Genomic DNA, 66,660 nt, shown 5'->3' with positions numbered 1-66,660 from the left:
GAAGGTCAGTCAATGCAGAACATTTCAAGAACTCCTCAAGTGCAGTCGCAAAAACCATAAAGCGCTATGATGAAACTGGCTCTCATGAGGACCACCATAGGAAAGGAAGACCCAGAGTTACCTCTGCTGCAAAGGATACGTTCATTAGAGTTACCAGCCTCAGAAATTGCAGCCCAAATAAATACTTCACAGAGTTCAAGTAACAGACACATCTCAACATCGACTGTTCAGAGGAGACTGCGTGAATCAGGCCTTCATTGTTGAATTACTGCAAAGAAACCACTACTAAATGACACCAATAATAAGAACAGAGTTGCTTGGGCCAAGAAACACGAGCAATCGACATTAGACCGGTGGAAATCTGTCCTTTGGTCTGACCAAATTTGAGATTTTTGGATCCAACCGCCTTGTCTTTGTGAGACGCAGAGAGGTAAACTGATGATCTCTGCATGTGTGGTTTACACCGTGAAACATGGAGGAGGAGATATGATGGTGTGGGGGTGCTTTGCTGGTGACACTGTCAGTGATTTATTTAGAATTCATGGCACACTTAACCAGCATGTCAACCACAGCATTCTGTAGCGATATGCCATCTCATCTGGTTTGCACTTAGTGGGACTATCATTTGTTTTTCAACAGGACAAGGACCCAACATGCCTTCAGGCTGTGTAAGGACTATTTGACCAAGAAGGAGAGTGATGGAGTGCTGCATCAGATGACCTGGCCTCCTCAATGACCCGACCTCAACCCAATTGAGATGGTTTGGGATGAGTTGAACCGCAGAGTGAAGGAAAAGCAGTCAACAAGTGCTCAGCATATGTGGAAACTCCTTCAAGACTGTTGGAAAGCATTCCAGGTGAAGCTGTTTGCGAGAATGCCAAGAGTGTGCAAAGCTGTCATCAAGGCAAAGTGTGGCTATAATATATTTTGATTTGTTTAACACTTTTTTGGTTATTACATGATTCACAGGTGGACTCCAATCCACAGGTGGACACCAATCAAGTTGTACAAACATCTCAAGGATGATCAATGGAAACAGGATGCACCTGAGCTCAATTTCGAGTCTCATCGCAAAGGGTCTGAATACTTATGTAAATAAGCTATTTCAGCTTATTTTTTTTATTTTTTTTACAGTTGCAAACATTTCTAAAAACCTGTTTTCGCTTTTTCATTATGGGATATTGTATGTAGATTGATGAGGGGGGGAAAATAACTTAATCCATTTTAGAATAAGGCTGTAACGTAACAAAATGTGGAAAAAGGGAAGGGGTCTGAATACTTTCTGAATGCACTGTATGTAAATCAAATCAAATCAAATTTTATTTGTCACATACACATGGTTAGCAGATGTTAATGCGAGTGTAGCGAAATGCTTGTGCTTCTAGTTCCGACAATGCAGTAATAACCAACAAGTAATCTAACCTAACAATTCCACAACTACTACCTTATACACACAAGTGTAAAGGGATAAAGAATATGTACATAAAGATATATGAATGAGTGATGGTACAGAACGGCATAGGCAAGATGCAGTAGATGGTATAGTGTACAGTCTATACATATGAGATGAGTAATGTAGGGTATGTAAACATAAAGTGGCATAGTTTAAAGTGGCTAGTGATACATGTATTACATAAAGATGGCAAGATGCAGTAGATGATATAGAGTACAGTATATACATATACATATGAGATGAGTAATGTAGGGTATGTAAACATTATATTAAGTGGCATTGTTTAAAGTGGCTAGTAATACATTTGTACATAATTTCCATCAATTCCCATTATTAAAGTGGCTGGAGTTGAGTCAGTATGTTGGCAGCGGTCACTAAATGTTAGTGGTGGCTGTTTAACAGTCTGATGGCCTTGAGATAGAAGCTGTTTTTCAGTCTCTCGGTCCCTGCTTTGATGCACCTGTACTGACCTCGCCTTCTGGATGATAGCGGGGTGAACAGGCAGTGGCTCGGGTGGTTGTTGTCCTTGATGATCTTTATGGCCTTCCTGTGACATCGGGTGGTGTAGGTGTCCTGGAGGGCAGGTAGTTTGCCCCCGCTGATGCGTTGTGCAGACCTCACTACCCTCTGGAGAGCCTTACGGTTGTGGGCGGAGCAGTTGCCGTACCAGGCGGTGATACAGCCCGACAGGATGCTCTCGATTGTGCATCTGTAGAAGTTTGTGAGTGCTTTTGGTGACAAGCCGAATTTCTGCAGCCTCCTGAGGTTGAAGAGGCGCTGCTGCGCCTTCTTCACAACGCTGTCTGTGTGGGTGGACCAATTCAGTTTGTCCGTGATGTGTACACCGAGGAACTTAAAACTTTCCACCTTCTCCACTACTGTCCCGTCGATATGGATAGGGGGGTGCTCCCTCTGCTGTTTCCTGAAGTCCACAATCATCTCCTTTGTTTTGTTGACGTTGAGTGTGAGGTTATTTTCCTGACACCACACTCCGAGGGCCCTCACCTCCTCCCTGTAGGCCGTCTCGTCGTTGTTGGTAATCAAGCCTACCACTGTAGTGTCGTCCGCAAACTTGATGATTGAGTTGGAGGCGTGCATGGCCACGCAGTCGTGGGTGAACAGGGAGTACAGGAGAGGGCTCAGAACGCACCCTTGTGGGGCCCCAGTGTTGAGGATCAGCGGGGTGGAGATGTTGTTACCTACCCTCACCACCTGGGGGCGGCCCGTCAGGACGTCCAGGACCCAGTTGCACAGGGCGGGGTCGAGACCCAGGGTCTCGAGCTTGATGACGAGTTTGGAGTGTACTATGGTGTTAAATGCTGAGCTGTAGTCGATGAACAGCATTCTCACATAGGTATTCCTCTTGTCCAGATGGGTTAGGGCAGTGTGCAGTGTGGTTGCGATTGCGTCGTCTGTGGACCTATTGGGTCGGTAAGCAAATTGGAGTGGGTCTAGGGTGTCAAGTAGGGTGGAGGTGATATTGTCCTTGACTAGTCTCTCAAAGCACTTCATGATGACGGAAGTGAGTGCTACGGGGCGGTAGTCGTTTAGCTCAGTTACCTTAGCTTTCTTGGGAACAGGAACAATGGTGGCCCTCTTGAAGCATGTGGGAACAACAGACTGGGTTAGGATTGATTGAATATGTCCTTAAACACACCAGCCAGCTGGTCTGCGCATGCTCTGAGGACACGGCTGGGAATGCCGTCTGGGCCTGCAGCCTTGCGAGGGTTAACATGTTTAAATGTTTTACTCACCTCGTCTGCAGTGAAGGAGAGCCCGCAGGTTTTGGTAGCGGGCCAAAATTATGTATTATATTTATCTATGTTTATAAATGAAATATTATCTACTCGAGAAATGTGACATTATAGTATTCAGACATAGCCTTCAAACGTCAATGGAAAAGGTGAACCATCTGTTCTACCATTAACTGCGCTTCGGATTGGGTCAAATAGAGCAAAATACTTGAAATAGCTTATCAATTTACTACTGTGAAGTGGGTCCAATTAAATGAGAGATGGGACGAATGGTCTTCCTAATTTGTTGTAGGTTATTTAGCTAATATGAAACCATCACAGTCAGTAAAGGTGAGGAATTTATTCTGCAATGATGATGGAAATGAAATACATCATAGGAAATAGATGTCTATTTCAAATTATTTTTTAAATACAACCATAAAATAAATAGACTTTTGCTCTTCTCGCTAACTGCAAATGATTGGGTCTTGTTATTATATTTAGCTACCTGTTCTTTTGTTATGAATAAGTGGCATCATATATTCCCCATTTGCACAAGGCTACTAATAGGCTACGTTTGCCTTCTTGCAATGCAATAGTTGAACCAGTAGAAACTGTGCATATGCATGGTCGAAAGATTGTGGGAGGATAAGCACATTCTCACATCAAGTTCAGTTTTTACAAACTCCAAATTTTGCGTGAAAACCAGCGCACGCATGTTTTGGGGGAAGATTTTGTGCCTAAACAACGTTTATAAATGAGGTCCCTGGTGTTGGAGAGGGGCCTGAGAGATTATGGGCCTGAGAGATGATGTCTATAAACTATTCCCATCAGTAGGTGGCAGTATAGCGGGGGAGGCCTGAGAGATGATGTCAGCAGTTAGATCCTCCCCGTTCATGGGAAAGAATTTATGAAAAACAGTAGAGGGATTCGTTCATTGGTCGTAAAATGAAATCTCCACCTACACGGGGCACCGGGCCATGCTAAACGAACTCGCTCAGTGCTTGATTTATCTGAGAGGGGTGTAACCTATCCCATAAACATACTCACTAGCTCGACGCATATTTGGGTTATCAGCGCGCGCATGACTTCAGGTAAGTTACAACTTTTACCTTTAACCTACTGTTTAGGCCTACTTTAATAATTGCATTATTGTGTCGTCCAATAGTTGATAGATATCAGAAGAAGAGAAAAATGGTAGCCTGGTTGCAGTCTCAGTTCAGCCATTACCAGAACTTTTAGATAACGTTCCACTCCTTACTACTCCTGTGCCAACACAAGTGTCAATTGTGGAATGTTCGCTAAAAAGACTGGTACCCAGACTATTGTTTTGGGGGTCGTATGTCGACTATAACAAATTAGACCGTAAATTATAGACGTGAATGGTTACATTGCAAAGACAACTTTACGCATTGACGCACCAGACTTGAACAATTGCTGTCATCTTGGAGTCTATTAACACCTCACAGTTCTTTGGATGGCAACTTTATAAAATGTCCCAGAATTGCAGCCTCTAGAGAAGTACATTTAAAAGGGGGAATCTGGGATAGGTAGGCCAACATCCATTTTCTGATTCTTGAAAAATATAATGAATACATGCCTCACGAGCTTATGTCTAACTAACCCTATCATAACCCAACATGTAAGCTTGTTTAACTCAATTGTTTGCAAACAATGTAATTGTAAACTAAAACTGTAGAGCTTCAAAACTTAATTTGTTATACATTTGGTTGAGTTGTCAACTAACGTGACTTCAACGTGAAATCAACAAAAAATGTCACAATGTCATTGGATTTATGTACAAAGTTGAGTGAAATGGGGAGAATGTATGCATGTATTTGAAAATCTTGGCAAGCTTTTAAGTCTGGATTTAAGCTTTAACTCCCTGCAGGCTCTCCCAGATGGTATATTTAAAGGCCTCATCTCTCTGGAAGAGATGGATCTTCACTTCAACTCACTCACATACCTCAAAGCAGACATTTTCCCAGAGAGTCTCAAAACAGTTGACCTCTCTTACAATTTCCTGGCCTCTCCTGACCCAGCGACTTTCCATTCTCTCAGCTGGATTAACCTGTATAGGAATCAATTCCACTGTGACTGCGGTCTGGAGGACTTTCTGACGTGGCTGAAAGGGACTAACGTGACTTTTCCAGACCCTGGCGTGAATGAATTCAGCTGTGAGTATCCTTCAGATCTCCATGGCATCAGCCTGTGGAATTACAGCTCAGTCATATCGTGTGAGGAGGATGACGAGAGGCTGGTTCAGGAGCTGAGGCTCTCGCTCTTCATCGGCTGCACAGCGCTCATCATCCTGATCATGGTCGGAACAATCGTTTTCGCTCGTCTCCGTGGATTCCTCTTCAAAGTTTACAAAAAGGTGACCGCCAGGATCCTTGAGGGCCCTAGGAGGGATCTTTCTGCTGGTGGGCCTCGGTACGACGCTTACTTATGCCTCAGCAACAACGACTACAAGTGGGTAGAAACCGCCCTGTTGAACAGACTAGACTCTCAGTTCGCAGAGCGAAACGTCCTCCGCTGCTGCTTCGAGGTCAGAGACTTCATCCCAGGTGAAGATCACCTGTTCAATATCAGGGACGCCATATGGGGGAGCAGGAAGACAGTTTGTATCGTGTCTAAAGAGTTCCTCAAGGACGGCTGGTGCCTAGAGGCCTTTACCCTCGCTCAGAGCAGGATGCTGGAGGAGCTCAGAGATGTTCTCATCATGGTGGTTGTGGGGAATGTCCTCCATTACAGACTGATGAAACATGAAGGCATTAGGACCTTTGCCCGGAAGAGGGATTACCTGCAGTGGCCGGAGGACACACAGGATATTCAATGGTTCTATGAGAAGCTCATGTCCAAGATTCTTAAGGACAAAAAGAACACCGCCAAAGCTAACAATGGGGATATCACACTTGTAAATATGACAGTTGGAACTTAATGTTGTTGACTCATTTTTCCACAGCCTGTATGCTTAAGTGGAAATCTTATTTAACTGTACTGTGAATTCGTACATCATTCATTTTTATTTTGTCTGTATGGCATTAAGAACTTTTACCATGTTGATTACAGGCAAAATGGAGAGGGTCCTCTGTCTTTTGGCATAGCTTGTTTTTGACCACTAGGTGGCAGTCAACCTTTATTCACTAATATTGGAACTGTGAAACGTTACCTTCTGTATAAATCAAATTTAATTGGTCTCACACATATTTATCAGATGTTATTGTGGGTGCAGCGAAATGCTTGTATTTTTTTGAGTTTTTTTTATGACAGAAATAACACCAAAAGAAATACTGCGAAGTTGCTTTGGCGCCAGAAGCAGAGCTGCCATGTCTGTCGGCGCCATCTATGATTATTGTGTGTTTTGCAGTGTGTACAATGCAAAGTTCTCGTGGTTTACATTTACACGTTGTAATATAACTAATGTAAGGATTTTGGTACTTTTAATAAAACATTCCAACTTCTCTACTAAACTCGAATAATAATTGTGAACTTTTTCTGAGGATTTGAAAAATGACTGAATCTTATATCCTCCCTGCTTCCTCAATATAGAGTCTATGTCTGAAACCAGTATGCCACCAGGTAGAGTAAAACTTCCTGCTGTAAGGAGGAGCGGAGAATAACATCATCCTCTCCCAGAAGTCACTGGGCACAGATGTCAGTTCAATGTCTATTCCAAGTTGGTTCAGCGTTATTTCATTGAAATGACGTGGAAACAACGTTGATTCAACCACTGTGTGCCCAGTGGGAGTGTTTAAGACTCCTTTATGGAAACCTTGCTTGACCTGTGTTAATTAACACAGCACACATTTAGACATCTACTGTTATTGGAAAGGTTTTGAATGTACATTTAAACTAGGCCTACCATATAACAACCATTTCAGTTTTGTAACTATCTCATATTTTCATTTAAAACTCAAAGTACTACACCATGTTTCAGTAAGAGGAATGGATCTCTGATGGAGATAATGTAAAAGCGTAGCCTTAATGATCATGTGATTTTTCTCGTATAACTATGAGAAGATAGAAAGCACAGTGCGGTTCTACAAAAACTAACTTAAACCACAAATCATGAGACAAAAGTGCTTCTGTACAGGTGTAGGATCTTAATTTGACCTATATTGTCACAGCAAAATAATGCTGCATCTACAAGATTTGAATGTTTAGTCCATAATGTTACTTGATCGGTGGTTAGACCATTAGTTAGCTGGGCAAAACTAGGTTACATTAAAAGTGCAATACTATTAATATTTTTTGTGAATCTATGTAAATTGCGAAGCTCATCTGCATTCTCTGCAGTGCAGGGAAATTCTCAGCAACAAGAGTGATCAAAATAAGTTTTCTGTACTTGTTGACTGTTTTTGCAGTCAGGTACTGGTAGCCTACCCAACCCAGGCTAGAGGCCATGTGGTAGGAAAGGAGTTGATGGAGCACCTGCAGTCAACTTCTCTGATTGCCATCTTTCCTCGGAGAGAAAGACAGGCCCCTGAGTGGCTATCAAGAGCATGGAGTTTTAATGGAGCATAACTGCTTTTCCCATCTATCCCTGGGGCTCCGGCTGTGAGTGTTTGGTACGGCATCAGCCTTCAGATTCCACACAGGGAAGAGAGGACCTATTTCACAACTGACCCTTTGGAAACAGGTGTTTTCTGCACTTGGAACGCTGGAGTGACCTTGCCAGCGTGGGGAGAGCATAGGGATAAGGGAGGATATTATGTCTGTCTCCATCACCTGTTTTTCCAGCCATATCTCCCCTACAGTTTGAAGTTCCACATTATTCAAGTTATCTCCTCTGGTAATTGCTTCTTATAAGATTGCAGGAGTAGCCAATGTTATGAAAATACTGAGTGAACCTGTGATACCAGGATGTTTATATAAGCTATGTAAGGTGAACTTCAGGATACGGCTGTGCCACAGACTCCTTTTAATGTGCTGTGCACGATGAAATACTAAGTTAAATTTACTCAACTCATGGCAATATGGCATACCACTCACTCATCATTCTCTGCCTAATTTACAGTACACTCACTAGAGGCTAGCCCTTTATGATAGAGTAGATTGAAGACCTTCTTCCTTAGATATAAGGAGCAGTTTCCCCGAGTACAATTTTCTCACTTAAAGATCAGATTGGCAGAATGCTTCCGTTAACCATCTGAGATAAGTCTGTCACTTTGTGCCATGTGTATTTCTTGTAGTTCTCCCTGTAGTGAGTGTTCACGCAAAAGGAAGATGTGTATCATTATGATGAAGTTTATGGTTCATACCCCTATTTGTGATTCGGACCAACGGGAAGAAGGAGAGGGCGTTGCCTTTATTCAAAGGTAGGCTGTATTCAGTCTATTTTCCTATGACTGTATGGCTACAATTTGTTTTTCCTTTATGGAGTTATTATGGGTAGTGATTCTAATTTGATTTTGTCATTTGAAATGGTTTTATTTTTAAGCAGTAGTGTTTTTGTGTGTTTTTTACACGTTACTCACATTGTGAGTCAAAATGGGGGAACGGTGATATATAGGAGTGTATCGAGTAATACTTGAAGGAGTTCTGTTCTGTTTCGATACAAATCTCACCAGATTGGGTCTGCTGGATTGCTGGGATTCTCCTGATGGGTTAGAGGTCTAACTTTCTGATCCTGTGACACTGCGATGAAGTTGACAGTGTGATTGGGAGTATAAGCCATTTTGGAGAAAGAAAATTCAACTGAATGTGTTGTTATTCTCTTTGACATGTGTTTTAGAGATTTGTATTAAAAATAATTAGTAAAAGTAATTTGTCATAGTCGATGCTTGTCTGGATTTCCTGAATCAGAAGTGAACTGAACTAAACTGTTGTTCTGATCTGTCCTCTCGAGGTTATCGTGAGGGTGACTACGGCCGGTTTCTTAATGCATGGAGGGGATAATTTGACCACGAGAACGGTGGGAACCTCAAAACCCCCTCTAACCAGCTGAAGAAGAGCGACAAAGGCGTTCAATCCGGCCCTGTCCAAACCACATCTACCGCGAGACCTGAGTCCGAGCCAGCTACCATTGTACAGCATCCTATCAAAGCTATCAATTGCTTTTCTCTCATGCTTTTTCTCTCAGGAGTGGGACACGTGGAGTACGCGTGGAGTACGCATGGAGAGAGATCCGTTCCAAAACTTCTCTCATGTTGCTGGTATGCTGGTTGGCAAATGGTCAAGATATAAATGGGTGGTAAAGGTGGGGGCGGCCCAGGTGAGACATTGAAATTGGGATGTTACATGGGCCATCCACTTGAACTATGAAGATTTCTGAAGAAGGCTATGAAGAGACGCCAGAAGATTGAGTGCCTGAAGGGGGGGTTGGTCCACTGTGCCCAGAATTGATTTAGGCTTGTCTTTAATTTGGGGTATCAAGTTGATTGTAGAGGTCTACACACTGCTAAATGTATAGTCATTTAGATTAAGAATGCATTGGGATACTGATCTGTGATTATAACCATGATCAGAAAGTGAATACTATAATTATGGGTAATTATACTGTATGTTAATATAAATTACATTCTCCCAGTGTCAATGTGTGCTAAATTGAGGGTTTTTAACTTAAAGTACTGGGACAAATGTGAATCACTGAAGCATATTTCATTTTAATTTTGGGTTGGATAATTAATTGGGTTTTGATTATGATTTGGAAACTGAATGATTTTTAAAAAAAACTGGCAAATTGATTTGAGTATGTTCTTAGTATGTTGATAACTGTATGAGTGAAGCAATTAATGTATTATGGATTGATTGTTTCAATTGATGTTATGCTAATTGTGACATGGGTAAAGAAGTTGTGTACTAAAGTTGTTGACACTATTCTCAGCATGCCCTGGTGAATGGAGAGGGTGAACTCTGATCCTGAGAGTGAAACTGATCCTAATCTATTTGACCTTGTTAGGTTCTTATTTTCAGAGTAAATAACTTGACGCTTAACCAAGTTTAATTCTTCCCAAAGGGTCGCTACAGCTTCATTCAGTCATCACATGTTTCCACCACCACAAGTGTGTGTACGTGTGTGTGTGTGTGTGTATATATATATATATATATACTCCAATTTAGACACTCCACCTTCTCTCCAATCCTTACATATTTTATGGTTCGACAGGAAGACGAAGTGATAGAGTAATAAACCGTTCTGTCTCCCTTAAGGTGACCTGACCTGACCTCAACCACCTTGATGTCTAATCCAAAGCTCTTCACCTGTATCACCTATAGCACTCCTGTGACTTCCTCCCGTCCAGCCAGCACATTCCAAAGCCATCTGTCTCCTACAGATAACCATTAACTCTGATGTAACAACCACAACCACTATCACCCCTCAGATACTATAGTATTACTTCTGATCTATCATGTCTCTAGTATAGCCATGTTAAAAGTTTACCCAGAATCCAACAACCTATATCTATTACTAAAATAAATGTTTTATGATATTGATCCAAATCTTGAGCAGTGCCCAAATTGATCTGATTTGTAAACATTGTCTTAAGAGGGGTAACTGCAGATGGTGTTTTAAAGGGAAGACGTGGTCCCAGAGTCAATGGTCATTTCCTACATATTATTTGATGTGAAGAAGACTGTGCTGATGGCAGAAAAAGGGATTAAACTCAGTAACCCAAAGGAGGTTATTTACCATGTATGGCAGTGCCTAACACCAGAAGGGGTTTTTATCTTTTATTCTTTTCATTTTATTGTTAATTTTTGTTTTTTTTTAACGCTGGAAGGGTTTAACTGAAGGTTTTATAAGAAACTTGTTTTTTTAAGGGGGGAATGTGAGGGCATTTTGAAGTTAAACCTTACTAATGCTTGTGTACTAAAACATGTCTTTAAGCCTAGGCATTGGGTTTGAGTTAGTTTATATGACAAACTCATATAGGATAGGAAAGTGTGTGTGCGCATTAAAAGAGGCCTGTTCTGATTGTTTGTGTGTGTAGAATGACCCCATGATGTCCAGGCGCTCAGCCAAAGACAGAAATGAACTGGTTCCTCTTAGCTTAACTGGAGACAGGGCAAAGTGTTATATTCTGCACACCAGTGATAGAGCTGTTGTTCTGTTTGTTTGGAGCCTGTTTCTGGGGGAAAGATTCATGTTTTGTGTGTGTGTGTGTGTGTGTGTGTGTGAGACGAGTATGGCCATACATCATCTGGGCGGAAAGTAAAAGGCGCTTGCTTGCCCAACTTGGGGGATCCGTTGAGCAACTGTTAGAGGAAGTATGTCTGGAGTGACTTCCTGTCATTCTGGCCCCTGTTGTCCTCACTCAGTTGCGACAGACTGAGGCAACCTTTTCACCCAGTTATCTCCCCTCACACACACATACATACATAGGGTCACATGTTTTGCAGATGCTTGCATGGGGTAGCTTGACTATATAAAAGCTCCTGTAATCTTTGTACAGGAGGCTCTCACTCCTTCTCACCTGCGTGGCTGGGGCGACCAGCCACCTTATTATAATACATTTTTAATAAAAGTAATACCTTGATTGATTTTGCCTCATTATTAGTTAAAGGTAGAATTTCCACCACACTCCCAAGTCTGAGAGATACAGTACCAGTCAAAAGTTTGGACACAGGTTTTTTCCTCATTCCAGGTTTTTTTTCTTTATTTTTACTATTTTCTACATTGTAAAATAATAGTGAAGACATCAAAACTATGAAATAACACATGGAATCATGTAGTAACTAAAAAAGTGTTAAACAAATCAAAATATATTTTATATTTGAGATTCTCCAAATTAGCTACCCTTTGCCTTGATGACAGCTTTGCACACTTTTGGCATTCTCTCAGGTAGTCACCTGGAATGCATTTCAATTAACAGGTGTGCCTTGTTAAAAGTTCATTTGTGGAATTTCTTTCCTTAATGCGTTTGAGCCAATCAGTTGTGTTGTGACCAGGTAAGGGTGATATACAGAATAACACTTTTTTTGGTTAATACATACCTCACAGGTGGACTCCAATCAAGTTGTACAAACATCTCAAGGATGATCAATGGAAACAGGATGCACCTGAGTTCAATTTCGAGTCTCATAGTGTTGTGTATTGATATTCTGGTTATGTCCGTTTAGGGCACCTGTAACCCCTCTTGCTTACCTACACTGAAATGCTTGGAATGTTCTTACTGTGAAACGCATTAAACAATGCCCACGTTAATTTCTACTTCCGTCTCATGTCCTGTCCTTATATCAGTTGTATAAGTAATACAGTGTGCTATATAACAAAACTGGCAACGAGGAAGAAACGTTCTCACGTTTATGCTCATTATCTTCGGCAGAAAGTCTGAGTTAAATTCGTTATTTTTTTTCGCTGTAGAAGACGCAAACAACGTGGAGCTAGCCAGTCGAGTGACGCTAGCTAGCTTTTGATGTCACAGCAACGAGACCCTCGAGGGATAGGAAGAGTTTCGCTGCGGGAGAAAGTGAAGTCCGCTTGAGTTAAAAAAAAAAAAAAATGGGTCTGGGAGTAAGGGACCGTCTGAAAAGTGTGAGAAAGAAAAATAAACCAAAAATGTCTGCATTGGTTGAAAATATAGGAACATTTGATGAATCTGTGGAACAATGGAGTTCTTACACAGAACGTTTTGAGTACATTGTGTTGGCAAATGGAATTAAAGCAGAAGTCGTGCCAACATTTTTGACTGTTATGGGAGGAAAAACAATCAATCTACTGCGCAGCCTAGTAATGCCTGAAAATCCTGGTGATAAATTATATGATGAAATTGTGGCTACCTTAAAAGGACATTATTCTCCCAAACCACTGATAATCGCAGAGATTCAGGTTTCATAAGAGAAATCAAGAGGGGGAATCAATCTCACAGTTTGTGGCTGTATTGAAACAGATATCTGAACACTGTGAATTTGGGCGATCACCGCGTGACACTATACGTGATAGGTTAGTGTGTGGCATGCGCAGCGAGGCAATTCAGAAACGCCTTTTGACTGAGAGGAACTTAACATTGCAGAGAGCAATAGAAGTGAGTACGTCAATGGAAATGGCAAATAAAGACGCACAACAGCTAAGTGCATCGACCCAAGTGCATAAGGTGTCTACGGAGTTAAACAACAAGGTAGTAGGTGGGAAGCCATGCTATCGCTGTGGGAAACCAGGTCACCAAGCAGAGGAGTGTTGGTGCAAAGACTTAGACTGCAGAAGTTGTGGAAAAAAGGGTCACATCGAACGTGCATGTAAAAACAAAAAGACACAATCAAACAAAAGTACTGAACAAAGGAAAAGCGACTTCAGGGGGTACAAAAAGAAAGTTCATAAAATGGAGCACACAGAGAATGAACAAAGTGATACCCTGTCTGAAGGGGAAGAATCTTTGCATGTTTTGTCCATTTCAGACAATGGACACGGATACTGGGTGACACCGCTACTGGATGGAAATGCAGTACGGATGCAAGTGGACACTGGAGCAGCCATATCTTTGCTGTCTGAGGCTGTATACAAGGAGAAACTACATCACCTCACACTACAGCCCACAAAGATGACGCTGAAAACATACACCGGTGAGATTGTTCCAGTGAGCGGAAGCGTGATTGTTACAGTGGAGCTCAACAAATAGAAGGTAAAGCTACCACTCTACATTGTGAAAGGCAACCATCCAGCATTGCTAGGACGCACATGGCTGGAAAAGATCAAACTAAACTGGCAGGAAATTCACATGGTTGCAAAAGAGGACACAAACCTACAAGGAATATTGAGTAAACACGGATGTGTTCAAAGGAGAACTTGGCAGTATGAAGGACATAACAGTTAAACTGACCTTGAAACCAGACAGCAAGCCAAAAAGCTTCAAAGCTAGACCCGTCCCATACGCCATAAAACCAAAAGTTGAAATTGAGCTAAACAGACTAGCGGAGAGTGGAGTATTGTATCCAGTGAATGTTAGTGAATGGGCTACACCTGTTGTTGCAGTCATAAAAAAAGATTGATCACTCAGACTCTGTGGTGATTTCAAAGTCACAATTAACCCAGTCTTGACTGCTGAAAAATATCCACTACCCCTCATTGACAACCTCTTCTCTGGTTTAGCTGGATGACAAAAATTCAGTAAGATAGGCCTGACATAAGTCTATCTACAGATGCATGTGGACCAAGAGTCACAAGAACTGTTGACCATAGTGACTCACAAAGGACTGTGCAGGTACCGGAGGCTTCCTTTTGGAATCACCTCAGCTCCGGCCTTGTTTTAGAGAGCTATGGACCAGATACTGAGCGGGCTCACTGGGGTCCAATGTTACCTCGATGATCTACTCATCACCGGCAAAGATGAGCAGGAGCACCTGAGAAACCTGAACGCTACACTACAGAGTTTGGAGGAGTACGGTCTGAGGGTCCGGAAGGACAAATGCGAGTTTTTCTGATCCTCTGTTGAGTACCTGGGCCACGTCATCGACAGTTCGGGGCTCCACATGGCGCCATCGAAGGTGAAGGCCGTTGTGGAAGCTCCATCCCCACAGAATGTGAGTCAGCTGAGATCATTCTTAGGACAACTGACATTCTACTCAAAGTTTGTGCCAAACCTAGCTAACTTGTTAAAGCCACTGCATGAACTTTTGAACAAAACCCAACAGTGGAAGTGGACAGACAGATGTGAGGAGGCCTTCAAGAAAGTGAAAACAGCCTTAGCTCAGTCAGAGGCCCTAACCCACTTCAACCCCAACTTGCCATTACAGTTGGCATGTGATGCATCGCCTTACGGCGTTGGTGCGGTTGTCTCACACATCATTCCATCAGGTGAAGAAAGGCCAATTGCTTTCGCATCACGGACCTTACGTAAAACCGAGAGCAATTATGCACAGATAGAGAGTGAAGCACTCGCCATTATGCTTGGAGTTAAGACATTTCATCAGTTTCTGTTTGGCCAACGATTCACACTGCTGACGAACCATAGAACCCTCACCTCCATCTTTGGTCCCCACACCAGCATTCCGTCGCTTGCAGCCAGCCGCATGCAGCCAGCCGCATGCAGCGATGGGCATTATTGTTATCTGCTCACCAGTACGATATCAAGTACAGAAAGTCTGAGCAGCACTGCAATGCAGACGGCCTCTCAAGGCTTTCCTTACCTGTTGCACACACTGAGCACTCCCAGGCTGAAATCTTCTACTTCAAGGAAGTGACGAACGCTCCATTTACATTTGTCCAAGTGAAAAAGTTCACCCACACTGATCCAGTGATGTCTGAGGTCGTGGATATTGTCACTCGTGGAAAAGGAGAGATGTCAGACAGTCTACAACCTTACCTAGTGAGGAAATGAGCTCACAGTTCAGTTTGGATGCTTGCTATGCGGTTTTCGAGTCATCATACCGCCGCTGAGAAGGCAGGTGCTTGAAGAGCTCCATTCAGGGCACTGTGGCATGGTGCGAATGAAGGAGATTGCACGCAGCTACTTTTGGTGGCCAGGTTTGACGCAGCTATCGATGACAAGGTCAAGTCATGTTCTGCTTGTCAAAAGATGAGTGTAGCGCCACTACACCCATGGGACTTCCCAGTGGAGCCTTGGCAGCATGTCCACATAGATTATGCAGGCCCACTGGAGGATCGTATGTTCTTAGTTGTAGTTGACGCACACAGCAAATGGCCTGAGGTCACATTGATGAAGAGCACCTCAGCGGAGAGAACCATCGAAGAGCTACGGTCAATCTTCAGTCACTTTGGCTTGCCAATGCAACTCGTTAGCGATAATGGCCCCCAACTGGTGTCTGAAGAGTTCCGGTCATTCATGGAAGCAAATGGAATTCAGCACATCAAGTCAGCACCGTATCACCCGGCCTTGCTGAGCGGTTTGTCGAAACGATGACGCAAGCTTTAAAAACATCACAAGGTAAGGGCTCCCTCAATATGCGCCTAAAACACCTTCCTGTTAACCTACAGAAACACAGACAGCTTCGCATGCGACTCGACCTCCTGAGACCTCCAAAGACTAAACAGGTTGTACAGACACAACTGAGAGCACAGGCAGAGAGACGGAGCAAAGCAAAAGACAGAAGCTTCATAGTTGGAGAGAGAGTTCTTGCTCGGAACTACTGCAAAGGTCCAAAGTGGATAACAGCCACAGTGGTTGCACAAACAGGGCCTGTGCCCTACACAGTTCACATACCGGAAAACATCATCTGGAGGAAACATGTGGATCAACTGTTGCCAGGAACCAACCTCAGAGATGACTCCTGTCAAGTGACAAACCAAGATCAGCTACTGGAGACCTACCATGACTACGAGCCTGAACATCCACTGCAGCAACATACAAATGTGGAACGTGCTCCAGACTCACCTGAACCAGCCAGAGTGCCTACTCAGGGTACTGTTGCACCCCAGTCTGGGCATACACCATCACCACTCAGACTCAGAGACAATGTGACTGTAGACTCACCTGTACGTCGTCATTACCCTGCAAGAGAAAGACGACCCCCTGACAGGTTGACTATTTAGTTCAGACTAACCTCCGACATTGGGGCAGAATACACCCCAGGGTTAAGTCTGGGAACTGAGGCAGTCTACCCTCTTTCCCTAGTTCATAAAAGGTTATTCTGAAAAGTTCATTTATTTACATTCAGAGAATTTCTGTTAAAAAGAAAACAATAGGCAAAACAGTGAATATTTACTTTTTCCTTATGAGCCATCAAAAGTGAAGGGGGAGGAATATGTTGGGTATTGATATTCTAGTTTTGTCCCTTTAGGGCACCTGTAACCCCCCCTTGCTTACCTACATTGAAATGCTTGGAATGTTCTTCCTGTGAAACGCATTAAACAATGCCCACGTTAATTTATACGTCTCATGTCCTGTCCTTATATTAGTTGTATAAGTAATACAGTGTGCTATACAACACATAGCAAAGGGTCTGAATACTTATGTAAATAAGGTATTTCTGTTTTTAATTTTTATTACTTTGAAAACATTTCTAAAAACCTGTCTGCTGCTTTATCATTATGGGATATTGTGTGTAGATTGATGAGGGGGGAAAAATAACTTAATCCATTTTAGAATAAGGCTGTAACGTAACAAAATGTGGAAAAAGGGAAGGGGTCTGAATACTTTCGGAATTCACTGTATGTATTATATTTATCTATGTTTATAAATGAAATATTATCTACTCGAGAAATGTGACATTATAGTATTCAGACGTAGCCTTCAAACGTCAATGGAAAAGGTGAACCATCTGTTCTACCATTAACTGCGCTTCGGATTGGGTCAAATAGAGCAAAATACTTGAAATAGCTTATCAATTTACTACTGTGAAGTGGGTCCAATTAAATGAGAGATGGGACGAATGGTCTTCCTAATTTGTTGTAGGTTATTTAGCTAATATGAAACCATCACAGTCAGTAAAGGTGAGGAATTTATTCTGCAATGATGATGGAAATGAAATACATCATAGGAAATAGATGTCTATTTCAAATTATTTTTTAAATACAACCATAAAATAAATAGACTTTTGCTCTTCTCGCTAACTGCAAATGATTGGGTCTTGTTATTATATTTAGCTACCTGTTCTTTTGTTATGAATAAGTGGCATCATATATTCCCCATTTGCACAAGGCTACTAATAGGCTACGTTTGCCTTCTTGCAATGCAATAGTTGAACCAGTAGAAACTGTGCATATGCATGGTCGAAAGATTGTGGGAGGATAAGCACATTCTCACATCAAGTTCAGTTTTTACAAACTCCAAATTTTGCGTGAAAACCAGCGCACGCATGTTTTGGGGGAAGATTTTGTGCCTAAACAACGTTTATAAATGAGGTCCCTGGTGTTGGAGAGGGGCCTGAGAGATTATGGGCCTGAGAGATGATGTCTATAAACTATTCCCATCAGTAGGTGGCAGTATAGCGGGGGAGGCCTGAGAGATGATGTCAGCAGTTAGATCCTCCCCGTTCATGGGAAAGAATTTATGAAAAACAGTAGAGGGATTCGTTCATTGGTCGTAAAATGAAATCTCCACCTACACGGGGCACCGGGCCATGCTAAACGAACTCGCTCAGTGCTTGATTTATCTGAGAGGGGTGTAACCTATCCCATAAACATACTCACTAGCTCGACGCATATTTGGGTTATCAGCGCGCGCATGACTTCAGGTAAGTTACAACTTTTACCTTTAACCTACTGTTTAGGCCTACTTTAATAATTGCATTATTGTGTCGTCCAATAGTTGATAGATATCAGAAGAAGAGAAAAATGGTAGCCTGGTTGCAGTCTCAGTTCAGCCATTACCAGAACTTTTAGATAACGTTCCACTCCTTACTACTCCTGTGCCAACACAAGTGTCAATTGTGGAATGTTCGCTAAAAAGACTGGTACCCAGACTATTGTTTTGGGGGTCGTATGTCGACTATAACAAATTAGACCGTAAATTATAGACGTGAATGGTTACATTGCAAAGACAACTTTACGCATTGACGCACCAGACTTGAACAATTGCTGTCATCTTGGAGTCTATTAACACCTCACAGTTCTTTGGATGGCAACTTTATAAAATGTCCCAGAATTGCAGCCTCTAGAGAAGTACATTTAAAAGGGGGAATCTGGGATAGGTAGGCCAACATCCATTTTCTGATTCTTGAAAAATATAATGAATACATGCCTCACGAGCTTATGTCTAACTAACCCTATCATAACCCAACATGTAAGCTTGTTTAACTCAATTGTTTGCAAACAATGTAATTGTAAACTAAAACTGTAGAGCTTCAAAACTTAATTTGTTATACATTTGGTTGAGTTGTCAACTAACGTGACTTCAACGTGAAATCAACAAAAAATGTCACAATGTCATTGGATTTATGTACAAAGTTGAGTGAAATGGGGAGAATGTATGCATGTATTTGAAAATCTTGGCAAGCTTTTAAGTCTGGATTTAAGCTTTAACTCCCTGCAGGCTCTCCCAGATGGTATATTTAAAGGCCTCATCTCTCTGGAAGAGATGGATCTTCACTTCAACTCACTCACATACCTCAAAGCAGACATTTTCCCAGAGAGTCTCAAAACAGTTGACCTCTCTTACAATTTCCTGGCCTCTCCTGACCCAGCGACTTTCCATTCTCTCAGCTGGATTAACCTGTATAGGAATCAATTCCACTGTGACTGCGGTCTGGAGGACTTTCTGACGTGGCTGAAAGGGACTAACGTGACTTTTCCAGACCCTGGCGTGAATGAATTCAGCTGTGAGTATCCTTCAGATCTCCATGGCATCAGCCTGTGGAATTACAGCTCAGTCATATCGTGTGAGGAGGATGACGAGAGGCTGGTTCAGGAGCTGAGGCTCTCGCTCTTCATCGGCTGCACAGCGCTCATCATCCTGATCATGGTCGGAACAATCGTTTTCGCTCGTCTCCGTGGATTCCTCTTCAAAGTTTACAAAAAGGTGACCGCCAGGATCCTTGAGGGCCCTAGGAGGGATCTTTCTGCTGGTGGGCCTCGGTACGACGCTTACTTATGCCTCAGCAACAACGACTACAAGTGGGTAGAAACCGCCCTGTTGAACAGACTAGACTCTCAGTTCGCAGAGCGAAACGTCCTCCGCTGCTGCTTCGAGGTCAGAGACTTCATCCCAGGTGAAGATCACCTGTTCAATATCAGGGACGCCATATGGGGGAGCAGGAAGACAGTTTGTATCGTGTCTAAAGAGTTCCTCAAGGACGGCTGGTGCCTAGAGGCCTTTACCCTCGCTCAGAGCAGGATGCTGGAGGAGCTCAGAGATGTTCTCATCATGGTGGTTGTGGGGAATGTCCTCCATTACAGACTGATGAAACATGAAGGCATTAGGACCTTTGCCCGGAAGAGGGATTACCTGCAGTGGCCGGAGGACACACAGGATATTCAATGGTTCTATGAGAAGCTCATGTCCAAGATTCTTAAGGACAAAAAGAACACCGCCAAAGCTAACAATGGGGATATCACACTTGTAAATATGACAGTTGGAACTTAATGTTGTTGACTCATTTTTCCACAGCCTGTATGCTTAAGTGGAAATCTTATTTAACTGTACTGTGAATTCGTACATCATTCATTTTTATTTTGTCTGTATGGCATTAAGAACTTTTACCATGTTGATTACAGGCAAAATGGAGAGGGTCCTCTGTCTTTTGGCATAGCTTGTTTTTGACCACTAGGTGGCAGTCAACCTTTATTCACTAATATTGGAACTGTGAAACGTTACCTTCTGTATAAATCAAATTTAATTGGTCTCACACATATTTATCAGATGTTATTGTGGGTGCAGCGAAATGCTTGTATTTTTTTGAGTTTTTTTTATGACAGAAATAACACCAAAAGAAATACTGCGAAGTTGCTTTGGCGCCAGAAGCAGAGCTGCCATGTCTGTCGGCGCCATCTATGATTATTGTGTGTTTTGCAGTGTGTACAATGCAAAGTTCTCGTGGTTTACATTTACACGTTGTAATATAACTAATGTAAGGATTTTGGTACTTTTAATAAAACATTCCAACTTCTCTACTAAACTCGAATAATAATTGTGAACTTTTTCTGAGGATTTGAAAAATGACTGAATCTTATATCCTCCCTGCTTCCTCAATATAGAGTCTATGTCTGAAACCAGTATGCCACCAGGTAGAGTAAAACTTCCTGCTGTAAGGAGGAGCGGAGAATAACATCATCCTCTCCCAGAAGTCACTGGGCACAGATGTCAGTTCAATGTCTATTCCAAGTTGGTTCAGCGTTATTTCATTGAAATGACGTGGAAACAACGTTGATTCAACCACTGTGTGCCCAGTGGGAGTGTTTAAGACTCCTTTATGGAAACCTTGCTTGACCTGTGTTAATTAACACAGCACACATTTAGACATCTACTGTTATTGGAAAGGTTTTGAATGTACATTTAAACTAGGCCTACCATATAACAACCATTTCAGTTTTGTAACTATCTCATATTTTCATTTAAAACTCAAAGTACTACACCATGTTTCAGTAAGAGGAATGGATCTCTGATGGAGATAATGTAAAAGCGTAGCCTTAATGATCATGTGATTTTTCTCGTATAACTATGAGAAGATAGAAAGCACAGTGCGGTTCTACAAAAACTAACTTAAACCACAAATCATGAGACAAAAGTGCTTCTGTACAGGTGTAGGATCTTAATTTGACCTATATTGTCACAGCAAAATAATGCTGCATCTACAAGATTTGAATGTTTAGTCCATAATGTTACTTGATCGGTGGTTAGACCATTAGTTAGCTGGGCAAAACTAGGTTACATTAAAAGTGCAATACTATTAATATTTTTTGTGAATCTATGTAAATTGCGAAGCTCATCTGCATTCTCTGCAGTGCAGGGAAATTCTCAGCAACAAGAGTGATCAAAATAAGTTTTCTGTACTTGTTGACTGTTTTTGCAGTCAGGTACTGGTAGCCTACCCAACCCAGGCTAGAGGCCATGTGGTAGGAAAGGAGTTGATGGAGCACCTGCAGTCAACTTCTCTGATTGCCATCTTTCCTCGGAGAGAAAGACAGGCCCCTGAGTGGCTATCAAGAGCATGGAGTTTTAATGGAGCATAACTGCTTTTCCCATCTATCCCTGGGGCTCCGGCTGTGAGTGTTTGGTACGGCATCAGCCTTCAGATTCCACACATAGGTCCTCTCTTCCCTTTCACAACTGACCCTTTGGAAACAGGTGTTTTCTGCACTTGGAACGCTGGAGTGACCTTGCCAGCGTGGGGAGAGCATAGGGATAAGGGAGGATATTATGTCTGTCTCCATCACCTGTTTTTCCAGCCATATCTCCCCTACAGTTTGAAGTTCCACATTATTCAAGTTATCTCCTCTGGTAATTGCTTCTTATAAGATTGCAGGAGTAGCCAATGTTATGAAAATACTGAGTGAACCTGTGATACCAGGATGTTTATATAAGCTATGTAAGGTGAACTTCAGGATACGGCTGTGCCACAGACTCCTTTTAATGTGCTGTGCACGATGAAATACTAAGTTAAATTTACTCAACTCATGGCAATATGGCATACCACTCACTCATCATTCTCTGCCTAATTTACAGTACACTCACTAGAGGCTAGCCCTTTATGATAGAGTAGATTGAAGACCTTCTTCCTTAGATATAAGGAGCAGTTTCCCCGAGTACAATTTTCTCACTTAAAGATCAGATTGGCAGAATGCTTCCGTTAACCATCTGAGATAAGTCTGTCACTTTGTGCCATGTGTATTTCTTGTAGTTCTCCCTGTAGTGAGTGTTCACGCAAAAGGAAGATGTGTATCATTATGATGAAGTTTATGGTTCATACCCCTATTTGTGATTCGGACCAACGGGAAGAAGGAGAGGGCGTTGCCTTTATTCAAAGGTAGGCTGTATTCAGTCTATTTTCCTATGACTGTATGGCTACAATTTGTTTTTCCTTTATGGAGTTATTATGGGTAGTGATTCTAATTTGATTTTGTCATTTGAAATGGTTTTATTTTTAAGCAGTAGTGTTTTTGTGTGTTTTTTACACGTTACTCACATTGTGAGTCAAAATGGGGGAACGGTGATATATAGGAGTGTATCGAGTAATACTTGAAGGAGTTCTGTTCTGTTTCGATACAAATCTCACCAGATTGGGTCTGCTGGATTGCTGGGATTCTCCTGATGGGTTAGAGGTCTAACTTTCTGATCCTGTGACACTGCGATGAAGTTGACAGTGTGATTGGGAGTATAAGCCATTTTGGAGAAAGAAAATTCAACTGAATGTGTTGTTATTCTCTTTGACATGTGTTTTAGAGATTTGTATTAAAAATAATTAGTAAAAGTAATTTGTCATAGTCGATGCTTGTCTGGATTTCCTGAATCAGAAGTGAACTGAACTAAACTGTTGTTCTGATCTGTCCTCTCGAGGTTATCGTGAGGGTGACTACGGCCGGTTTCTTAATGCATGGAGGGGATAATTTGACCACGAGAACGGTGGGAACCTCAAAACCCCCTCTAACCAGCTGAAGAAGAGCGACAAAGGCGTTCAATCCGGCCCTGTCCAAACCACATCTACCGCGAGACCTGAGTCCGAGCCAGCTACCATTGTACAGCATCCTATCAAAGCTATCAATTGCTTTTCTCTCATGCTTTTTCTCTCAGGAGTGGGACACGTGGAGTACGCGTGGAGTACGCATGGAGAGAGATCCGTTCCAAAACTTCTCTCATGTTGCTGGTATGCTGGTTGGCAAATGGTCAAGATATAAATGGGTGGTAAAGGTGGGGGCGGCCCAGGTGAGACATTGAAATTGGGATGTTACATGGGCCATCCACTTGAACTATGAAGATTTCTGAAGAAGGCTATGAAGAGACGCCAGAAGATTGAGTGCCTGAAGGGGGGGTTGGTCCACTGTGCCCAGAATTGATTTAGGCTTGTCTTTAATTTGGGGTATCAAGTTGATTGTAGAGGTCTACACACTGCTAAATGTATAGTCATTTAGATTAAGAATGCATTGGGATACTGATCTGTGATTATAACCATGATCAGAAAGTGAATACTATAATTATGGGTAATTATACTGTATGTTAATATAAATTACATTCTCCCAGTGTCAATGTGTGCTAAATTGAGGGTTTTTAACTTAAAGTACTGGGACAAATGTGAATCACTGAAGCATATTTCATTTTAATTTTGGGTTGGATAATTAATTGGGTTTTGATTATGATTTGGAAACTGAATGATTTTTAAAAAAAACTGGCAAATTGATTTGAGTATGTTCTTAGTATGTTGATAACTGTATGAGTGAAGCAATTAATGTATTATGGATTGATTGTTTCAATTGATGTTATGCTAATTGTGACATGGGTAAAGAAGTTGTGTACTAAAGTTGTTGACACTATTCTCAGCATGCCCTGGTGAATGGAGAGGGTGAACTCTGATCCTGAGAGTGAAACTGATCCTAATCTATTTGACCTTGTTAGGTTCTTATTTTCAGAGTAAATAACTTGACGCTTAACCAAGTTTAATTCTTCCCAAAGGGTCGCTACAGCTTCATTCAGTCATCACATGTTTCCACCACCACAAGTGTGTGTACGTGTGTGTGTGTGTGTGTATATATATATATATATATACTCCAATTTAGACACTCCACCTTCTCTCCAATCCTTACATATTTTATGGTTCGACAGGAAGACGAAGTGATAGAGTAATAAACCGTTCTGTCTCCCTTAAGGTGACCTGACCTGACCTCAACCACCTTGATGTCTAATCCAAAGCTCTTCACCTGTATCACCTATAGCACTCCTGTGACTTCCTCCCGTCCAGCCAGCACATTCCAAAGCCATCTGTCTCCTACAGATAACCATTAACTCTGATGTAACAACCACAACCACTATCACCCCTCAGATACTATAGTATTACTTCTGATCTATCATGTCTCTAGTATAGCCATGTTAAAAGTTTACCCAGAATCCAACAACCTATATCTATTACTAAAATAAATGTTTTATGATATTGATCCAAATCTTGAGCAGTGCCCAAATTGATCTGATTTGTAAACATTGTCTTAAGAGGGGTAACTGCAGATGGTGTTTTAAAGGGAAGACGTGGTCCCAGAGTCAATGGTCATTTCCTACATATTATTTGATGTGAAGAAGACTGTGCTGATGGCAGAAAAAGGGATTAAACTCAGTAACCCAAAGGAGGTTATTTACCATGTATGGCAGTGCCTAACACCAGAAGGGGTTTTTATCTTTTATTCTTTTCATTTTATTGTTAATTTTTGTTTTTTTTTAACGCTGGAAGGGTTTAACTGAAGGTTTTATAAGAAACTTGTTTTTTTAAGGGGGGAATGTGAGGGCATTTTGAAGTTAAACCTTACTAATGCTTGTGTACTAAAACATGTCTTTAAGCCTAGGCATTGGGTTTGAGTTAGTTTATATGACAAACTCATATAGGATAGGAAAGTGTGTGTGCGCATTAAAAGAGGCCTGTTCTGATTGTTTGTGTGTGTAGAATGACCCCATGATGTCCAGGCGCTCAGCCAAAGACAGAAATGAACTGGTTCCTCTTAGCTTAACTGGAGACAGGGCAAAGTGTTATATTCTGCACACCAGTGATAGAGCTGTTGTTCTGTTTGTTTGGAGCCTGTTTCTGGGGGAAAGATTCATGTTTTGTGTGTGTGTGTGTGTGTGTGTGTGTGAGACGAGTATGGCCATACATCATCTGGGCGGAAAGTAAAAGGCGCTTGCTTGCCCAACTTGGGGGATCCGTTGAGCAACTGTTAGAGGAAGTATGTCTGGAGTGACTTCCTGTCATTCTGGCCCCTGTTGTCCTCACTCAGTTGCGACAGACTGAGGCAACCTTTTCACCCAGTTATCTCCCCTCACACACACATACATACATAGGGTCACATGTTTTGCAGATGCTTGCATGGGGTAGCTTGACTATATAAAAGCTCCTGTAATCTTTGTACAGGAGGCTCTCACTCCTTCTCACCTGCGTGGCTGGGGCGACCAGCCACCTTATTATAATACATTTTTAATAAAAGTAATACCTTGATTGATTTTGCCTCATTATTAGTTAAAGGTAGAATTTCCACCACACTCCCAAGTCTGAGAGATACAGTACCAGTCAAAAGTTTGGACACAGGTTTTTTCCTCATTCCAGGTTTTTTTTCTTTATTTTTACTATTTTCTACATTGTAAAATAATAGTGAAGACATCAAAACTATGAAATAACACATGGAATCATGTAGTAACTAAAAAAGTGTTAAACAAATCAAAATATATTTTATATTTGAGATTCTCCAAATTAGCTACCCTTTGCCTTGATGACAGCTTTGCACACTTTTGGCATTCTCTCAGGTAGTCACCTGGAATGCATTTCAATTAACAGGTGTGCCTTGTTAAAAGTTCATTTGTGGAATTTCTTTCCTTAATGCGTTTGAGCCAATCAGTTGTGTTGTGACCAGGTAAGGGTGATATACAGAATAACACTTTTTTTGGTTAATACATACCTCACAGGTGGACTCCAATCAAGTTGTACAAACATCTCAAGGATGATCAATGGAAACAGGATGCACCTGAGCTCAATTTCGAGTCTCATAGTGTTGTGTATTGATATTCTGGTTATGTCCGTTTAGGGCACCTGTAACCCCTCTTGCTTACCTACACTGAAATGCTTGGAATGTTCTTACTGTGAAACGCATTAAACAATGCCCACGTTAATTTCTACTTCCGTCTCATGTCCTGTCCTTATATCAGTTGTATAAGTAATACAGTGTGCTATATAACAAAACTGGCAACGAGGAAGAAACGTTCTCACGTTTATGCTCATTATCTTCGGCAGAAAGTCTGAGTTAAATTCGTTATTTTTTTTCGCTGTAGAAGACGCAAACAACGTGGAGCTAGCCAGTCGAGTGACGCTAGCTAGCTTTTGATGTCACAGCAACGAGACCCTCGAGGGATAGGAAGAGTTTCGCTGCGGGAGAAAGTGAAGTCCGCTTGAGTTAAAAAAAAAAAAAAATGGGTCTGGGAGTAAGGGACCGTCTGAAAAGTGTGAGAAAGAAAAATAAACCAAAAATGTCTGCATTGGTTGAAAATATAGGAACATTTGATGAATCTGTGGAACAATGGAGTTCTTACACAGAACGTTTTGAGTACATTGTGTTGGAAATGGAATTAAAGCAGAAGTCGTGCCAACATTTTTGACTGTTATGGGAGGAAAAACAATCAATCTACTGCGCAGCCTAGTAATGCCTGAAAATCCTGGTGATAAATTATATGATGAAATTGTGGCTACCTTAAAAGGACATTATTCTCCCAAACCACTGATAATCGCAGAGATTCAGGTTTCATAAGAGAAATCAAGAGGGGGAATCAATCTCACAGTTTGTGGCTGTATTGAAACAGATATCTGAACACTGTGAATTTGGGCGATCACCGCGTGACACTATACGTGATAGGTTAGTGTGTGGCATGCGCAGCGAGGCAATTCAGAAACGCCTTTTGACTGAGAGGAACTTAACATTGCAGAGAGCAATAGAAGTGAGTACGTCAATGGAAATGGCAAATAAAGACGCACAACAGCTAAGTGCATCGACCCAAGTGCATAAGGTGTCTACGGAGTTAAACAACAAGGTAGTAGGTGGGAAGCCATGCTATCGCTGTGGGAAACCAGGTCACCAAGCAGAGGAGTGTTGGTGCAAAGACTTAGACTGCAGAAGTTGTGGGAAAAAGGGTCACATCGAACGTGCATGTAAAAACAAAAAGACACAATCAAACAAAAGTACTGAACAAAGGAAAAGCGACTTCAGGGGGTACAAAAAGAAAGTTCATAAAATGGAGCACACAGAGAATGAACAAAGTGATACCCTGTCTGAAGGGGAAGAATCTTTGCATGTTTTGTCCATTTCAGACAATGGACACGGATACTGGGTGACACCGCTACTGGATGGAAATGCAGTACGGATGCAAGTGGACACTGGAGCAGCCATATCTTTGCTGTCTGAGGCTGTATACAAGGAGAAACTACATCACCTCACACTACAGCCCACAAAGATGACGCTGAAAACATACACCGGTGAGATTGTTCCAGTGAGCGGAAGCGTGATTGTTACAGTGGAGCTCAACAAATAGAAGGTAAAGCTACCACTCTACATTGTGAAAGGCAACCATCCAGCATTGCTAGGACGCACATGGCTGGAAAAGATCAAACTAAACTGGCAGGAAATTCACATGGTTGCAAAAGAGGACACAAACCTACAAGGAATATTGAGTAAACACGGATGTGTTCAAAGGAGAACTTGGCAGTATGAAGGACATAACAGTTAAACTGACCTTGAAACCAGACAGCAAGCCAAAAAGCTTCAAAGCTAGACCCGTCCCATACGCCATAAAACCAAAAGTTGAAATTGAGCTAAACAGACTAGCGGAGAGTGGAGTATTGTATCCAGTGAATGTTAGTGAATGGGCTACACCTGTTGTTGCAGTCATAAAAAAAGATTGATCACTCAGACTCTGTGGTGATTTCAAAGTCACAATTAACCCAGTCTTGACTGCTGAAAAATATCCACTACCCCTCATTGACAACCTCTTCTCTGGTTTAGCTGGATGACAAAAATTCAGTAAGATAGGCCTGACATAAGTCTATCTACAGATGCATGTGGACCAAGAGTCACAAGAACTGTTGACCATAGTGACTCACAAAGGACTGTGCAGGTACCGGAGGCTTCCTTTTGGAATCACCTCAGCTCCGGCCTTGTTTTAGAGAGCTATGGACCAGATACTGAGCGGGCTCACTGGGGTCCAATGTTACCTCGATGATCTACTCATCACCGGCAAAGATGAGCAGGAGCACCTGAGAAACCTGAACGCTACACTACAGAGATTGGAGGAGTACGGTCTGAGGGTCCGGAAGGACAAATGCGAGTTTTTCTGATCCTCTGTTGAGTACCTGGGCCACGTCATCGACAGTTCGGGGCTCCACATGGCGCCATCGAAGGTGAAGGCCGTTGTGGAAGCTCCATCCCCACAGAATGTGAGTCAGCTGAGATCATTCTTAGGACAACTGACATTCTACTCAAAGTTTGTGCCAAACCTAGCTAACTTGTTAAAGCCACTGCATGAACTTTTGAACAAAACCCAACAGTGGAAGTGGACAGACAGATGTGAGGAGGCCTTCAAGAAAGTGAAAACAGCCTTAGCTCAGTCAGAGGCCCTAACCCACTTCAACCCCAACTTGCCATTACAGTTGGCATGTGATGCATCGCCTTACGGCGTTGGTGCGGTTGTCTCACACATCATTCCATCAGGTGAAGAAAGGCCAATTGCTTTCGCATCACGGACCTTACGTAAAACCGAGAGCAATTATGCACAGATAGAGAGTGAAGCACTCGCCATTATGCTTGGAGTTAAGACATTTCATCAGTTTCTGTTTGGCCAACGATTCACACTGCTGACGAACCATAGAACCCTCACCTCCATCTTTGGTCCCCACACCAGCATTCCGTCGCTTGCAGCCAGCCGCATGCAGCCAGCCGCATGCAGCGATGGGCATTATTGTTATCTGCTCACCAGTACGATATCAAGTACAGAAAGTCTGAGCAGCACTGCAATGCAGACGGCCTCTCAAGGCTTTCCTTACCTGTTGCACACACTGAGCACTCCCAGGCTGAAATCTTCTACTTCAAGGAAGTGACGAACGCTCCATTTACATTTGTCCAAGTGAAAAAGTTCACCCACACTGATCCAGTGATGTCTGAGGTCGTGGATATTGTCACTCGTGGAAAAGGAGAGATGTCAGACAGTCTACAACCTTACCTAGTGAGGAAATGAGCTCACAGTTCAGTTTGGATGCTTGCTATGCGGTTTTCGAGTCATCATACCGCCGCTGAGAAGGCAGGTGCTTGAAGAGCTCCATTCAGGGCACTGTGGCATGGTGCGAATGAAGGAGATTGCACGCAGCTACTTTTGGTGGCCAGGTTTGACGCAGCTATCGATGACAAGGTCAAGTCATGTTCTGCTTGTCAAAAGATGAGTGTAGCGCCACTACACCCATGGGACTTCCCAGTGGAGCCTTGGCAGCATGTCCACATAGATTATGCAGGCCCACTGGAGGATCGTATGTTCTTAGTTGTAGTTGACGCACACAGCAAATGGCCTGAGGTCACATTGATGAAGAGCACCTCAGCGGAGAGAACCATCGAAGAGCTACGGTCAATCTTCAGTCACTTTGGCTTGCCAATGCAACTCGTTAGCGATAATGGCCCCCAACTGGTGTCTGAAGAGTTCCGGTCATTCATGGAAGCAAATGGAATTCAGCACATCAAGTCAGCACCGTATCACCCGGCCTTGCTGAGCGGTTTGTCGAAACGATGACGCAAGCTTTAAAAACATCACAAGGTAAGGGCTCCCTCAATATGCGCCTAAAACACCTTCCTGTTAACCTACAGAAACACAGACAGCTTCGCATGCGACTCGACCTCCTGAGACCTCCAAAGACTAAACAGGTTGTACAGACACAACTGAGAGCACAGGCAGAGAGACGGAGCAAAGCAAAAGACAGAAGCTTCATAGTTGGAGAGAGAGTTCTTGCTCGGAACTACTGCAAAGGTCCAAAGTGGATAACAGCCACAGTGGTTGCACAAACAGGGCCTGTGCCCTACACAGTTCACATACCGGAAAACATCATCTGGAGGAAACATGTGGATCAACTGTTGCCAGGAACCAACCTCAGAGATGACTCCTGTCAAGTGACAAACCAAGATCAGCTACTGGAGACCTACCATGACTACGAGCCTGAACATCCACTGCAGCAACATACAAATGTGGAACGTGCTCCAGACTCACCTGAACCAGCCAGAGTGCCTACTCAGGGTACTGTTGCACCCCAGTCTGGGCATACACCATCACCACTCAGACTCAGAGACAATGTGACTGTAGACTCACCTGTACGTCGTCATTACCCTGCAAGAGAAAGACGACCCCCTGACAGGTTGACTATTTAGTTCAGACTAACCTCCGACATTGGGGCAGAATACACCCCAGGGTTAAGTCTGGGAACTGAGGCAGTCTACCCTCTTTCCCTAGTTCATAAAAGGTTATTCTGAAAAGTTCATTTATTTACATTCAGAGAATTTCTGTTAAAAAGAAAACAATAGGCAAAACAGTGAATATTTACTTTTTCCTTATGAGCCATCAAAAGTGAAGGGGGAGGAATATGTTGGGTATTGATATTCTAGTTTTGTCCCTTTAGGGCACCTGTAACCCCCCCTTGCTTACCTACATTGAAATGCTTGGAATGTTCTTCCTGTGAAACGCATTAAACAATGCCCACGTTAATTTATACGTCTCATGTCCTGTCCTTATATTAGTTGTATAAGTAATACAGTGTGCTATACAACACATAGCAAAGGGTCTGAATACTTATGTAAATAAGGTATTTCTGTTTTTAATTTTTATTACTTTGAAAACATTTCTAAAAACCTGTCTGCTGCTTTATCATTATGGGATATTGTGTGTAGATTGATGAGGGGGGAAAAATAACTTAATCCATTTTAGAATAAGGCTGTAACGTAACAAAATGTGGAAAAAGGGAAGGGGTCTGAATACTTTCGGAATTCACTGTATGTATTATATTTATCTATGTTTATAAATGAAATATTATCTACTCGAGAAATGTGACATTATAGTATTCAGACGTAGCCTTCAAACGTCAATGGAAAAGGTGAACCATCTGTTCTACCATTAACTGCGCTTCGGATTGGGTCAAATAGAGCAAAATACTTGAAATAGCTTATCAATTTACTACTGTGAAGTGGGTCCAATTAAATGAGAGATGGGACGAATGGTCTTCCTAATTTGTTGTAGGTTATTTAGCTAATATGAAACCATCACAGTCAGTAAAGGTGAGGAATTTATTCTGCAATGATGATGGAAATGAAATACATCATAGGAAATAGATGTCTATTTCAAATTATTTTTTAAATACAACCATAAAATAAATAGACTTTTGCTCTTCTCGCTAACTGCAAATGATTGGGTCTTGTTATTATATTTAGCTACCTGTTCTTTTGTTATGAATAAGTGGCATCATATATTCCCCATTTGCACAAGGCTACTAATAGGCTACGTTTGCCTTCTTGCAATGCAATAGTTCAACCAGTAGAAACTGTGCATATGCATGGTCGAAAGATTGTGGGAGGATAAGCACATTCTCACATCAAGTTCAGTTTTTACAAACTCCAAATTTTGCGTGAAAACCAGCGCACGCATGTTTTGGGGGAAGATTTTGTGCCTAAACAACGTTTATAAATGAGGTCCCTGGTGTTGGAGAGGGGCCTGAGAGATTATGGGCCTGAGAGATGATGTCTATAAACTATTCCCATCAGTAGGTGGCAGTATAGCGGGGGAGGCCTGAGAGATGATGTCAGCAGTTAGATCCTCCCCGTTCATGGGAAAGAATTTATGAAAAACAGTAGAGGGATTCGTTCATTGGTCGTAAAATGAAATCTCCACCTACACGGGGCACCGGGCCATGCTAAACGAACTCGCTCAGTGCTTGATTTATCTGAGAGGGGTGTAACCTATCCCATAAACATACTCACTAGCTCGACGCATATTTGGGTTATCAGCGCGCGCATGACTTCAGGTAAGTTACAACTTTTACCTTTAACCTACTGTTTAGGCCTACTTTAATAATTGCATTATTGTGTCGTCCAATAGTTGATAGATATCAGAAGAAGAGAAAAATGGTAGCCTGGTTGCAGTCTCAGTTCAGCCATTACCAGAACTTTTAGATAACGTTCCACTCCTTACTACTCCTGTGCCAACACAAGTGTCAATTGTGGAATGTTCGCTAAAAAGACTGGTACCCAGACTATTGTTTTGGGGGTCGTATGTCGACTATAACAAATTAGACCGTAAATTATAGACGTGAATGGTTACATTGCAAAGACAACTTTACGCATTGACGCACCAGACTTGAACAATTGCTGTCATCTTGGAGTCTATTAACACCTCACAGTTCTTTGGATGGCAACTTTATAAAATGTCCCAGAATTGCAGCCTCTAGAGAAGTACATTTAAAAGGGGGAATCTGGGATAGGTAGGCCAACATCCATTTTCTGATTCTTGAAAAATATAATGAATACATGCCTCACGAGCTTATGTCTAACTAACCCTATCATAACCCAACATGTAAGCTTGTTTAACTCAATTGTTTGCAAACAATGTAATTGTAAACTAAAACTGTAGAGCTTCAAAACTTAATTTGTTATACATTTGGTTGAGTTGTCAACTAACGTGACTTCAACGTGAAATCAACAAAAAATGTCACAATGTCATTGGATTTATGTACAAAGTTGAGTGAAATGGGGAGAATGTATGCATGTATTTGAAAATCTTGGCAAGCTTTTAAGTCTGGATTTAAGCTTTAACTCCCTGCAGGCTCTCCCAGATGGTATATTTAAAGGCCTCATCTCTCTGGAAGAGATGGATCTTCACTTCAACTCACTCACATACCTCAAAGCAGACATTTTCCCAGAGAGTCTCAAAACAGTTGACCTCTCTTACAATTTCCTGGCCTCTCCTGACCCAGCGACTTTCCATTCTCTCAGCTGGATTAACCTGTATAGGAATCAATTCCACTGTGACTGCGGTCTGGAGGACTTTCTGACGTGGCTGAAAGGGACTAACGTGACTTTTCCAGACCCTGGCGTGAATGAATTCAGCTGTGAGTATCCTTCAGATCTCCATGGCATCAGCCTGTGGAATTACAGCTCAGTCATATCGTGTGAGGAGGATGACGAGAGGCTGGTTCAGGAGCTGAGGCTCTCGCTCTTCATCGGCTGCACAGCGCTCATCATCCTGATCATGGTCGGAACAATCGTTTTCGCTCGTCTCCGTGGATTCCTCTTCAAAGTTTACAAAAAGGTGACCGCCAGGATCCTTGAGGGCCCTAGGAGGGATCTTTCTGCTGGTGGGCCTCGGTACGACGCTTACTTATGCCTCAGCAACAACGACTACAAGTGGGTAGAAACCGCCCTGTTGAACAGACTAGACTCTCAGTTCGCAGAGCGAAACGTCCTCCGCTGCTGCTTCGAGGTCAGAGACTTCATCCCAGGTGAAGATCACCTGTTCAATATCAGGGACGCCATATGGGGGAGCAGGAAGACAGTTTGTATCGTGTCTAAAGAGTTCCTCAAGGACGGCTGGTGCCTAGAGGCCTTTACCCTCGCTCAGAGCAGGATGCTGGAGGAGCTCAGAGATGTTCTCATCATGGTGGTTGTGGGGAATGTCCTCCATTACAGACTGATGAAACATGAAGGCATTAGGACCTTTGCCCGGAAGAGGGATTACCTGCAGTGGCCGGAGGACACACAGGATATTCAATGGTTCTATGAGAAGCTCATGTCCAAGATTCTTAAGGACAAAAAGAACACCGCCAAAGCTAACAATGGGGATATCACACTTGTAAATATGACAGTTGGAACTTAATGTTGTTGACTCATTTTTCCACAGCCTGTATGCTTAAGTGGAAATCTTATTTAACTGTACTGTGAATTCGTACATCATTCATTTTTATTTTGTCTGTATGGCATTAAGAACTTTTACCATGTTGATTACAGGCAAAATGGAGAGGGTCCTCTGTCTTTTGGCATAGCTTGTTTTTGACCACTAGGTGGCAGTCAACCTTTATTCACTAATATTGGAACTGTGAAACGTTACCTTCTGTATAAATCAAATTTAATTGGTCTCACACATATTTATCAGATGTTATTGTGGGTGCAGCGAAATGCTTGTATTTTTTTGAGTTTTTTTTATGACAGAAATAACACCAAAAGAAATACTGCGAAGTTGCTTTGGCGCCAGAAGCAGAGCTGCCATGTCTGTCGGCGCCATCTATGATTATTGTGTGTTTTGCAGTGTGTACAATGCAAAGTTCTCGTGGTTTACATTTACACGTTGTAATATAACTAATGTAAGGATTTTGGTACTTTTAATAAAACATTCCAACTTCTCTACTAAACTCGAATAATAATTGTGAACTTTTTCTGAGGATTTGAAAAATGACTGAATCTTATATCCTCCCTGCTTCCTCAATATAGAGTCTATGTCTGAAACCAGTATGCCACCAGGTAGAGTAAAACTTCCTGCTGTAAGGAGGAGCGGAGAATAACATCATCCTCTCCCAGAAGTCACTGGGCACAGATGTCAGTTCAATGTCTATTCCAAGTTGGTTCAGCGTTATTTCATTGAAATGACGTGGAAACAACGTTGATTCAACCACTGTGTGCCCAGTGGGAGTGTTTAAGACTCCTTTATGGAAACCTTGCTTGACCTGTGTTAATTAACACAGCACACATTTAGACATCTACTGTTATTGGAAAGGTTTTGAATGTACATTTAAACTAGGCCTACCATATAACAACCATTTCAGTTTTGTAACTATCTCATATTTTCATTTAAAACTCAAAGTACTACACCATGTTTCAGTAAGAGGAATGGATCTCTGATGGAGATAATGTAAAAGCGTAGCCTTAATGATCATGTGATTTTTCTCGTATAACTATGAGAAGATAGAAAGCACAGTGCGGTTCTACAAAAACTAACTTAAACCACAAATCATGAGACAAAAGTGCTTCTGTACAGGTGTAGGATCTTAATTTGACCTATATTGTCACAGCAAAATAATGCTGCATCTACAAGATTTGAATGTTTAGTCCATAATGTTACTTGATCGGTGGTTAGACCATTAGTTAGCTGGGCAAAACTAGGTTACATTAAAAGTGCAATACTATTAATATTTTTTGTGAATCTATGTAAATTGCGAAGCTCATCTGCATTCTCTGCAGTGCAGGGAAATTCTCAGCAACAAGAGTGATCAAAATAAGTTTTCTGTACTTGTTGACTGTTTTTGCAGTCAGGTACTGGTAGCCTACCCAACCCAGGCTAGAGGCCATGTGGTAGGAAAGGAGTTGATGGAGCACCTGCAGTCAACTTCTCTGATTGCCATCTTTCCTCGGAGAGAAAGACAGGCCCCTGAGTGGCTATCAAGAGCATGGAGTTTTAATGGAGCATAACTGCTTTTCCCATCTATCCCTGGGGCTCCGGCTGTGAGTGTTTGGTACGGCATCAGCCTTCAGATTCCACACAGGGAAGAGAGGACCTATTTCACAACTGACCCTTTGGAAACAGGTGTTTTCTGCACTTGGAACGCTGGAGTGACCTTGCCAGCGTGGGGAGAGCATAGGGATAAGGGAGGATATTATGTCTGTCTCCATCACCTGTTTTTCCAGCCATATCTCCCCTACAGTTTGAAGTTCCACATTATTCAAGTTATCTCCTCTGGTAATTGCTTCTTATAAGATTGCAGGAGTAGCCAATGTTATGAAAATACTGAGTGAACCTGTGATACCAGGATGTTTATATAAGCTATGTAAGGTGAACTTCAGGATACGGCTGTGCCACAGACTCCTTTTAATGTGCTGTGCACGATGAAATACTAAGTTAAATTTACTCAACTCATGGCAATATGGCATACCACTCACTCATCATTCTCTGCCTAATTTACAGTACACTCACTAGAGGCTAGCCCTTTATGATAGAGTAGATTGAAGACCTTCTTCCTTAGATATAAGGAGCAGTTTCCCCGAGTACAATTTTCTCACTTAAAGATCAGATTGGCAGAATGCTTCCGTTAACCATCTGAGATAAGTCTGTCACTTTGTGCCATGTGTATTTCTTGTAGTTCTCCCTGTAGTGAGTGTTCACGCAAAAGGAAGATGTGTATCATTATGATGAAGTTTATGGTTCATACCCCTATTTGTGATTCGGACCAACGGGAAGAAGGAGAGGGCGTTGCCTTTATTCAAAGGTAGGCTGTATTCAGTCTATTTTCCTATGACTGTATGGCTACAATTTGTTTTTCCTTTATGGAGTTATTATGGGTAGTGATTCTAATTTGATTTTGTCATTTGAAATGGTTTTATTTTTAAGCAGTAGTGTTTTTGTGTGTTTTTTACACGTTACTCACATTGTGAGTCAAAATGGGGGAACGGTGATATATAGGAGTGTATCGAGTAATACTTGAAGGAGTTCTGTTCTGTTTCGATACAAATCTCACCAGATTGGGTCTGCTGGATTGCTGGGATTCTCCTGATGGGTTAGAGGTCTAACTTTCTGATCCTGTGACACTGCGATGAAGTTGACAGTGTGATTGGGAGTATAAGCCATTTTGGAGAAAGAAAATTCAACTGAATGTGTTGTTATTCTCTTTGACATGTGTTTTAGAGATTTGTATTAAAAATAATTAGTAAAAGTAATTTGTCATAGTCGATGCTTGTCTGGATTTCCTGAATCAGAAGTGAACTGAACTAAACTGTTGTTCTGATCTGTCCTCTCGAGGTTATCGTGAGGGTGACTACGGCCGGTTTCTTAATGCATGGAGGGGATAATTTGACCACGAGAACGGTGGGAACCTCAAAACCCCCTCTAACCAGCTGAAGAAGAGCGACAAAGGCGTTCAATCCGGCCCTGTCCAAACCACATCTACCGCGAGACCTGAGTCCGAGCCAGCTACCATTGTACAGCATCCTATCAAAGCTATCAATTGCTTTTCTCTCATGCTTTTTCTCTCAGGAGTGGGACACGTGGAGTACGCGTGGAGTACGCATGGAGAGAGATCCGTTCCAAAACTTCTCTCATGTTGCTGGTATGCTGGTTGGCAAATGGTCAAGATATAAATGGGTGGTAAAGGTGGGGGCGGCCCAGGTGAGACATTGAAATTGGGATGTTACATGGGCCATCCACTTGAACTATGAAGATTTCTGAAGAAGGCTATGAAGAGACGCCAGAAGATTGAGTGCCTGAAGGGGGGGTTGGTCCACTGTGCCCAGAATTGATTTAGGCTTGTCTTTAATTTGGGGTATCAAGTTGATTGTAGAGGTCTACACACTGCTAAATGTATAGTCATTTAGATTAAGAATGCATTGGGATACTGATCTGTGATTATAACCATGATCAGAAAGTGAATACTATAATTATGGGTAATTATACTGTATGTTAATATAAATTACATTCTCCCAGTGTCAATGTGTGCTAAATTGAGGGTTTTTAACTTAAAGTACTGGGACAAATGTGAATCACTGAAGCATATTTCATTTTAATTTTGGGTTGGATAATTAATTGGGTTTTGATTATGATTTGGAAACTGAATGATTTTTAAAAAAAACTGGCAAATTGATTTGAGTATGTTCTTAGTATGTTGATAACTGTATGAGTGAAGCAATTAATGTATTATGGATTGATTGTTTCAATTGATGTTATGCTAATTGTGACATGGGTAAAGAAGTTGTGTACTAAAGTTGTTGACACTATTCTCAGCATGCCCTGGTGAATGGAGAGGGTGAACTCTGATCCTGAGAGTGAAACTGATCCTAATCTATTTGACCTTGTTAGGTTCTTATTTTCAGAGTAAATAACTTGACGCTTAACCAAGTTTAATTCTTCCCAAAGGGTCGCTACAGCTTCATTCAGTCATCACATGTTTCCACCACCACAAGTGTGTGTACGTGTGTGTGTGTGTGTGTATATATATATATATATATACTCCAATTTAGACACTCCACCTTCTCTCCAATCCTTACATATTTTATGGTTCGACAGGAAGACGAAGTGATAGAGTAATAAACCGTTCTGTCTCCCTTAAGGTGACCTGACCTGACCTCAACCACCTTGATGTCTAATCCAAAGCTCTTCACCTGTATCACCTATAGCACTCCTGTGACTTCCTCCCGTCCAGCCAGCACATTCCAAAGCCATCTGTCTCCTACAGATAACCATTAACTCTGATGTAACAACCACAACCACTATCACCCCTCAGATACTATAGTATTACTTCTGATCTATCATGTCTCTAGTATAGCCATGTTAAAAGTTTACCCAGAATCCAACAACCTATATCTATTACTAAAATAAATGTTTTATGATATTGATCCAAATCTTGAGCAGTGCCCAAATTGATCTGATTTGTAAACATTGTCTTAAGAGGGGTAACTGCAGATGGTGTTTTAAAGGGAAGACGTGGTCCCAGAGTCAATGGTCATTTCCTACATATTATTTGATGTGAAGAAGACTGTGCTGATGGCAGAAAAAGGGATTAAACTCAGTAACCCAAAGGAGGTTATTTACCATGTATGGCAGTGCCTAACACCAGAAGGGGTTTTTATCTTTTATTCTTTTCATTTTATTGTTAATTTTTGTTTTTTTTTAACGCTGGAAGGGTTTAACTGAAGGTTTTATAAGAAACTTGTTTTTTTAAGGGGGGAATGTGAGGGCATTTTGAAGTTAAACCTTACTAATGCTTGTGTACTAAAACATGTCTTTAAGCCTAGGCATTGGGTTTGAGTTAGTTTATATGACAAACTCATATAGGATAGGAAAGTGTGTGTGCGCATTAAAAGAGGCCTGTTCTGATTGTTTGTGTGTGTAGAATGACCCCATGATGTCCAGGCGCTCAGCCAAAGACAGAAATGAACTGGTTCCTCTTAGCTTAACTGGAGACAGGGCAAAGTGTTATATTCTGCACACCAGTGATAGAGCTGTTGTTCTGTTTGTTTGGAGCCTGTTTCTGGGGGAAAGATTCATGTTTTGTGTGTGTGTGTGTGTGTGTGTGAGACGAGTATGGCCATACATCATCTGGGCGGAAAGTAAAAGGCGCTTGCTTGCCCAACTTGGGGGATCCGTTGAGCAACTGTTAGAGGAAGTATGTCTGGAGTGACTTCCTGTCATTCTGGCCCCTGTTGTCCTCACTCAGTTGCGACAGACTGAGGCAACCTTTTCACCCAGTTATCTCCCCTCACACACACATACATACATAGGGTCACATGTTTTGCAGATGCTTGCATGGGGTAGCTTGACTATATAAAAGCTCCTGTAATCTTTGTACAGGAGGCTCTCACTCCTTCTCACCTGCGTGGCTGGGGCGACCAGCCACCTTATTATAATACATTTTTAATAAAAGTAATACCTTGATTGATTTTGCCTCATTATTAGTTAAAGGTAGAATTTCCACCACACTCCCAAGTCTGAGAGATACAGTACCAGTCAAAAGTTTGGACACAGGTTTTTTCCTCATTCCAGGTTTTTTTTCTTTATTTTTACTATTTTCTACATTGTAAAATAATAGTGAAGACATCAAAACTATGAAATAACACATGGAATCATGTAGTAACTAAAAAAGTGTTAAACAAATCAAAATATATTTTATATTTGAGATTCTCCAAATTAGCTACCCTTTGCCTTGATGACAGCTTTGCACACTTTTGGCATTCTCTCAGGTAGTCACCTGGAATGCATTTCAATTAACAGGTGTGCCTTGTTAAAAGTTCATTTGTGGAATTTCTTTCCTTAATGCGTTTGAGCCAATCAGTTGTGTTGTGACCAGGTAAGGGTGATATACAGAATAACACTTTTTTTGGTTAATACATACCTCACAGGTGGACTCCAATCAAGTTGTACAAACATCTCAAGGATGATCAATGGAAACAGGATGCACCTGAGCTCAATTTCGAGTCTCATAGTGTTGTGTATTGATATTCTGGTTATGTCCGTTTAGGGCACCTGTAACCCCTCTTGCTTACCTACACTGAAATGCTTGGAATGTTCTTACTGTGAAACGCATTAAACAATGCCCACGTTAATTTCTACTTCCGTCTCATGTCCTGTCCTTATATCAGTTGTATAAGTAATACAGTGTGCTATATAACAAAACTGGCAACGAGGAAGAAACGTTCTCACGTTTATGCTCATTATCTTCGGCAGAAAGTCTGAGTTAAATTCGTTATTTTTTTTCGCTGTAGAAGACGCAAACAACGTGGAGCTAGCCAGTCGAGTGACGCTAGCTAGCTTTTGATGTCACAGCAACGAGACCCTCGAGGGATAGGAAGAGTTTCGCTGCGGGAGAAAGTGAAGTCCGCTTGAGTTAAAAAAAAAAAAAAATGGGTCTGGGAGTAAGGGACCGTCTGAAAAGTGTGAGAAAGAAAAATAAACCAAAAATGTCTGCATTGGTTGAAAATATAGGAACATTTGATGAATCTGTGGAACAATGGAGTTCTTACACAGAACGTTTTGAGTACATTGTGTTGGCAAATGGAATTAAAGCAGAAGTCGTGCCAACATTTTTGACTGTTATGGGAGGAAAAACAATCAATCTACTGCGCAGCCTAGTAATGCCTGAAAATCCTGGTGATAAATTATATGATGAAATTGTGGCTACCTTAAAAGGACATTATTCTCCCAAACCACTGATAATCGCAGAGATTCAGGTTTCATAAGAGAAATCAAGAGGGGGAATCAATCTCACAGTTTGTGGCTGTATTGAAACAGATATCTGAACACTGTGAATTTGGGCGATCACCGCGTGACACTATACGTGATAGGTTAGTGTGTGGCATGCGCAGCGAGGCAATTCAGAAACGCCTTTTGACTGAGAGGAACTTAACATTGCAGAGAGCAATAGAAGTGAGTACGTCAATGGAAATGGCAAATAAAGACGCACAACAGCTAAGTGCATCGACCCAAGTGCATAAGGTGTCTACGGAGTTAAACAACAAGGTAGTAGGTGGGAAGCCATGCTATCGCTGTGGGAAACCAGGTCACCAAGCAGAGGAGTGTTGGTGCAAAGACTTAGACTGCAGAAGTTGTGGAAAAAAGGGTCACATCGAACGTGCATGTAAAAACAAAAAGACACAATCAAACAAAAGTACTGAACAAAGGAAAAGCGACTTCAGGGGGTACAAAAAGAAAGTTCATAAAATGGAGCACACAGAGAATGAACAAAGTGATACCCTGTCTGAAGGGGAAGAATCTTTGCATGTTTTGTCCATTTCAGACAATGGACACGGATACTGGGTGACACCGCTACTGGATGGAAATGCAGTACGGATGCAAGTGGACACTGGAGCAGCCATATCTTTGCTGTCTGAGGCTGTATACAAGGAGAAACTACATCACCTCACACTACAGCCCACAAAGATGACGCTGAAAACATACACCGGTGAGATTGTTCCAGTGAGCGGAAGCGTGATTGTTACAGTGGAGCTCAACAAATAGAAGGTAAAGCTACCACTCTACATTGTGAAAGGCAACCATCCAGCATTGCTAGGACGCACATGGCTGGAAAAGATCAAACTAAACTGGCAGGAAATTCACATGGTTGCAAAAGAGGACACAAACCTACAAGGAATATTGAGTAAACACGGATGTGTTCAAAGGAGAACTTGGCAGTATGAAGGACATAACAGTTAAACTGACCTTGAAACCAGACAGCAAGCCAAAAAGCTTCAAAGCTAGACCCGTCCCATACGCCATAAAACCAAAAGTTGAAATTGAGCTAAACAGACTAGCGGAGAGTGGAGTATTGTATCCAGTGAATGTTAGTGAATGGGCTACACCTGTTGTTGCAGTCATAAAAAAAGATTGATCACTCAGACTCTGTGGTGATTTCAAAGTCACAATTAACCCAGTCTTGACTGCTGAAAAATATCCACTACCCCTCATTGACAACCTCTTCTCTGGTTTAGCTGGATGACAAAAATTCAGTAAGATAGGCCTGACATAAGTCTATCTACAGATGCATGTGGACCAAGAGTCACAAGAACTGTTGACCATAGTGACTCACAAAGGACTGTGCAGGTACCGGAGGCTTCCTTTTGGAATCACCTCAGCTCCGGCCTTGTTTTAGAGAGCTATGGACCAGATACTGAGCGGGCTCACTGGGGTCCAATGTTACCTCGATGATCTACTCATCACCGGCAAAGATGAGCAGGAGCACCTGAGAAACCTGAACGCTACACTACAGAGATTGGAGGAGTACGGTCTGAGGGTCCGGAAGGACAAATGCGAGTTTTTCTGATCCTCTGTTGAGTACCTGGGCCACGTCATCGACAGTTCGGGGCTCCACATGGCGCCATCGAAGGTGAAGGCCGTTGTGGAAGCTCCATCCCCACAGAATGTGAGTCAGCTGAGATCATTCTTAGGACAACTGACATTCTACTCAAAGTTTGTGCCAAACCTAGCTAACTTGTTAAAGCCACTGCATGAACTTTTGAACAAAACCCAACAGTGGAAGTGGACAGACAGATGTGAGGAGGCCTTCAAGAAAGTGAAAACAGCCTTAGCTCAGTCAGAGGCCCTAACCCACTTCAACCCCAACTTGCCATTACAGTTGGCATGTGATGCATCGCCTTACGGCGTTGGTGCGGTTGTCTCACACATCATTCCATCAGGTGAAGAAAGGCCAATTGCTTTCGCATCACGGACCTTACGTAAAACCGAGAGCAATTATGCACAGATAGAGAGTGAAGCACTCGCCATTATGCTTGGAGTTAAGACATTTCATCAGTTTCTGTTTGGCCAACGATTCACACTGCTGACGAACCATAGAACCCTCACCTCCATCTTTGGTCCCCACACCAGCATTCCGTCGCTTGCAGCCAGCCGCATGCAGCCAGCCGCATGCAGCGATGGGCATTATTGTTATCTGCTCACCAGTACGATATCAAGTACAGAAAGTCTGAGCAGCACTGCAATGCAGACGGCCTCTCAAGGCTTTCCTTACCTGTTGCACACACTGAGCACTCCCAGGCTGAAATCTTCTACTTCAAGGAAGTGACGAACGCTCCATTTACATTTGTCCAAGTGAAAAAGTTCACCCACACTGATCCAGTGATGTCTGAGGTCGTGGATATTGTCACTCGTGGAAAAGGAGAGATGTCAGACAGTCTACAACCTTACCTAGTGAGGAAATGAGCTCACAGTTCAGTTTGGATGCTTGCTATGCGGTTTTCGAGTCATCATACCGCCGCTGAGAAGGCAGGTGCTTGAAGAGCTCCATTCAGGGCACTGTGGCATGGTGCGAATGAAGGAGATTGCACGCAGCTACTTTTGGTGGCCAGGTTTGACGCAGCTATCGATGACAAGGTCAAGTCATGTTCTGCTTGTCAAAAGATGAGTGTAGCGCCACTACACCCATGGGACTTCCCAGTGGAGCCTTGGCAGCATGTCCACATAGATTATGCAGGCCCACTGGAGGATCGTATGTTCTTAGTTGTAGTTGACGCACACAGCAAATGGCCTGAGGTCACATTGATGAAGAGCACCTCAGCGGAGAGAACCATCGAAGAGCTACGGTCAATCTTCAGTCACTTTGGCTTGCCAATGCAACTCGTTAGCGATAATGGCCCCCAACTGGTGTCTGAAGAGTTCCGGTCATTCATGGAAGCAAATGGAATTCAGCACATCAAGTCAGCACCGTATCACCCGGCCTTGCTGAGCGGTTTGTCGAAACGATGACGCAAGCTTTAAAAACATCACAAGGTAAGGGCTCCCTCAATATGCGCCTAAAACACCTTCCTGTTAACCTACAGAAACACAGACAGCTTCGCATGCGACTCGACCTCCTGAGACCTCCAAAGACTAAACAGGTTGTACAGACACAACTGAGAGCACAGGCAGAGAGACGGAGCAAAGCAAAAGACAGAAGCTTCATAGTTGGAGAGAGAGTTCTTGCTCGGAACTACTGCAAAGGTCCAAAGTGGATAACAGCCACAGTGGTTGCACAAACAGGGCCTGTGCCCTACACAGTTCACATACCGGAAAACATCATCTGGAGGAAACATGTGGATCAACTGTTGCCAGGAACCAACCTCAGAGATGACTCCTGTCAAGTGACAAACCAAGATCAGCTACTGGAGACCTACCATGACTACGAGCCTGAACATCCACTGCAGCAACATACAAATGTGGAACGTGCTCCAGACTCACCTGAACCAGCCAGAGTGCCTACTCAGGGTACTGTTGCACCCCAGTCTGGGCATACACCATCACCACTCAGACTCAGAGACAATGTGACTGTAGACTCACCTGTACGTCGTCATTACCCTGCAAGAGAAAGACGACCCCCTGACAGGTTGACTATTTAGTTCAGACTAACCTCCGACATTGGGGCAGAATACACCCCAGGGTTAAGTCTGGGAACTGAGGCAGTCTACCCTCTTTCCCTAGTTCATAAAAGGTTATTCTGAAAAGTTCATTTATTTACATTCAGAGAATTTCTGTTAAAAAGAAAACAATAGGCAAAACAGTGAATATTTACTTTTTCCTTATGAGCCATCAAAAGTGAAGGGGGAGGAATATGTTGGGTATTGATATTCTAGTTTTGTCCCTTTAGGGCACCTGTAACCCCCCCTTGCTTACCTACATTGAAATGCTTGGAATGTTCTTCCTGTGAAACGCATTAAACAATGCCCACGTTAATTTATACGTCTCATGTCCTGTCCTTATATTAGTTGTATAAGTAATACAGTGTGCTATACAACACATAGCAAAGGGTCTGAATACTTATGTAAATAAGGTATTTCTGTTTTTAATTTTTATTACTTTGAAAACATTTCTAAAAACCTGTCTGCTGCTTTATCATTATGGGATATTGTGTGTAGATTGATGAGGGGGGAAAAATAACTTAATCCATTTTAGAATAAGGCTGTAACGTAACAAAATGTGGAAAAAGGGAAGGGGTCTGAATACTTTCGGAATTCACTGTATGTATTATATTTATCTATGTTTATAAATGAAATATTATCTACTCGAGAAATGTGACATTATAGTATTCAGACGTAGCCTTCAAACGTCAATGGAAAAGGTGAACCATCTGTTCTACCATTAACTGCGCTTTGGATTGGGTCAAATAGAGCAAAATACTTGAAATAGCTTATCAATTTACTACTGTGAAGTGGGTCCAATTAAATGAGAGATGGGACGAATGGTCTTCCTAATTTGTTGTAGGTTATTTAGCTAATATGAAACCATCACAGTCAGTAAAGGTGAGGAATTTATTCTGCAATGATGATGGAAATGAAATACATCATAGGAAATAGATGTCTATTTCAAATTATTTTTTAAATACAACCATAAAATAAATAGACTTTTGCTCTTCTCGCTAACTGCAAATGATTGGGTCTTGTTATTATATTTAGCTACCTGTTCTTTTGTTATGAATAAGTGGCATCATATATTCCCCATTTGCACAAGGCTACTAATAGGCTACGTTTGCCTTCTTGCAATGCAATAGTTCAACCACTAGAGACCATGCATATGCATGGTCGAAAGATTGTGGGAGGATAAGCACATTCTCACATCAAGTTCAGTTTTTACAATCTCCAACTTTTGCGTGAAAACCAGCGCACGCATGTTTTGGGGGAAGATTTTGTGCCTAAACAACGTTTATAAATGAGGTCCCTGGTGTTGGAGAGGGGCCTGAGAGATTATGGGCCTGAGAGATGATGTCTATAAACTATTCCCATCAGTAGGTGGCAGTATAGCGGGGGAGGCCTGAGAGATGATGTCAGCAGTTAGATCCTCCCCGTTCATGGGAAAGAATTTATGAAAAAACAGTAGAGGGATTCGTTCATTGGTCGTAAAATGAAATCTCCACCTACACGGGGCACCGGGCCATGCTAAACGAACTCGCTCAGTGCTTGATTTATCTGAGAGGGGTGTAACCTATCCCATAAACATACTCACCAGCTCGACGCATATTTGGGTTATCAGCGCGCGCATGACTTCAGGTAAGTTACAACTTTTACCTTTAATCTACTGTTTAGGCCTACTTTAATAATTGCATTATTGTGTCGTCCAATAGTTGATAGATATCAGAAGAAGAGAAAAATGGTAGCCTGGTTGCAGTCTCAGTTCAGCCATTACCAGAACTTTTAGATAACGTTCCACTCCTTACTACTCCTGTGCCAACACAAGTGTCAATTGTGGAATGTTCGCTAAAAAGACTGGTACCCAGACTATTGTTTTGGGGTCGTATGTCGACTATAACAAATTAGACCGTAAATTATAGACGTGAATGGTTACATTGCAAAGACTACTTTACGCATTGACGCACCAGACTTGAACAATTGCTGTCATCTTGGAGTCTATTAACACCTCACAGTTCTTTGGATGGCAACTTTATAAAATGTCCCAGAATTGCAGCCTCTAGAGAAGTACATTTAAAGGGGGAATCTGGGATTGGTAGGCCAACATCCAATTTCTGATTCTTGAAAAATATAATGAATACATGCCTCACGAGCTTATGTCTAACTAACCCTATCATAACCCAACATGTAAGCTTGTTTAACTCAATTGTTTGCAAACAATGTAATTGTAAACTAACACTGTATAGCTTCAAATCTCTCAGATGATCAGTCCTTGTTCCATTAGATGGTCAGTCCTTGTTCCATCAATGGTTACATTTCTCGAGCCCCATCACTCAGCTGCAGTGGTGGAAGAAGTACTCAATTGTCATACTTGAGTAAAAGTAAAGATATGTTAATATAAAATGACTCAAGTAAAACTGAGTCACCCAGTAAAATATTACTTGAGTAGAAGTCTAAAAGTATTTGGTTTAAAATATACTTAAGTATCAAAAGTAAAAGTATAAACCATTTAAAATTCCTTATATTAAGAAAACCAGAAGGCACCATTTAAAAAAAAAAAAATTTAATCGACAGATAGCCAGGGGCACACTCCAACCCTCAGACATAATTTACAAACGAAGCATGTGTTTAGTGAGTCCGCCAGATCAGAGGCAGTAGGGATGACCACGGATGTTCTCTTGATAAGTGTGTGAATTGGACCATTTTCCTGTCAAAATGTAACAAGTACTTTTGGGTGTCAGAGAAAATGTATGGAGTAAAAAGTACATTATTGTCTTTATATACTTTACTATATAAATAGTAAAGTAAATCACAGAAACCCCCAAAAACTTAAGTACTTTACACCACTGCTCAGCTGTTTACCTAAAAAGTGTCAGGATACACCTTTCTGCTTACATGATAAGAGTCCTGCCACATCAAATAAATTGAGGCCCTAATTAAATTGCCCAATGCTCTCATCCCACTGGGTACAGACATCAGTTCAACGTCTATTTTTCATTTACATTTGGTTGAGTTGTCACCTAACGTGAATTCAATGTGAAATCAATGAAAAATATCACCATGTCATTGGATTTAGGTTAAGTTGAGTTAAAAAATATAAAATGCTCTTACATTGATGGCTTTTTGCAAATCCAATCAGTTTTCCAAGTAGATTCGATGTCATCACATTGATTCTTTTGGTTGAAATTACATGGAAACAACATTTACTGATTCAACCCGCACAGTGGGATTGGTGTACACACTTGAGGATAGAAGTGATTCATTCATATAAAACAAACAGCCCTATGTGAGCATTGTGACTACAGACTAGAGTAAGAATGTGTACTCAGCACATAAATATGGGATTTTCATTATCAGGTTGGGACAGAACCAATGGACTATGGACCTTTCAGTGTAAACAGACAGATACATGTGAATTCTCTATAGCCAATGATGTCTCACCTGAAGGGGATACTCCAAGTCTGAGAGATACAGTACCAGTCAAAGGTTTGGACACACGTACTCATTCCATTTTTTAAAAATATATATTTTTAAACTATTTTATACATTGTAAAATAATAGTGAAGACATCAAAACTATGAAATAACACATATGGAGTCATGTAGTAACCAAAAAAGTGTTAATCAAATAAAAATATATTTGAGATTTTCCAAAGTAGCCACCCTTTGCCTTGATGACAGCTTTGCACACTCTTGGCATTCTCTCAACCAGCTTCATGAGGTAGTCACCTGGAATGCATTTCAATTAACAGGTGTGCCTTAAGTTAATTTGTGGAATTTCTTTCTTTAATGCGTTTGAGCCAATCAGTTGTGTTGTGACAAGGTAGGGGTGGTATACAGAAGATAGCCCTATTTGGTCAAATACCAAGTCCCTATTATGGAAAGAACAGCTCAAATAAGCAAAGAGAAACGACAGTCCCTCATTACTTTAAGACATGAAGTTCAGTCAATTCTTTGAGTGCAGCTGCAAAAACCATCAAGTGCTATGATGAAACTGGCTCTCATGAGGACCGCCACAGGAAAGGAAGACCCAGAGTTACCTCTGCTGCAGAGGATAAGTTCATGAGAGTTACCAGCCTCAGAAATTGCAGCCCAAATAAATGCTTCACAGAGTTGAAGTAACAGACACATATCAACATCAACTGTTCAGGAGGAGACTGTGTGAAGTAGGCCTTCATGGTTGAATTGCTGCAAAGAAACCACTACTAAATGACACCAATAAGAAGAAGAAACCTGCTTGTGCCAAGAATCACGAGCAATGGACATTAGACCGGTGAAATCTGTCCTTTGGTCTGATGAGTCCAAATTTGAGATTTTTTTATCCAACCGCTGTATCTTTCTGAGACGCGGAGTAGGTGAATGGATGATCTCTGCATGTGTGGTTCCCACCGTGAAGCATGGAAGAGGAGGTGGTGGATGTAGGGGTGCTCTGCTTGGTGACACTGTCTGTGATTTATTTAGACTTTTGGTTTGCGCTTAGTGGGACTATCATTTGTATTTCAACAGGCCAATGACCCTAAACACATCTCCAGGCTGTGTAAGGGCTATTTGACCAAGAAGGAGAGTGATGGTGCTGCATCAGATGACCTAGCCACCACAATCACCCAACCTCAACACATTTGAGATAGTTTTGGATGACTTGGAAAAGCAGCCAACAAGTGCTCAGCATATGTGGGAACTCCTTTCAGACTGTTGAAACACACTCCAGCTGAAGCTGGTTGAGAGAATGCCTAGGGTGTACAAAGCTGTTATCAAGGCAAAGGGTGGCTACTTTGAAGAATCTAAAATATATTTTGATTTGTTGAACACTTTATTGGTTACTGTAATACTGTAAACTCAGCAAAAAAGAAACGTCCTCTCACTGTCAACTGCGTTTATTTTCAGCAAACTTAACATGTGTAAATATTTGTATGAACATAACAAGATTCAATAACTGGGACATAAACTGAACAAGTTCCACAGAGATGTGACTAGCAGAAATTGAATAATGTGTCCCTTAACAAAGGGGGGGTCAAAATCAAAAGTAACAGTCAGTATCTAGTGTGGCCACCAGCTGCATTAAGTACTACAGTGCATCTCCTCCTCATGGACTGCACAAGATTTGCCAGTTCTTGCTCTGAGATGTTACCCCACTGTTCCACCAAGGCACCTGCAAGTTTCCGGACATTTCTGGGGGCAATAGCCCTAGCCCTCACCCTCCGATCCAACAGGTCCCAGATGTGCTCAACCGGATTGAGATCTGAGCTCTTCGCTGGCCATGGCAGAACACTGACATTCCTGTCTTGCAGGAAATCACGCACAGAACGAGCAGTATGGCTGATGGCTTGTCATGCTGCAGGGTCATGTCAGGATGAGCGAGCAGGAAGGGTACCACATGAGGGAGGAGGATGTCTTCCCTGTAACGCACAGCGTTCAGATTGCCTGCAATGACAACAAGCTCAGTCCGATGATGCTGTGACACACCGCCCCAGACCATGACGGACCCTCCACCTCCAAATTGATCCTGCTTCAGAGTACAGGCCTCGGGGTAACGCTCATTCCTTCGACGATAAACGCGAATCTGACCATCACCCCTGGTGAGACAAAACCGAGACTCGTCAGTGAAGAGCATTTTTTGCCAGTCCTGTCTGGTCCAGCGACGGGGGGTTTGTGCCCATAGGTGACATTGTTGCCAGGGATGTCTGGTGAGGACCTGCATTACAACAGGCCTACAAGCCCTCAGTCCTCCTCTCTCAGGCTATTGCGAACAGTCTGAGCACTGATGGAGGGATTGTGCGTTCCTGGTGTAACTCGGGCAGTTGTTGTTGCCATCCTGTACCTGTCCCGCAGGTGTGATGTTCGGATGTACCGATCCTGTGCAGGTGTTGTTATATGTTGTCTGCCACTGCGAGAACGATCAGCTGTCCGTCCTGTCTCCCTGTAGCGCTGTCTTAGGCTTCTCACAGTACGGACATTGCAATTTATTGCCCTGGCCACATCTGCAGTCCTCATGCCTCCTTGCAGCATGCCTAACGCAGTTCACGCAGATGAGCAGGGACCCTGGGCATCTTTCTTTTGGTGTTTTACAGAGTCAGTAGAAAGGCAACTTTAGTGTCCTAAGTTTCATAACTGTGACCTTAATTTCCTACCGTCTGTAAGCTGTTAGTGTCTTAACAACCGTTCCACAGGTGCATGTTCATTAATTGTTTATGGTTCACTGAACAAGCATGGGGAACAGTGTTTAAACCCTTTACAATGAAGATCTGTGAAGTTATTTGGATTGTCTTTGAAAGATGGTCCTGAAAAAGGGACGTTTCTTTTTTTGCTGAGTTTACATGATTCCATGTGTGTTATTTCATAGTTTTGATATCTTCACTATTATTCTACAATGTAGAAAATAGTAAAAATAAAGAAAAACCCTTGAATGAGTAGGTTTGTCCAAACTTTTGACTGGTACTGTACATCCAATGAATTGATGTACTGTAGCCCTGTGATGGAATAACAATAATTTTAAATAATTTGCATTATTTTCTACTTTTTGCCAGGGGGATGATGAGGAACCTTATACTGCTGACTATCTTTGGAGAATACCTGCAGGTGATGAAATGCACCCCAAAATGCCCAATATATGGCTCTATAGCAGCTTGCACCAGCCAGTCTCTATATCAGGTCCCTGCGCTGCCTCCATACATTGCCATTTTGTATATGAGGGATAACTACATCAGTGAGATCAATGAGACATCCTTCTCTGGGCTTGAAAGGTTAAAGGAACTGGATCTCAGTTGGCAACGAGTCAATGGGCTTATTATAAGAACTAACACCTTTCAAAGGCTGGAAAACTTGGCAGTGCTTTATTTAGGGTATAACACAGGTTTACAAATTGAGCCAGATGCGTTTGTGGGACTGTCCAACCTGAGAGCTCTCTCTCTATATAGGTGTGACCTGACTGAATCTATTTACAGGGTGACTATCTCAGGCCCCTGGTTTCCTTGGAAACACTAGATCTGTATGGTAACCAGGTGAAAAGAATCCAGCCTGCTCTGTTCTTTGTGAACATTACAGATTTCCAAGAGCTAAACGTTGCCCTAAACCGGATGGAAAGCATATGTGAGGAAGATTTGATTGGCTTTCAAGGCAAACACTTTCGGCTCCTCAAGTTGAGCAGCCTCTATCTATATAGCATGACTCAGTATGGCTTTGACTGGAACGATGCGGAAATCCTTTTCGGAACATGTCCATGGAGACACTTGACTTATCTTCCAATGGATTCGATGTGGACAAGGCAAAATTGTTTTTCAATGCAATCCAAGGGACCAAAATCCACCATCTTATTCTGGAACACAGCACCATGGGGAAATCATTTGGTTTCAGCAACGTGAAAGACCCAGACAGGCAAACATTTGAGGGCCTCAAGAATAGTAGTGTCAAGATTCTAGATTTGTCCAAATGCTTTATATTTACATTGCAATATGCAGTATTCAGTCCGCTGAGAGAGGTAGAGTACATAACAATAGCCCAAAACAAAATTAACCAGATTGACAGGGGAGGCGTTTTTTGGTCTTCAAAATGTACAAAAGCTCAACCTGTCACACAATCTTATAGGGGAAATCTATTCTTACACGTTTGACAATCTACCCAATATTTTAGAACTTGATTTATCTTACAACCATATTGGTGCATTGGGATATCAAGGCATTTAAAGGACTTCCAAACCTACAAGTTCTGGATCTTACAGGAAACTCTATTCGGGAACTAGGTACATATGGTTCCCTTGCACCACTACCAAACATCCAACTTCTTCGTTTGGCTGATAATAAGATTACGTCCTTAGAGGGCCTCTCTGTCTTTGCTAATAATACGATCATACTTAACGTTCAAAACAACAGGTTAACTAATTTAGAGGATGTATACACAGTTTTAACTAAATTAATGCACATTGAGTTTCTCTGGTATGGTAACAACTTCATAAAGTGGTGCACCCTTAACAATAATATTTCAGTGCCAGCTGTGAACTCTCTGAAGCTGCTTGAGCTAAGGAACATCGCCTTTGCAGATGATATGGGGCACGGGGAGAGTGTATGCATGTATTTGAAAAATCTTGGCAAGCTTTTAAGTCTGGATTTAAGCTTTAAACTCCCTGCAGGCTCTCCCAGATGGTATATTTAAAGGCCTCATCTCTCTGGAAGAGATGGATCTTCACTTCAACTCACTCACATACCTCAAAGCAGACATTTTCCCAGAGAGGTCTCAAAACAGTTGACCTCTCTTACAATTTCCTGGCCTCTCCTGACCCCAGCGACTTTCCATTCTCTCAGCTGGATCAACCTGTATAGGAATCAATTCCACTGTGACTGCGGTCTGGAGGACTTTCTGACGTGGCTGAAAGGGACTAACGTGACTTTTCCTGACCCTGGCGTGAATGAATTCAGCTGTGGAGTTTCCTTCAGATCTCCATGGCATCAGCCTGTTGAATTACAGCTCAGTCATATCGTGTGAGGAGGATGACGGAGAGGCTGGTTCAGGAGCTGAGGCTCTCGCTCTTCATCGGCTGCACAGCGCTCATCATCCTGATCATGGTCGGAACAATCGTTTTTGCTCGTCTCCGTGGATTCCTCTTCAAAGTTTACAAAAGGTGACCGCCAGGATCCTTGAGGGCCCTAGGAGGGATCTTTCTGCTGGTGGGCCTCGGTACGATGCTTACTTATGCTTCAGCAACAACGACTACAAGTGGGTAGAAACCGCCCTGTTGAACAGACTAGACTCTCAGTTCGCAGAGCGAAACGTCCTCCGCTGCTTGCTTCGAGGTCAGAGACTTCATCCCAGGTGAAGATCACCTGTTCAATATCAGGGACGCCATATGGGGGAGCAGGAAGACAGTTTGTATCGTGTCTAAAGAGTTCCTCAAGGACGGCTGGTGCCTAGAGGCCTTACCCTGGCTCAGAGCAGGATGCTGGAGGAGCTCAGAGATGTTCTCATCATGGTGGTTGTGGGGAAGTCCCCCATTACAGACTGATGAAACATGAAGGCATTAGGACCTTTGCCCAGAAGAGGGATTACCTGCAGTGGCCGGAGGACACACAGGATATTCAATGGTTCTATGAGAAGCTCATGTCCAAGATTCTTAAGGACAAAAAGAACACCGCCAAGCTAACAATGGGGATATCACACTTGTAAATATGACAGTTGGAACTTAATGTTGTTGACTCATTTTTCCACAGCCTGTATGCTTAAGTGGAAATCTTATTTAACTGTACTGTGAATTCGTACATCATTCATTTTTATTTTGTCTTGTATGGCATTAAGAACTTTTACCATGTTGATTACAGGCAAAATGGAGAGGGTCCCTCGGTCTTTTGGCATAGCTGTTTTTTGACCACTAGGTGGCAGTCAACCTTTATTTCACTAATATTGGAACTGTGTGAAACGTTACCTTCTGTATAAATCAAATTTAATTGGTCTCACACATATTTATCAGATGTTATTGTGGGTGCAGCGAAATGCTTGTATTTTTTTGAGTTTTTTTTATGACAGAAATAACACCAAAAGAAATACTGCGAAGTTGCTTTGGCGCCAGAAGCAGAGCTGCCATGTCTGTCGGCGCCATCTATGATTATTGTGTGTTTTGCAGTGTGTACAATGCAAAGTTCTCGTGGTTTACATTTACACGTTGTAATATAACTAATGTAAGGATTTTGGTACTTTTAATAAAACATTCCAACTTCTCTACTAAACTCGAATAATAATTGTGAACTTTTTCTGAGGATTTGAAAAATGACTGAATCTTATATCATCCCTGCTTCCTCAATATAGAGTCTATGTCTGAAACCAGTATGCCACCAGGTAGAGTAAAACTTCTCTGCTGTAAGGAGGAGCGGAGAATAACATCATCCTCTCCCAGAAGTCACTGGGCACAGATGTCAGTTCAATGTCTATTCCAAGTTGGTTCAGCGTATTTCATTGAAATGACGTGGGAAACAACGTTGATTCAACCACTGTGTGCCACAGTGGGAGTGTTTAAGACTCCTTTATGGAAACCTTGCTTGACCTGTGTTAATTAACAACAGCACACATTTAGACATCTACTGTTATTGGAAAGGTTTTTGAATGTACATTTAAACTAGGCCTACCATATAACAACCATTTCAGTTTTGTAACTATCTCATATTTTCATTTAAAACTCAAAGTACTACACCATGTTTCAGTAAGAGGAATGGATCTCTGATGGAGATAATGTAAAAGCGTAGCCCTTAATGATCATGTGATTTTCTCGTATAACTATGAGAAGATAGAAAGCACAGTGCGGTTCTACAAAAACTAACTTAAACCACAAATCATGAGACAAAAGTGCTTCTGTACAGGTGTTAGGATCTTAATTTGACCTATATTGTCACAGCAAAATAATGCTGCATCTACAAGATTTGAATGTTTAGTCCATAATGTTACTTGATCGGTGGTTAGACCATTAGTTAGCTGGGCAAAACTAGGTTACATTAAAAGTGCAATACTATTAATATTTTTGTGAATCTATGTAAATTGCGAAGCTCATCTGCATTCTCTGCAGTGCAGGGAAATTCTCAGCAACAAGAGTGATCAAAATAAGTTTTCTGTACTTGTTGACTGTTTTTGCAGTCAGGTACTGGTTAGCCTACCCAACCCAGGCTAGAGGCCATGTGGTAGGAAAGGAGTTGATGGAGCACCTGCAGTCAACTTCTCTGATTTGCCATCTTTCCTCGGAGAGAAAGACAGGCCCCTGAGTGGCTATCAAGAGCATGGAGTTTTAATGGAGCATAACTGCTTTTCCCATCTATCCCTGGGGCTCCGGCTGTGAGTGTTTGGTTACGGCATCAGCCTTCAGATTCCACACAGGGAAGAGAGGACCTATTTCACAACTGACCCTTTGGAAACAGGTGTTTTCTGCACTTGGACACGCTGGAGTGACCTTGCCAGCGTGGGGAGAGCATAGGGATAAGGGAGGATATTATGTCTGTCTCCATCACCTGTTTTTCCAGCCATATCTCCCCTACAGTTTGAAGTTCCACATTATTCAAGTTATCTCCTCTGGTAATTGCTTCTTATAAGATTGCAGGAGTAGCCAATGTTATGAAAATACTGAGTGAACCTGTGATACCAGGATGTTTATATAAGCTATGTAAGGTGAACTTCAGGATACGGCTGTGCCACAGACTCCTTTTAATGTGCTGTGCACGATGAAATACTAAGTTAAATTTTACTCAACTCATGGCAATATGGCATACCACTCACTCATCATTCTCTGCCTAATTTACAGTACACTCACTAGAGGCTAGCCCTTTATGATAGAGTAGATTGAAGACCTTCTTCCTTAGATATACAGGAGCAGTTTCCCCGAGTACAATTTTCTCACTTAAAGATCAGATTGGCAGAATGCTTCCGTTAACCATCTGAGATAAGTCTGTCACTTTGTGCCATGTGTATTTCTTGTAGTTCTCCCTGTAGTGAGTGTTCACGCAAAAGGAAGATGTGTATCATTATGATGAAGTTTATGGTTCATACCCCTATTTGTGATTCGGACCAACGGGAAGAAGGAGAGGGCGTTGCCTTTATTCAAAGGTAGGCTGTATTCAGTCTATTTTCCTATGACTGTATGGCTACAATTTGTTTTTCCCTTTATGGAGTTATTATGGGTAGTGATTCTAATTTGATTTTGTCATTTGAAATGGTTTTATTTTTAAGCAGTAGTGTTTTTGTGTGTTTTTTACACGTTACTCACATTGTGAGTCAAAATGGGGGAACGGTGATATATAGGAGTGTATCGAGTAATACTTGAAGGAGTTCTGTTCTGTTTCGATACAAATCTCACCAGATTGGGTCTGCTGGATTGCTGGGATTCTCCTGATGGGTTAGAGGTCTAACTTTCTGATCCTGTGACACTGCGATGAAGTTTGACAGTGTGATTGGGAGTATAAGCCATTTTGGAGAAAGAAAATTCAACTGAATGTGTTGTTATTCTCTTTGACATGTGTTTTAGAGATTTGTATTAAAAATAATTAGTAAAAGTAATTTGTCATAGTCGATGCTTGTCTGGATTTCCTGAATCAGAAGTGAACTGAACTAAACTGTTGTTCTGATCTGTCCTCTCGAGGTTATCGTTGAGGGTGACTACGGCCGGTTTCTTAATGCATGTAGGGGATAATTTGAACCACGAGAAACGGCGGTGGAACCTCAAAACCCCCTCTAACCAGCTGAAGAAGAGCGACAAAGGCGTTCAACTCCGGCCATGTCCAAACCACATCTACGCGAGACTGAGTCCGAGCCAGCTACCATTGTACAGCATCCTATCAAAGCTATCAATTGCTTTTCTCTCATGCTTTTTTCTCTCAGGAGTGTGACATGGACGTGTACGCAGTGGAGTACGCATGGATATGAGATGATCCGTTCTCAAACTTCCTCTCATGTTGCTGGTTATGCTGGTTGGCAAATGGTCAAGATCTAAATGGGGGGTAAAGGTGGGGGCGGCCCAGGTGAGACATTGAAATTGGGATGTTACATGGGCCATCCACTTGAACTATGATAGATTTCTGAGAAGGCTATGAAGAGACGCCAGAAGCAATTGAGTGCCTGAAGGGGGGGTTGTCTCCACTGTGCCCCAGAATTGATTTAGGCTTGTCTTTAATTTGGGGTATCAAGTGATTGTAGAGGTCTACACACTGCTAAATGTATAGTCATTTAGATTAAGAATGCATTGGATACTGATCTGTGGATTATAACCATGATCAGAAAGTTGAATACTATAATTATGGGTAATTATACCTGTATGTTAATATAAATTACATTCTCCCAGTGTCAATTGTGTGCTAAATTGAGGGTTTTTAACTTAAAGTACTGGGACAAATGTGAATCACTAGAAGCATATTTCATTTTAATTTTGGGTTTGGATAATTAATTGGGTTTTGATTATGATTTGGAAACATGAATGATTTTAAAAAAAACTAGGCAACTTGATTTGAGTATGTTCTTAGTATGTTGATAACTGTATGAGTGAAGCCAATTAATGTATTATGGATTGATTGTTTCAATTGATGTTATGCTAATTGTGACATGGGTAAAGAAGTTGTGTACTAAAGTTGTTGACACTATTCTCAGCATGCCCTGGTGAATGGAGAGGGTGAACTCTGATCCTGAGAGGATGAAACTGATCCTAATCTATTGACCTTGTTAGGGTTCTTATTTTCAGAGTAATAACTGACGCTTAACCAAGTTTAATTCTTCCCAAAGGGTCGCTACAGCTTCATTCAGTCATCACATGTTTCCACCACCACAAGTGTGTGTACGTGTGTGTGTGTGTGTGTATATATATATATATACTCCAATTTAGACACTCCACCTTCTCTCCAATCCTTACATATTTTATGGTTCGACAGGAAGACGAAGTGATAGAGTAATAAACCGTTCTGTCTCCCTTAAGGTGACCTGACCTGACCTCAACCACCTTGATGTCTAATCCAAAGCTCTTCACCTGTATCACCTATAGCACTCCTGTGACTTCCTCCCGTCCAGCCAGCACATTCCAAAGCCATCTGTCTCCTACAGATAACCATTAACTCTGATGTAACAACCACAACCACTATCACCCCTCAGATACTATAGTATTACTTCTGATCTATCATGTCTCTAGTATAGCCATGTTAAAAGTTTACCCAGAATCCAACAACCTATATCTATTACTAAAATAAATGTTTTATGATATTGATCCAAATCTTGAGCAGTGCCCAAATTGATCTGATTTGTAAACATTGTCTTAAGAGGGGTAACTGCAGATGGTGTTTTAAAGGGAAGACGTGGTCCCAGAGTCAATGGTCATTTCCTACATATTATTTGATGTGAAGAAGACTGTGCTGATGGCAGAAAAAGGGATTAAACTCAGTAACCCAAAGGAGGTTATTTACCATGTATGGCAGTGCCTAACACCAGAAGGGGTTTTTATCTTTTATTCTTTTCATTTTATTGTTAATTTTTGTTTTTTTTTAACGCTGGAAGGGTTTAACTGAAGGTTTTATAAGAAACTGTTTTTTTAAGGGGGGAATGTGAGGGCATTTTGAAGTTAAACCTTACTAATGCTTGTGTACTAAAACATGTCTTTAAGCCTAGGCATTGGGTTTGAGTTAGTTTATATGACAAACTCATATAGGATAGGAAAGTGTGTGTGCGCATTAAAAGAGGCCTGTTCTGATTGTTTGTGTGTGTAGAATGACCCCATGATGTCCAGGCGCTCAGCCAAAGACAGAAATGAACTGGTTCCTCTTAGCTTAACTGGAGACAGGGCAAAGTGTTATATTCTGCACACCAGTGATAGAGCTGTTGTTCTGTTTGTTTGGAGCCTGTTTCTGGGGGAAAGATTCATGTTTTTGTGTGTGTGTGTGTGTGTGTGTGAGACGAGTATGGCCATACATCATCTGGGCGGAAAGTAAAAGGCGCTTGCTTGCCCAACTTGGGGGATCCGTTGAGCAACTGTTAGAGGAAGTATGTCTGGAGTGACTTCCTGTCATTCTGGCCCCTGTTGTCCTCACTCAGTTGCGACAGACTGAGGCAACCTTTTCACCCAGTTATCTCCCCTCACACACACATACATACATAGGGTCACATGTTTTGCAGATGCTTGCATGGGGTAGCTTGACTATATAAAAGCTCCTGTAATCTTTGTACAGGAGGCTCTCATCCTTCTCACCTGCGTGGCTGGGGCGACCAGCCACCTTATTATAATACATTTTTAATAAAAGTAATACCTTGATTGATTTTGCCTCATTATTAGTTAAAGGTAGAATTTCCACCACACTCCCAAGTCTGAGAGATACAGTACCAGTCAAAAGTTTGGACACAGGTTTTTTCCTCATTCCAGGTTTTTTTTCTTTATTTTTACTATTTTCTACATTGTAAAATAATAGTGAAGACATCAAAACTATGAAATAACACATGGAATCATGTAGTAACTAAAAAAGTGTTAAACAAATCAAAATATATTTTATATTTGAGATTCTCCAAATTAGCTACCCTTTGCCTTGATGACAGCTTTGCACACTTTTGGCATTCTCTCAGGTAGTCACCTGGAATGCATTTCAATTAACAGGTGTGCCTTGTTAAAAGTTCATTTGTGGAATTTCTTTCCTTAATGCGTTTGAGCCAATCAGTTGTGTTGTGACCAGGTAAGGGTGATATACAGAATAACACTTTTTTTGGTTAATACATACCTCACAGGTGGACTCCAATCAAGTTGTACAAACATCTCAAGGATGATCAATGGAAACAGGATGCACCTGAGCTCAATTTCGAGTCTCATAGTGTTGTGTATTGATATTCTGGTTATGTCCGTTTAGGGCACCTGTAACCCCTCTTGCTTACCTACACTGAAATGCTTGGAATGTTCTTACTGTGAAACGCATTAAACAATGCCCACGTTAATTTCTACTTCCGTCTCATGTCCTGTCCTTATATCAGTTGTATAAGTAATACAGTGTGCTATATAACAAAACTGGCAACGAGGAAGAAACGTTCTCACGTTTATGCTCATTATCTTCGGCAGAAAGTCTGAGTTAAATTCGTTATTTTTTTTCGCTGTAGAAGACGCAAACAACGTGGAGCTAGCCAGTCGAGTGACGCTAGCTAGCTTTTGATGTCACAGCAACGAGACCCTCGAGGGATAGGAAGAGTTTCGCTGCGGGAGAAAGTGAAGTCCGCTTGAGTTAAAAAAAAAAAAAAATGGGTCTGGGAGTAAGGAGACCGTCTGAAAAGTGTGAGAAAGAAAAATAAACCAAAAATGTCTGCATTGGTTGAAAATATAGGAACATTTGATGAATCTGTGGAACAATGGAGTTCTTACACAGAACGTTTTGAGTACATTGTGTTGGCAAATGGAATTAAAGCAGAAGTCGTGCCAACATTTTTGACTGTTATGGGAGGAGGAAAAACAATCAATCTACTGCGCAGCCTAGTAATGCCTGAAAATCCTGGTGATAAATTATATGATGAAATTGTGGCTACCTTAAAAGGACATTATTCTCCCAAACCACTGATAATCGCAGAGATTCAGGTTTCATAAGAGAAATCAAGAGGGGGAATCAATCTCACAGTTTGTGGCTGTATTGAAACAGATATCTGAACACTGTGAATTTGGGCGATCACCGCGTGACACTATACGTGATAGGTTAGTGTGTGGCATGCGCAGCGAGGCAATTCAGAAACGCCTTTTGACTGAGAGGAACTTAACATTGCAGAGAGCAATAGAAGTGAGTACGTCAATGGAAATGGCAAATAAAGACGCACAACAGCTAAGTGCATCGACCCAAGTGCATAAGGTGTCTACGGAGTTAAACAACAAGGTAGTAGGTGGGAAGCCATGCTATCGCTGTGGGAAACCAGGTCACCAAGCAGAGGAGTGTTGGTGCAAAGACTTAGACTGCAGAAGTTGTGGAAAAAAGGGTCACATCGAACGTGCATGTAAAAACAAAAAGACACAATCAAACAAAAGTACTGAACAAAGGAAAAGCGACTTCAGGGGGTACAAAAAGAAAGTTCATAAAATGGAGCACACAGAGAATGAACAAAGTGATACCCTGTCTGAAGGGGAAGAATCTTTGCATGTTTTGTCCATTTCAGACAATGGACACGGATACTGGGTGACACCGCTACTGGATGGAAATGCAGTACGGATGCAAGTGGACACTGGAGCAGCCATATCTTTGCTGTCTGAGGCTGTATACAAGGAGAAACTACATCACCTCACACTACAGCCCACAAAGATGACGCTGAAAACATACACCGGTGAGATTGTTCCAGTGAGCGGAAGCGTGATTGTTACAGTGGAGCTCAACAAATAGAAGGTAAAGCTACCACTCTACATTGTGAAAGGCAACCATCCAGCATTGCTAGGACGCACATGGCTGGAAAAGATCAAACTAAACTGGCAGGAAATTCACATGGTTGCAAAAGAGGACACAAACCTACAAGGAATATTGAGTAAACACGGATGTGTTCAAAGGAGAACTTGGCAGTATGAAGGACATAACAGTTAAACTGACCTTGAAACCAGACAGCAAGCCAAAAAGCTTCAAAGCTAGACCCGTCCCATACGCCATAAAACCAAAAGTTGAAATTGAGCTAAACAGACTAGCGGAGAGAGTGGAGTATTGTATCCAGTGAATGTTAGTGAATGGGCTACACCTGTTGTTGCAGTCATAAAAAAAGATTGATCACTCAGACTCTGTGGTGATTTCAAAGTCACAATTAACCCAGTCTTGACTGCTGAAAAATATCCACTACCCCTCATTGACAACCTCTTCTCTGGTTTAGCTGGATGACAAAAATTCAGTAAGATAGGCCTGACATAAGTCTATCTACAGATGCATGTGGACCAAGAGTCACAAGAACTGTTGACCATAGTGACTCACAAAGGACTGTGCAGGTACCGGAGGCTTCCTTTTGGAATCACCTCAGCTCCGGCCTTGTTTTAGAGAGCTATGGACCAGATACTGAGCGGGCTCACTGGGGTCCAATGTTACCTCGATGATCTACTCATCACCGGCAAAGATGAGCAGGAGCACCTGAGAAACCTGAACGCTACAACAGAGATTGGAGGAGTACGGTCTGAGGGTCCGGAAGGACAAATGCGAGTTTTTCTGATCCTCTGTTGAGTACCTGGGCCACGTCATCGACAGTTCGGGGCTCCACATGGCGCCATCGAAGGTGAAGGCCGTTGTGGAAGCTCCATCCCCACAGAATGTGAGTCAGCTGAGATCATTCTTAGGACAACTGACATTCTACTCAAAGTTTGTGCCAAACCTAGCTAACTTGTTAAAGCCACTGCATGAACTTTTGAACAAAACCCAACAGTGGAAGTGGACAGACAGATGTGAGGAGGCCTTCAAGAAAGTGAAAACAGCCTTAGCTCAGTCAGAGGCCCTAACCCACTTCAACCCCAACTTGCCATTACAGTTGGCATGTGATGCATCGCCTTACGGCGTTGGTGCGGTTGTCTCACACATCATTCCATCAGGTGAAGAAAGGCCAATTGCTTTCGCATCACGGACCTTACGTAAAACCGAGAGCAATTATGCACAGATAGAGAGTGAAGCACTCGCCATTATGCTTGGAGTTAAGACATTTCATCAGTTTCTGTTTGGCCAACGATTCACACTGCTGACGAACCATAGAACCCTCACCTCCATCTTTGGTCCCCACACCAGCATTCCGTCGCTTGCAGCCAGCCGCATGCAGCCAGCCGCATGCAGCGATGGGCATTATTGTTATCTGCTCACCAGTACGATATCAAGTACAGAAAGTCTGAGCAGCACTGCAATGCAGACGGCCTCTCAAGGCTTTCCTTACCTGTTGCACACACTGAGCACTCCCAGGCTGAAATCTTCTACTTCAAGGAAGTGACGAACGCTCCATTTACATTTGTCCAAGTGAAAAAGTTCACCCACACTGATCCAGTGATGTCTGAGGTCGTGGATATTGTCACTCGTGGAAAAGGAGAGATGTCAGACAGTCTACAACCTTACCTAGTGAGGAAATGAGCTCACAGTTCAGTTTGGATGCTTGCTATGCGGTTTTCGAGTCATCATACCGCCGCTGAGAAGGCAGGTGCTTGAAGAGCTCCATTCAGGGCACTGTGGCATGGTGCGAATGAAGGAGATTGCACGCAGCTACTTTTGGTGGCCAGGTTTGACGCAGCTATCGATGACAAGGTCAAGTCATGTTCTGCTTGTCAAAAGATGAGTGTAGCGCCACTACACCCATGGGACTTCCCAGTGGAGCCTTGGCAGCATGTCCACATAGATTATGCAGGCCCACTGGAGGATCGTATGTTCTTAGTTGTAGTTGACGCACACAGCAAATGGCCTGAGGTCACATTGATGAAGAGCACCTCAGCGGAGAGAACCATCGAAGAGCTACGGTCAATCTTCAGTCACTTTGGCTTGCCAATGCAACTCGTTAGCGATAATGGCCCCCAACTGGTGTCTGAAGAGTTCCGGTCATTCATGGAAGCAAATGGAATTCAGCACATCAAGTCAGCACCGTATCACCCGGCCTTGCTGAGCGGTTTGTCGAAACGATGACGCAAGCTTTAAAAACATCACAAGGTAAGGGCTCCCTCAATATGCGCCTAAAACACCTTCCTGTTAACCTACAGAAACACAGACAGCTTCGCATGCGACTCGACCTCCTGAGACCTCCAAAGACTAAACAGGTTGTACAGACACAACTGAGAGCACAGGCAGAGAGACGGAGCAAAGCAAAAGACAGAAGCTTCATAGTTGGAGAGAGAGTTCTTGCTCGGAACTACTGCAAAGGTCCAAAGTGGATAACAGCCACAGTGGTTGCACAAACAGGGCCTGTGCCCTACACAGTTCACATACCGGAAAACATCATCTGGAGGAGGAAACATGTGGATCAACTGTTGCCAGGAACCAACCTCAGAGATGACTCCTGTCAAGTGACAAACCAAGATCAGCTACTGGAGACCTACCATGACTACGAGCCTGAACATCCACTGCAGCAACATACAAATGTGGAACGTGCTCCAGACTCACCTGAACCAGCCAGAGTGCCTACTCAGGGTACTGTTGCACCCCAGTCTGGGCATACACCATCACCACTCAGACTCAGAGACAATGTGACTGTAGACTCACCTGTACGTCGTCATTACCCTGCAAGAGAAAGACGACCCCCTGACAGGTTGACTATTTAGTTCAGACTAACCTCCGACATTGGGGCAGAATACACCCCAGGGTTAAGTCTGGGAACTGAGGCAGTCTACCCTCTTTCCCTAGTTCATAAAAGGTTATTCTGAAAAGTTCATTTATTTACATTCAGAGAATTTCTGTTAAAAAGAAAACAATAGGCAAAACAGTGAATATTTACTTTTTCCTTATGAGCCATCAAAAGTGAAGGGGGAGGAATATGTTGGGTATTGATATTCTAGTTTTGTCCCTTTAGGGCACCTGTAACCCCCCCTTGCTTACCTACATTGAAATGCTTGGAATGTTCTTCCTGTGAAACGCATTAAACAATGCCCACGTTAATTTATACGTCTCATGTCCTGTCCTTATATTAGTTGTATAAGTAATACAGTGTGCTATACAACACATAGCAAAGGGTCTGAATACTTATGTAAATAAGGTATTTCTGTTTTTAATTTTTATTACTTTGAAAACATTTCTAAAAACCTGTCTGCTGCTTTATCATTATGGGATATTGTGTGTAGATTGATGAGGGGGGAAAAATAACTTAATCCATTTAGAATAAGGCTTGTAACGTAACAAAATGTGGAAAAAGGGAAGGGGTCTGAATACTTTCGGAATTCACTGTATGTATTATATTTATCTATGTTTATAAATGAAATATTATCTACTCGGAAATGTGACATTATAGTATTCAGACGTAGCCTTCAAACGTCAATGGAAAAGGTGAACCATCTGTTCTACCATTAACTGCGCTTCGGATTGGGTCAAATAGAGCAAAATACTTGAAATAGCTTATCAATTTACTACTGTGAAGTGGGTCCAATTAAATGAGAGATGGGACGAATGGTCTTCCTAATTTGTTGTAGGTTATTTAGCTAATATGAAACCATCACAGTCAGTAAAGGTGAGGAATTTATTCTGCAATGATGATGGAAATGAAATACATCATAGGAAATAGATGTCTATTTCAAATTATTTTTTAAATACAACCATAAAATAAATAGACTTTTGCTCTTCTCGCTAACTGCAAATGATTGGGTTTGTTATTATATTAGCTACCTGTTCTTTTGTTATGAATAAGTGGCATCATATATTCCCCATTTGCACAAGGCTACTAATAGGCTACGTTTGCCTTCTTGCAATGCAATAGTTCAACCACTAGAGACCATGCATATGCATGGTCGAAAGATTGTGGGGAGGATAAGCACATTCTCACATCAAGTTCAGTTTTTACAAATCTCCAAATTTTGCGTGAAAACCAGCGCACGCATGTTTTGGGGGAAGATTTTGTGCCTAAACAACGTTTATAAATGAGGTCCCTGGTGTTGGAGAGGGGCCTGAGAGATTATGGGCCTGAGAGATGATGTCTATAAACTATTCCCATCAGTAGGTGGCAGTATAGCGGGGGAGGCCTGAGAGATGATGTCAGCAGTTAGATCCTCCCCGTTCATGGGAAAGAATTTATGAAAAACAGTAGAGGGATTCGTTCATTGGTCGTAAAATGAAATCTCCACCTACACGGGGCACCGGGCCATGCTAAACGAACTCGCTCAGTGCTGATTTATCTGAGAGGGGTGTAACCTATCCCATAAACATACTCACAGCTCGACGCATATTTGGGTTATCAGCGCGCGCATGACTTCAGGTAAGTTACAACTTTTACCTTTAATCTACTGTTTAGGCCTACTTTAATAATTGCATTATTGTGTCGTCCAATAGTTGATAGATATCAGAAGAAGAGAAAAAATGGTAGCCTGGTTGCAGTCTCAGTTCAGCCATTACCAGAACTTTTAGATAACGTTCCACTCCTTACTACTCCTGTGCCAACACAAGTGTCAATTGTGGAATGTTCGCTAAAAGACTGGTACCCAGACTATTGTTTTGGGGGTCGTATGTCGACTATAACAAATTAGACCGTAAATTATAGACGTGAATGGTTACATTGCAAAGACAACTTTACGCATTGACGCACCAGACTTGAACAATTGCTGTCATCTTGGAGTCTATTAACACCTCACAGTTCTTTGGATGGCAACTTTATAAAATGTCCCAGAATTGCAGCCTCTAGAGAAGTACATTTAAAGGGGAATCTGGGATAGGTAGGCCAACATCCATTTTCTGATTCTTGAAAAATATAATGAATACATGCCTCACGAGCTTATGTCTAACTAACCCTATCATAACCCAACATGTAAGCTTGTTTAACTCAATTGTTTGCAAACAATGTAATTGTAAACTAAAACTGTAGAGCTTCAAAACTTAATTTGTTATACATTTGGTTGAGTTGTCAACTAACGTGACTTCAACGTGAAATCAACAAAAAATGTCACAATGTCATTGGATTTATGTACAAAGTTGAGTGAAATGGGGAGAATGTATGCATGTA

General features: G+C 42.0%; 3 protein-coding genes, 3 long non-coding RNA genes and 2 pseudogenes across 6 annotated transcripts; all 8 read left to right on the top strand.

The window, feature by feature from the left end:
- Positions 1 to 4,100: 4,100 nt before the first annotated feature.
- Positions 4,101 to 11,669, top strand: LOC120024585. The gene is made up of 2 exons (XR_005472873.1): positions 4,101 to 4,280; positions 9,038 to 11,669. It is a non-coding gene; the product is annotated as an uncharacterized LOC120024585 (long non-coding RNA).
- LOC120024581 (toll-like receptor 5) lies at positions 4,990 to 6,659 on the top strand. Its single transcript, XM_038968869.1, has one exon. It carries the CDS (start codon positions 5,015 to 5,017, stop codon positions 6,125 to 6,127), a length of 1,113 nt encoding a protein of 370 aa, XP_038824797.1. The 5' UTR covers positions 4,990 to 5,014; the 3' UTR covers positions 6,128 to 6,659.
- Positions 11,670 to 18,081: 6,412 nt separating the features above from the next.
- Positions 18,082 to 25,650, top strand: LOC120024198. Its single transcript, XR_005472811.1, has 2 exons — positions 18,082 to 18,261; positions 23,019 to 25,650. It is a non-coding gene; the product is annotated as an uncharacterized LOC120024198 (long non-coding RNA).
- On the top strand, positions 18,966 to 20,640 carry LOC120024196 (toll-like receptor 5). Its single transcript, XM_038968383.1, has one exon. The coding sequence runs from the start codon at positions 18,996 to 18,998 to the stop codon at positions 20,106 to 20,108; it is 1,113 nt and encodes a 370-aa protein (XP_038824311.1). The 5' UTR covers positions 18,966 to 18,995; the 3' UTR covers positions 20,109 to 20,640.
- Positions 25,651 to 32,061: 6,411 nt separating the features above from the next.
- On the top strand, positions 32,062 to 39,626 carry LOC120024181. The gene is made up of 2 exons (XR_005472810.1): positions 32,062 to 32,241; positions 36,999 to 39,626. It is a non-coding gene; the product is annotated as an uncharacterized LOC120024181 (long non-coding RNA).
- Positions 32,946 to 34,620, top strand: LOC120024180 (toll-like receptor 5). The gene has a single exon (XM_038968360.1). It carries the CDS (start codon positions 32,976 to 32,978, stop codon positions 34,086 to 34,088), a length of 1,113 nt encoding a protein of 370 aa, XP_038824288.1. The 5' UTR covers positions 32,946 to 32,975; the 3' UTR covers positions 34,089 to 34,620.
- A 6,467-nt stretch (positions 39,627 to 46,093) lies between the features above and the next one.
- LOC120023974 lies at positions 46,094 to 53,839 on the top strand (annotated as a pseudogene).
- A 12,742-nt stretch (positions 53,840 to 66,581) lies between these two features.
- LOC120023916 overlaps positions 66,582 to 66,660 on the top strand; it is a 1,621-nt pseudogene continuing 1,542 nt past the window's right edge.

Source organism: Salvelinus namaycush, chromosome 29 (assembly GCF_016432855.1).
Source record: "Salvelinus namaycush isolate Seneca chromosome 29, SaNama_1.0, whole genome shotgun sequence".
Lineage (NCBI taxonomy): Eukaryota > Metazoa > Chordata > Actinopteri > Salmoniformes > Salmonidae > Salvelinus > Salvelinus namaycush.
Note: the sequence above shows the minus strand (reverse complement) of the source record. Positions and strands in the feature narration are given on the sequence as shown.

Coding starts and splice junctions, on each gene's coding strand:
- LOC120024581 (XM_038968869.1), top strand. CDS start 5,015: ATGCATGTATTTGAAAATCTTGGCAAGCTTTTAAGTCTGGATTTAAGC.
- LOC120024196 (XM_038968383.1), top strand. CDS start 18,996: ATGCATGTATTTGAAAATCTTGGCAAGCTTTTAAGTCTGGATTTAAGC.
- LOC120024180 (XM_038968360.1), top strand. CDS start 32,976: ATGCATGTATTTGAAAATCTTGGCAAGCTTTTAAGTCTGGATTTAAGC.